The 70,743-nt window shown below is 47.7% G+C and overlaps 3 protein-coding genes across 17 annotated transcripts in view; 1 reads left to right on the top strand and 2 right to left on the bottom strand.

Moving 5' to 3' along the window:
- The window catches only part of Csmd2 (CUB and Sushi multiple domains 2), a 581,156-nt gene extending 579,801 nt beyond the window's left edge, over positions 1-1,355 (top strand). For 5 of the 6 annotated variants that reach the window (XR_001784158.2, XR_001784159.2, XR_001784160.2 and 2 more), the window contains one exon: positions 1-1,355. This exon is cut by the window's left edge. The gene's annotated coding sequence lies outside the window, so the exon portion shown is untranslated. The other variant, NM_001281955.1, reaches the window with a different exon arrangement.
- An 11,009-nt stretch (positions 1,356-12,364) lies between these two features.
- On the bottom strand, positions 12,365-43,848 carry Zscan20 (zinc finger and SCAN domains 20). 10 transcript variants are annotated; one of them, XM_011240545.3, is made up of 10 exons: positions 43,689-43,848; positions 42,725-42,857; positions 41,968-42,492; positions 37,900-38,123; positions 26,030-26,201; positions 25,511-25,587; positions 25,168-25,252; positions 23,147-23,836; positions 21,711-22,139; positions 12,365-20,539 (listed from the first exon to the last, which is right to left on the bottom strand). In XM_011240545.3, exons 3-10 carry the CDS (start codon positions 42,053-42,055, stop codon positions 19,299-19,301), a joined length of 3,006 nt encoding a protein of 1,001 aa, XP_011238847.1. In that variant the 5' UTR covers positions 42,056-42,492; positions 42,725-42,857; positions 43,689-43,848; the 3' UTR covers positions 12,365-19,298. The 10 variants fall into 10 exon arrangements, with proteins under 10 accessions (XP_011238847.1, XP_011238844.1, XP_006503194.1 ...); XM_011240542.3 differs by lacking the exon at positions 41,968-42,492 and having other exon boundaries at positions 37,900-38,407; positions 43,689-43,846; XM_006503131.2 differs by lacking the exons at positions 41,968-42,492; positions 43,689-43,848 and adding an exon at positions 43,593-43,682 and having other exon boundaries at positions 37,900-38,407.
- A 5,292-nt stretch (positions 43,849-49,140) lies between these two features.
- Positions 49,141-52,314, bottom strand: Tlr12 (toll-like receptor 12). Its single transcript, NM_205823.2, has one exon. It carries the CDS (start codon positions 52,148-52,150, stop codon positions 49,430-49,432), a length of 2,721 nt encoding a protein of 906 aa, NP_991392.1. The 5' UTR covers positions 52,151-52,314; the 3' UTR covers positions 49,141-49,429.
- Positions 52,315-70,743: the final 18,429 nt, after the last annotated feature.

Genomic DNA, 70,743 nt, shown 5'->3' on the forward strand with positions numbered 1-70,743 from the left:
AAATCCCATTCTCTCCAGCTCCTGGCGGGTGTCTCAGAGTCATTTAGGCCAGTGTTTCTCAACCTGTGGATCACGACCCCTTTGTGGGTCAAGTGTCCCTTTCACAGGCCTAAGACCATCCTGCATATCAGATATTTACATTATAATTCATAACAGTAGCAAAATTACAGTTATGAAAAGGCAACAAAAAATTTTATGTTGGGGGGTCACCATCACGTGAGGAACTGTATTAAAGGGCGGCAGCGACAGGAAGGTTGAGAACCACTGAATTAGACAATGTCACTGTGTTTAGGTCATTAATGAATTCCTTATGAGTGTGGTCGGGAAGCTCGTGAGTTTAGAAATCAACATAATAACATTTAGATTCACCTTTCCCGTGTCTTACGGAAGGTCCCCATGAGCATACACCCCTGCTTCTGTGTGAACCGCAGTCTCCGACGCTTGTAGGACATATTGAAATAACAAATAGAATGTGTGTGGGGATGGACGGGGAGAGCCATGCAGTTCACAGGAACAATTAAAAGAGCTCGATGATGGACGGGCTGAAGTGAGGGGGTCTCCATTTCCAGCAGGAGCATCAAAGACCACAAGGGCAGGCCCACTCCTGCCCACACACCCTCTGGCCCTCTGGGACTTAGCATCCCTGCATCGGGTGGGAGAGGACCAGTCTAGACAAACTTGTTCATGCCCATTCTGCCCTTGATGGTGAATGCAGGAGGTTTTCGGGCTCCTTCCCCCCTCCTCCCCAGAGCTAGTCCAGTCTGCTCACCCAGCCCTGCCTCCTCCCCTCCCACTGTGTGTGCTTGGGAGGTCCCAGGAGACACTCAAGGAGCAAAGGCTGGTGGGCACCCAGCATCTGCTGTGTGTTACCCTCTCTCTGGCTTTGGGCACTTTTTCTTCATCCCCAGAGGCTCAGAAGAGAACTAGGCAGATTAAGCCCTTCACCCACCATCCCTGTATCTACCACCTCCATCCCACGAGGAAAAAAAAAAAGTAAAACAAAAACAAAAAAAAAATCTTTTGTACAGAGATATATTTTTATTATACAAAGTTTGTACAGTACCAAAAAAAGACAGGAAAAAAAGGTGTACATTTTTTTTCATTATTGTAGGTAAATGGTGTGGGAGCCTTTTTTGTAAATGTAATAAAATGTATAAATATGGTTTTCAGAAAGCATCCCTGCTGTAAATATGTAATCTACACCCCTTCTCGGCTTGTCTGCAGTCTGTGCATTTAATTTATCTCTCCCTGTATATGAGGCTTCCCCTAGGGTTCTGCGTTATGGGACTTTCCGGAATTTGAAAGCAATTTTAAATTTTTTGAATTCAAATAAAATATAAATTTTTGCATTGGTTTTCTTACATTTTTACGGCTTCTTTCATGGCTGGGGGCAGGTGTTTTCTGATGAGGAGGAGATAGAGTTTGGCTGGGACTGTGGAGGTCAGGCTCCATGGATTCCAGGCTGTGGGGAGGTCTTCCGGGTTGGACAGTCTCTAAAGGAACAGAGAGCTTGGTGGGAATTAGGAAGTTGTCATCTTATGTGGAAAGCACATCCAGGTTCCCTTCGGCCTCCTGGCCTCGCGTCTGCACTGAACTCAGGTCCCACTTCCCCTCGTCAGTGACCCAGTGTAAGCCAGCTTTCCCAGTTTGGGTGAAGGCATTTGGTCTGGTATTTACCCTCTAGCCACTGAGAGCCAGCAGGATTGGCTGATCCTTGCCTCTGAACCTCCCTCAGTTTGCCAGGGTTCACGATCAGAAGGTACCATGGGTAAAACAAGCCCTGTTGCAAAGGAGATGGCTCAGAACAGAATTTTTGCCCCGGGTTATCAGAAAGACAGCGGGTAATTTCTCACTGCTCCCAAACACCAGGACAAAGCAAGAGTTCCATAAATCTAAGGGCACAGAGAGAGGAGCAAGCTAACCTATGATGCCAGAGAACCAAGGCACGCCAGCCTCGCCACCCCCTCTACACAAGGGAAGAAGGGACCTGTGGTTTGAATACAAAATGTCACCCCACTCCCACTGACACATGTGTTTGAATACTTGGTCCTTGGCTAGTGCTTTCAGAAGGTTGTCTGAAATGCAGCCTTGCCGGGAGGAGTAAGTCTGTGGAGGCTGGGCTTGAGGTTTAATAGGAGCCCCTCCCTCCTATTTTCTGACCTCATGCAATGTGACCAGCTGCCTCAGCCCCTGCCATCATATTTTCCCCACAATGATAAACTGTACCCACAAACTGTAACCCAAAGCAAAACCTTCCTCCCTGAGGTTGCTCCTGTAGAGTTCTCGGTCACAGCAAAAAGAAAAGTAATTCATTCAGTACCCTTCAAGTAAGCAACCAGAGCCACCGCACCCCTCCCTCCCTCCCTCCCTCCCTCCCTCCATCCCTCCCTCCCTCCCTCCCTCCCTCCCTCCCTCCACCGGAATTGCTCCATAGCTCTGTACACGTGTTTTATCATGTTTTATCATGATCCACAGATCTTCATAGTTTCCATGAAAATAAGAAGTATGGGTTCAAGCTGGAGAGATGGCTTAGTGGTTAAGAGCACTGACTGCTCTTCCAGAGATCCTGAGTTCAATTCTCAGTAACCACATGGTGAGACCTGACGCCCTCTTCTGGTGTGTCTGAAGACAGCGACAGTGTACTCATACATAAAATAAATAAATCTTAGTAAAAAGAAGTACGGGTTCAGCAAGATGGTGCCGTGAGCAAAGGCACCTGCTGCTCAGGCCTGACCACCTGAGTTTGAGCCCCGGGATTGGAAAAGCCAGACTCAATATGCTTCTGCAGTCTCAGCACTCGTACAGCAAAATGGGAGAGGATGCAGGAGGCTTGCCTGGCATCTCAAAGGCCAGCTGATCCGGAGGTCACGGGACAGGAGCAACAACAGGGAAGACACTACCTCAAGAGGGTGGAAGGAGAGAACCGACTCCTAAAAGCTGCACTCTGATCTCCATACCTGTGCATAGAATGTACATGAACACACACACAAATGTACAGACTCATGAACATACATATAGGTACGTGCACCCACATGAACACACACACATGCACAGGTGTACCACACACACATACACACACATGCACACACAAATGCACATACGCATGCACACATACACCTACATGCATACATACATGGGCATGCGCATATGACATGCACATACATACACACAAATGCACATGCATGTACATATGCACACATGTACCCACACACAGATATACACACATACACATATGTACACACAATATAAATAGAATGTAGAAAATGGTAGTAGAGCATAGCAGCTAATTAAAATACTCCTTTTGGAATACATAAGGAGAGAATGCCTTTTGGAAGCGGCTTAACATTAATTAAATAAAATTAGGTGCAAATATTAAAATACAGTAAAGGGGGCTAAAGAGATGGCTCAGCAGTGAAGAGCACTTGCTGCTCTTATAGAGAACACCAGTTCAGTTTCCAGCAACCAGGGGATCCAACGTCCTCTTCTGGATTCTGAGGATACTGCATGCATAGGGCACACAGACACACATGCATAGGGCACACAGACACACATGCATAGGGCACACAGACACACATGCATAGGGCACACAGACACACATGCATAGGGCACACAGACACACATGCATAGGGCACACAGACCTCATGCAGGCAAAATACCCAGACAAGTGGAGCACGTGTAAGAAGTTGAAGACCTCGGGTTAGAAGTGAGCATAGATTTTAAGATGACAGACATACCTTACAAATAAAAAGCACATTAAAGGTGGATGATAGATTCAGAACAAATGTGCAATGAAAGCCACATGGGAGAAGTCAGAACATCCCCCACCCAGGAAGAGGAAAACATAAAGACATTGAGAAATGGCAGAGCGAGCTGATTCATGTGTGGTGGGAGTCTTGGAAGAAGAAACCTACATAGACCAAGCAGAATTAATATTTAAAGTTATGTAAAAAAAAAAAAATACTAGAAGTAACAGAAAAATGTGGCCTACCTGTTAGGAGACGCACCAAATCTCTGAGAAAAATTCATGCAGCCTGCTTAGCTCTGAGTCATCCCGGCAAAACTTTAGGATTTTAAACAAAGAGAAAGGGGTGTAGCTTGCTTTTAGAGTGCTTGCTTATGGTGTGCAAAACCCTGAGTTGCTTCCCCAGCATTGTAAAGACAAAAGACAAAAGGGAAAAGAATATTCTGAGTCTCTTTAAATCTAAGCCCATTGTATAGGCAGAGGCAGTTTGGTTTTTAGAGACTGATGCCGGGAAGCTGGTGCAAGGAGCAGAATAGTGGAGACCCAGACACAGTTAGACGGTAGCAATGCGCTGTGAACAGTTAAGTGGCAGAGATGCGGTGTGAGAGTGAGGAAGGTTGTCAGTGTGGAGACACCTGCACACAAGCACCAGATCTCAGGACAAGTGCAGACATTTCTATTCGAACCACGTGAGTGTGGTGCATGTAGACACGTTTTTACATGTTGCTCAACCTTTAAGAGACATGGCTTCCCTCTGTGAGCACGTGGCATATCCAAAGAAGCAATAAAACTGTCATCCGCTCTGAAGGAAAGGCCATCCAGAGACTGCCCCACCTGGGGATCCATCCCACATGCAGACACCAAACCCAGACACTATTGTGGATGCCAAGAAGTGCTTGCTGACAGGAGCTTGATATAGCTGTCTCCTGAGAGGCTCTGCCAGAGCCTGACAAATACAGAGGTGGATGCTTGCAGCCAACCATTGGACTGAGCACGGGAGCCCCAATGGAGGAGTTAGGGAAAGGACTGAAGGAGCTGAAGGAGTTTGCAACCCCATAGGAAGAACAACAATATCAACCCATCAGACCCTTCCAGAGCTCCCAGGGACTAAACTACCAACCAAAGAGTACACATGGAGGGACCCATGGCTTCATCTGAATATGTAGCAGAGGATGGCCTTATCTGGCATCAATGGGAGGAGAGGCCCTTGGTCTTGTGAAGGCTCGATGCCCTAGTGTAGGGGAATGCCAGGGCAGTAAGGCGAGAGTGGGGGGAAAGCACCCTCATAGAAGCAGGGTAAGGGGGAATGAGATAGGGGGTTTACAGAGGGGAAACCTGGAAAGGGGATAACACTTGAAATGTAAATAAATAAAATGTCCAATTAAAAAAAAACTGTCATCCTCTGACAAGGATGCAAAGAAACATGGGAAACCCAATTGTAAGTGGTGAACACAAGCTATGTTTAAGATCCTAAGGAGGAGGAGGAGGAGGAGGAGGAGGATTGAGAGAAGGGGGCAGTTAATGCTAAGATTTTTTTCCTTTATAGAAATTTCTAGTTAATTCAATGTATTCTACAGTTGCCATTTGAAAACCTCAGTTCAAATAAATCCTGCCATGGTCCAGAGGAGCAAGCCACCACTCCACAGAAGAAAACACATTTTCTTTACCTGGTAAAGGAAATCTGGCCAAGAACCCACACTTGGGGCTCACAGGCCACAGAAGTGAACCTCCTACTACTGTTCTGCAAAATGAACCTCGTATCAAGCTGCCCTGTCAACGTGTGTGTCCCTACCTGTGTATTGCTAAGTCTCTCTGACCTCATCAGAGAAGCTGCTTTGGTTAATGAAGAAACCCACAAATGGTAAAAGTATGCAGAGTAAGTATCAGTCACAGATGGAGCATCTGCAACACACACACCCTCCAAGGCTCAGGGACCAGGGCAGGAGAGTGGGCAGAAGGTAAGAGCCAGGGATTGGAGAGGAGCAGAGTGAAGCTGTGCCTTCTGCACCCATGACCAGAGCAACCACAGGGATTAACCAAGGTAAATCTGTCAACACATTACCATAGACAGGCTCAAGTCCCGACGCTGTCCGGGCTAGCTTTTATTGTCAACCAGACACAACCAAGAGTCACCTGGGAAGACAGTCTCAACTGATGTCTCACCCAGATCAAATTTGCCTGTGCCCATGTCGGTAAGGCATCATCTTTCCTGATGATTGACGTGGGGGTAGCCAGCCCACCGTGGGCAATGCTAGCCTTGGGTCATTGGTTGTTGAACATGAGCCAGCAACCTTCCTCCATGGTCTCTGCCCCTGACTTCCTCCAGTGGTAGACTGTTAGGCTGAACTGAGGAGTGTGATGCCTTCTGTGGAAAGGAATGTATTTCATGGTATGGTCCTTGGTAGGTCAACCAAGCCCAAACGGACACACAGGGGTGTGTGGGTAGTACACATTGGACTTGGTGGGTTATAAAGTTTTTTAAAACTGAGGATACAAAGTTGGGGTATTAAGGAGGTAGGGGCAGATCTGAAAGAACTTAGGGGGAAGGAAGTGATAAATATGATCAAATTACATTGCTTAAAATTATCAAATAATTAATAAATCTATTTCATTTTTAAAATGTGATTTTAAATTTGAGTTATCATTAATTTAAATTCACTTAGTTTCAATATATATTATATTTATATGCATATATTACATATTTATATGTAGAAATGTATTATATTTTATGTGCATATCATGTATATGTATACATTTGTATATGTAGAAATATATATTATATATTTATATTTATGTTTATATAAATATAAAATATATTTATTGTATTAACATATAATAGAAATATGTACATGTATATACATATAAATATATAATATATATTTATTTCTTATTTCTACCCATGGGAAGGTTCCAGAAGTGATATGCCCCAGTAGCAATGGACACAGCTTCCATTTTTGGCATTCGTTTGTTTGTTTGTTTGTTTGTTTGTTTGTTTGTTTTTATATGGTGCACATTCGGATGTCAGAGGACAGCTAAGCTCTCCTCTCCTTCTACCATGTGAGCCCTGGGATGGAACCTCAGTTTGTCACTGAGTTTGAGGAAAAACACCTTTACCTGCTGAGCCATCTCACAGGCCCCTAACTCTTGGTTTCTCAATGCCATTCACTCAAAGGAACTCTGTCCTTGGGGAAATGGCTGATTCCTCAGCCAGAGTCCCACACAGCTGGGACAGGAATCGAGGACACAAAGGCTGTGAGCCCCGAATCATCCTCATCTTCCCAAATGAGCTGTTTTAGAAAGAGAGAGGGGGGAGGGAAGGAGGGAGGGAGGGAGGGAGGGAGGGAGGGAGGGAGGGAGGGAGGGAGGGAGGAAGGAAGGAAGGAAGGAAGGAAGGAAGGAAGGAAGGAAGGAAGGAAGGAAGGAAGGAAGGAAGGGAGAAAAGACTTGCAGTATCAGGCCTCCACTACTTTTTAAAACATGCTTTGAGGGTGTTTAATTTGGATGTGTGCGCTGAAATTCTACTTTTCTGGCAATTCTTTTTTATTTGTTGTTGGTGAGTGAATTATACCTACATATCATGTTCCAGTGAACAGAATAAACCCTGGAAAATATACACTCCTTGCAGAATGGCCGAGCCAGTCACGTCATACTCTTATTGCTGGGAGAACATAACACCTCCGCTGTGTTCAAGCACAGGGTGTTTTTAGTGAGCTCTTCTGAACTGCCTCCTCCAATGTTGTGTCCTTTGGTCAGCACCTCCCACTCACCCCATTCTCTAGCTCCGCCCCCGCCGATCACCATTCTGTGACCCCTCCCCCCACTGATCATCATTCTGTGACCCCCCACAGAGCATCATTCTGTGGCCCCCTTCCCCCCACTGATCATCATTCTGTGACAAATGACCTCCTCCCCAACTTTTTTTTTTTGGCTTTTTTGAGACAGGGTTTCTCTGTGAGCCCTGGTTGTCCTGGAACTCACTCTGTAGACCAGGCTGGCCTTGAACTCAGAAATCCGTCTGCCTCTGCCTCCCAAGTGCTGGGACTAAAGGCTTGCGCCACCACTGCCCGGCCTCCCCAATGGTTTTAAATTCTACACATAAATGAGCTTGTGCAGTGTTTGTCTTCCGCTCCCTGCCTGATTTCACTCAGGGATGACTGGGAAGCCCTTCCTGTTTTTTCCATTATGTATACACCACATTGTCTCTAGCCCTTCCCCTGTGGATGGTCGCAGGTTACTATCTACTTGCCGTTTTGAAGAACACTGCGGTAAACATGTTTGTTAATAATGTACTTATTTCCTTGACACATGGATTTTCTTTCCTTTGGATATACGGTAGTGGGAGAGCTGGCTCTTACGGCAGTTGTATCTTTAACTTTCTGAGGAACCTCCATACTGACTTTCAGAATGGCTGCACTAGTTTCCGCGGACGCCAGCCACGCGCAGGTCTCCCCGTTTCTCCATATCCTAATCTTTCTCTCACATCATCTGAGTAGTAACTGTCCGAACAGGCGTAAGGAGAGAAACCTCAGCCTGAATCACTTTGCATCCCCTGACGATTAGAAGGCTTTTTCATATACACATTGGGGTTACACCATATAAAGGGGAATTTCTCCAAAGAATATAGATCGAGCCCGACCCTTACATAAATCGTGCCAGGGCTGGGAGGAAGGAAAGTTCCTGACAAGTATGAAACAATAAACCAATCCCCTAGATTAAACACAAGCATAATACATGAACCTAAGACATAAAGTTTGTAAATAATATCCCAAATAAGTTCTCACACAGTATCCAGCACTCCTATCGGAATATAGTGTAAGAACAGAAAGAGAGGCTGTGGAATTTAGACGCCTGGGAACAGCCCTGGGCACCTCCCGCCTTCGTTTTATAAAGAAATAAATAACCTCACTTTAGAAAAGATTAATTGTGAATAAATATCTGTAACTCCCAGATAATCACATTAGCTCCACGCTGTAGATCTAGCAGGGCTCAGGTCATGTGAACATGGATAATGTTCCACTCCTGAGCTAACTAGTTATTGTGGACTGGTTGTTTATACATTCAGTCACGTTAATGTATCTTATTTCCACATTTTAAGTAGCTGCTTATTTTCCATGCCTGCCAGTGCTGTAATTTGTATCCCAACCCCTTTCATTGAGTATTTCCATTATAAAATGTTTTACCATCATATTGTTGCCATAAACAAGCTCGTAGGGTGGTTGCTGGGTGCTGTGTAGGACCTGTGCTTATTTTTCCTCCAGGCCCAGTCTCACAGACCTTGCGGGGTTTTTGTTTTTTTTGTTTTTGTTTGATCCTCCAATGACAGACCGTGCCAGTGCCTGACACACGTGACAAACGTCACACAGAAGGCGTGTGAGGTTTTGTTCTGTTGGTAACCCTATCTGAATTATGCCTGAGCTGGAGACGGAATGAAGGAGAGAGGCACACTTCTCTCTGCAGTGGAGAAGAGGAAGGAAGCCTGGCTCAGACCAACCTGAGGCTTAGGAAAGCCAGATATCACCTTTGATCAAGATCAGCCTAGCTTGGATCCCCAATTCTGTCTCTCTGCTGGGTCGTGCAAAGCACTGGCTTCATGAGAGGAAGTTCCCCTGAACAAAATCATTGTGCTCTCAGGGAGCCCAACCTGGTCTGGCACAGGCACTGACATGTACTGACATGTAGTAACATGTACTAACATGTACTGACATGTAGTAACATGTACTGACATGTAGTAACATGTACTGACATGTAGTAACATGTACTGACATGTACTAACATGTACTAACATGTACTGGCATGTACTGACAGACTACAAGGAAAGTAATGGGAGGGAGGGTTGACCTAACTCAGCTGGGAGTTAGGGCCTGACTTTCTGTGATTTCAACTGAGACCTGAAAGATGATGGTAGGAGTTGGCCAGGTTATGAGTGCCAAGATCCGCATTCCAGTAGCTGGACCGGTTTGTGTAAAGCCTGGCAGGGTCCCAGGCTGTGGGAGGAACGGAAAGAGACCAAAGTAGTCAGAGCAGGAGGAATTGTGGAGAAGAGAGTGTGACAGAAAACAAGGGCAAATCACACATCCATAACAGGAAGGAAGGGGTGGTGGTACCTTGCTCTGCAATGTGAGAGAAGCGTGAGCTAAGGAGAACCTGGCAGATGTATCAGTTCAGCACCCGGGTATGGGGGGGCAACAACTGGGTTTAGGGGGCAATAACTGGGTTAAGGGGCAACAATTAGGTTCAGGATGGCAATAACTGGGTAAGGGTAGGGTAAACACAGTGAGGGTGGAAGGAGTGGTGGTGAGAATAAACAGGGATGGTTGAGTGGATGGAGAAAACAATGGGAGAAGAGGTTCTAACGTGCCTGCCAGATGTCTGGATGGGTGACACTCTTTACTGGATGAAACAAAGAAGGATGGAGGGTTAGAAGGCAGGCTTAAATCCACACAGTCATGCTGAGACCCAGAGGAGATGCCAGGTAACCAGCTGAGAAAATCTGAAGCTTGAGAGAGACAAGAGTCCAGATTACACTAACTGTGGATGCTGGGGGTCGAGGGTTCAAGGCCCGGGCTTTGAGTGAGTGGCTGTGGTGTCAAAGATGGCAATGCCACCTTGAGCTCCTGTGAACATCCAAGCCATTCAGGGTGACAGCCAGAACTGGATGCAGAGAAGGAAAACCAGCCAGGGGAAGCAGACCTGGGCAGCTGCAGGAGGATGCTCAGCGGACAATAGCTGACTCAGGCAGAGGAAGGATGCTGGGAAACACAAAGAACATGCCAAGGGACACTGGGATGGAATGCTGGTCTGGAGAATGGCCCTGGGGCCTAAAAACTGCATCTGACTTTTGTTTTCAGGCTTTCCTGTATAGCAGCTGGATATTACCTAAAGCAAGGTACTAACCTGGGCCTCTCAGTGGGGTGACCACGTCACCTGGCTGAGGCTGAACTTATGGTCTTTGCACACCAGTCCTTTCACCCTGTAAGATCTCTGGGTGACTGACCAAAGCAACAGGGAAGCAAAGAAGTGACAGTGTGTGGGGAGCAGACACAACAGTGTGTGAGGAGAACTCCACAACCCGTGTCCCTCCCAAGCGGTTCAGCTCTGAGACCTGAGTAGCCACCATTTGAAAGGCTTCCAGGGATGCAGAATCGTTTAGAAATGTTTCTAAAAGACCAGCTAGGATTGTTAACCTCAACTATCAACTTGATGAGATCTAGAATTATCTGGGAGATGAACTTCTGGGCATGCTTGTTGGGGATTGTCTTGATCACGTTGAGAGATGGGAAGATTCGCCCACTGTGGGTAGCACCATCCCTTATGAAGGGATCCTAGACCATATAAAGACATAATGAGCTGAGCACAGGCACTCCCATCCTCTGCCTCCTGACTGCATATGCCACAGGCTCCTGCTGCTGTGACATTCCTGACATGACAGGTGACACGATGGGTGTACCTTCAAACTGTGAGCCAAAATTAACCCTCAGCATTAGCTTCAGCTGTCAACCTGACACACCTAGGAAGAGGGGACCTCCATGGAGGGACTGCCTCCGTCGGACTGACTTTTAGGCATCTCTGTCGGGGCATCTTCTTAATTGCTAATAGATGAAGAAGGGCCCAGCCCACTGTGGATGGTGCCACCCCTGGACGGGTGGACTTGGGCTGGCTAAGAAAGGCAATTGAGTGAGCCAGTGGGAGGCAGCTAGTAAGTAGCATTCCTCCATCGTGTTCTCTGCATCAGTCCCTGCCCTGACTCCCCCTCAGTGATGGACTGTGACATCGAAGTATAAGCTAAATAAACCCAGTTTATTTAACAGTTGATTAGTTAGCTGCTTTGGCTCCCGGTGGGTCTTGTGCATGCTGCCCCCACCCATGAGATCTGGGTTCATGAATGAAAGTCATACAACAGGCCATCTAACTTTGATGTGCCTTGACTAGCTCGATGGCTGGGTATTCCTTGCTTAATACCTTCTAAATCTATATTTATCTTTGCTGCCCTGTTACCTTCTGGGAAGCCCCCACCCCCACCCCTTCCAGGCTGCTTTCTGTTTCTCCCTACATTGCTGGATGATTTTTTCCCTCGGAGTCATGTGATTCTCTTCTTCCCCTCAGTCCCATCCTTGCCCTCACAATCTAAAAGTCCCGCCTCCATCTCCCTGCCCTGCAGTTGGTTGGTTGTTAAGGCAATTCTTTTTTTTTTTTGGGGGGGGTGGGTTGTTGGTTTTTTTTGTTTTTTTTTTTGTTTTTTTTTTTTTTGGTTTTTCAAGACAGGGTTTCTCTATGTAACCTAGGCTGTTCTGGAACTCACTCTGTAGACCAAGCAATTCTTTATTACTAATCGAAGCCAGCTGGGGACAGAGACCCTCAGCATTTGGAAGTGTGGCTTTTGGGAGCCAAATTAAGACAAAGCATTAGAACTAACTCCCAACAAACCCTTTCCTACATGTTGGTGTTGATCTGTGTTTTATCACAGCAACAGAGAAGCACGCAACTGCAAACGATTTCTTCCTTGTTTTTTTGACGGCCTGGGAGGCAGAGCGAGGCTGACACACCAAGCACATCTGACTCACAGAACTCATCTGTGGGTGCACCTTTATAACCACCAGGTAGTAAAGAAACAGGAAACTGTGAAAATGTAAAAAGAAATGTACTGTCTATAATCAAAGGGCAAAATAAGCAAGATGCCATTTTCAGAAATATAAAGAAGCCAAAAGGCAGAAATTCAAATTCCGCCATGGTTAGCCCTTCTTCAAGTCCCAACATGCGCTCCCCTTCCACTTTTACCCTTCTCGAGTAACAAAGAAGTTCTAGAAGAATCCATACCTAGTTTCTTCCCCCTGCCCCTTTTGGTCATCATGTAATTTACTCTGCAGGCCACCTCACTCTAAAACATAGCATAGAAAAGAAAGAAAATAGTAAAAAATGAGAAAGCAAAGCCAGAATAATGAAATAAAATAAAGCCAGGTGACCTAATAGCCCCGAAGGGCCTGTTTGTTTTAGTTAAGGTCTTCAGTCAGTCTCTTACAGGCTAAGAGGCAACCAATTCTAACTTCAGTGACCACAACACATCTAAAAAGTCAATTGCAAATGTCTACTTTTCTAAAGGAATTAGCCTACCGAGAAATCCCTGCTGATTGTACCTACTTCATTTCCCTGACAGATAGGTTTAGCGCGACCCCTGCCTCCCCAGTCTCACTTCTGTTTCTTAGAAACTTCAGGTATAGGATTTCTCAGATGTGGTCAGCTGCCATCCACACAGGCACCCTCTCCTGATCTGGGTCCATGGGTTTGTAGAAAGCTTCTGACCACTGCCACCAGGGGGCGCCGCTGAGGCACCACCTGCTGGTCCTATGGGCCTCTTAGGACTGCACAAACTTCTCTTGTGGTCTGTTAGTTGCCCAGGGCCCTGAGGCTAATCCCAGCTTCTGTGTGGAAAGAGACACCCCCTTCCCTCCTGATTCACCACCTGCCACCAAAGTAGGACTTCCTGAGCACCAGGAACTCTCAAGACTTAAGTGACAACAGTTTTCAGTGACAGCCACTTGGGCTCAGGTGAGTGCCTGATACTGTTCTCAGAACTTGATTTTTTAAATGCCCCTTCCTGTGACCCTCATCCTCTAGGTAGCATGACTATGGTGTATTTTCCTGCAACACAGATGTAAAAAGTAAGCATGACTTCAGCAATAAGCAACAAACATGACAAGAATCTACACAGAGAGAGAATCACGATGATGTTGTCCCACGTGAATCCCCAGACCACGTTCAATGCATTTAGAAAATAAACGAGAGGGGCTGGAGAGATGGCTCAGCGGTCAAGAGCACTGACTGCTCTTCTGAAGGTCCTGAATTCAAATCCCAGCAACCACATGGTGGCTCACAACCATCCATAATGATATCTGATGCCCTCTTGAGTGTCTGAAGACAGTTACAGTGCACTTACATATAATAAATAAATCTTTAAGAAAAAAAGAAAGAAAGAAAATAAATGAGAAAGGAGCTGCTCCTCACTGACCTGAGGCTCTGGCTTTAACTAAGTGGGGGGGGGGGGGGGGGGGAGCCGTTAGCATTGAGTGGGAAAATGGCTGCTCACTGAGAACTGGGAGGTCTAACACCCTCTGCTTCCTCCTCCTCCTCCTCCTCCTCCTTTAGAGGTGAGCAGTGAGACAGAGGTAGAGAAGAGGATTCTACATTGCCTAAAAGCTCATAAGTGTGAGGGTGTGTGTAATGAGGATGGATAACCACTCCTTCTCAGCTGCACAGACCCCTTGGAGCAGACTGGGAGAGGAATAAGAACGGTGCTTGCTCCAAACTGGAGTGTGTAAGGGACATCCGATGCAAGGGAGGGATCTAACTGAGGTAGAAAGTGTATTTTGTATGATTCATTTTAACTTTAGGAACTGCCTATCCCAGCAGCCGGGAACCCAACCTAATCTGAAACACCTGAGGGGATATCATGTCTGAGGGGCTGAGTCAAAGGCCGGGATGAGTGTGCAAAGCTCCCCGGGGGCTGCATGAGGGCTGCTGAGTGTGCATATATGTGACAACTGCATAGGCAAAGAACCTGAAGATGGTGCAGGTGGACAGAGCTGTGGGCGCCAGGGGTCACCACAAGCAGGGCTGGATGGCAGACAGCTGGCTCCCAAGAGGCCTGGGAAGGAGACAGAGCCAAGTCATCAACATCCACACAGTAGAAGTGAAAGGGAGAGGGGAAATGGGAGGTGTTGGGGATAGCAGACCTTGGCAGCACCCTGGAGCACAAAGGATATCCGTCATGCCCACTTCCATTCCAAACATCATGGCATTCATTTCTCAAAAGCTGCTGGCTTCCTGAGCCAGGGAAGTGGCTCAGCAGGTAAAGGCACTTGCCACCGAGCCTGGTGACCCAAGTTTAATCACTGAAATCTATATGGTGGAGGAAGAGAACAGACTCTTGTGGTGTGAATCAAACACCACCACCACCACCACCACCACCACCAATAAGGCAATGAGGTTATTTGTTTTTAGATTCGCTCCCTGACCGGAGAGTCAGTAAACACCAGCTCTCCTCTGCAGCCTGTAACAGAGCACAGGGCCAGAACGTGCATCTGCTTTGCTCTGCTTTGGAGAGGGGTCAGGAAAGGAAGTCATAGCTATGAGTTCTGTGCTGGGGAATAAACCTGAGAGAAACTGCTTTAGGCTCCAGAGAAGCCCTGCCCATGTTTCCCTTACCTTCCTTACCTTTAGGTCTGCTGCTCTGTGCTGAGTCAGTGAAAGGGAAGGCCATTAGCCTGCTTTCAGCCAAATACAAAACTCCCCTAATGCAGCAAACACCACTCTGGTTCCAGAGTTAGGGCTGAGGAACTGTGTCCACCACTGTGCAGAGTGAATCTACCACCCAAGGAGAGTAAGGTAAAACCCAGATACCAATTTACTCAAGCAGAGAAGTCCTTCTGAAGGGATATAGGCAAGGTGGTGGATCTGGTCTAGAACAGACATCACCTGAGTGAGTTCCCAAAAGACTTGAGTAGACAGTTCTCCTGGCCCCTGTTACCCCTGCTTTGTGTCTGAACTTAAAACCAAAAGACTTGTGAAGAGGAAGAAAGCAAAAGATAATAAGGGCAGCAGAAGCCATCACTGCAAGCAAGAGACACTAGCACAGTCCCAACAGCCATGACTGCAAACATGATACACTGGCACAGTCCCAACAGCCACGATTGCAAACATGAGACACTAGCACAGTCCCAACAGCCATGACTGCAAACAAGAGACACTAGCACAATCCCAACAGCCATGACTGCAAACATGATACACTGGCACAGTCCCAACAGCCATCCCTGAAAACAAGATAAACTAGTAGTCCCAACATCCATGTCTGCAAATAAGAGACACTAGCACAGTCCCAACAGCCATGACTGCAAACATGAGACACTAGCACAGTCCCAACAGCCATCACTGAAAGCAAGAGACACTAGCACAGTCCCGACAGCCATCACTGAAAGCAAGAGACACTAGCACAGTCCCAACAGCCATGACTGCAAACATGAGACATTAGCACAGTCCCAACAGCCATCACTGAAAGCAAGAGACACTAGCACAGTCCCAACAGCCATCACTGAAAGCAAGAGACACTAGCACAGTCCCAACAGCCATGACTGCAAACAAGAGACACTAGCACAGTCCCAACAGCCATGACTGCAAATAAGAGACACCAGCACAGTTCCAACAGCCATGACTGAAAGCAAGAGGCACTAGCACAGTCCCAACAGCAAAGGAAAGAACAGTCTCGGCAACCATTTCACCTCCTCAGGGAGCTCAGTCCTCCACAGTAAAACTTCCAGAAAGCACAAGATTATTCTAAGAAGCCAGAGGTTAGCAAACAAGGGAGGCAGTGTCAAAAAGATGACAAGAGTCAGCTGGGGAGTGGTCCTCATTGCCTTGAGGGATCTCCCTTCACATTTCCGTGCTTCTCCAGTTCTGTCTTAAGCACAATACTGCTTTGACTTTGAGTATAATCCCTTGCTTGTGAGTTTGCCTCCATACCCACATATATAACTCTCTAGACATATTCTATCACCCAACTTCAGGCTCAAACATACAAATGAATTGTTACTCAAAGGTCCATTAGGAACCCCCAGTTCAAATTGTCACAGACTAAGCCTACATATTCTGCTTTTCTGTCTCTACATCCTGTCCCCTTGGAATCATGGATGCTTCATCCAGGCATGAAAGGCCCTTTGCTTTCCTCTGCTCTTCTTAAGTTTTCCTCTGAAACCCTAGAAAGGTATCTTCTCCCTCCACAGAACCACTGTAGCCATTCACATCCTTACCTCTTCTAACTGCAATATTACCATTCAGCCAGACAGCAACACATTTAAGCTCCAATCAGCTGTTAGACTTTGACAATGCACATCTGAACACATCACCCTGAGCCTGCCATTTAGGCTCCATCCACACATGACGATGATGGTTTGAATGAGAAATGTTCCCCGTAAGCTCAGGTAGTATTTGAATCCCTGACCCTCAGTGGCAGTGCTGTTTGGGAGTTGATGGAACCTTTAGGAAGCACAGCCTTGCTGGGAAAGGTATATCACAGGAGGGGGGAGGGTGGTGCTTTGATTGCTTATAGTCTCACTCAATTCCAGTTTGTTCTCTCTGCTTTGTGTTTAGGATGGGATGCTATAAGCAAAGCTTAATGGGCCACAACAGTAAGAGTCAGGACAATAGTAGTACTGAGGGAAATGCAGACTGTGAGGGCCCAGCTCCTGAGGATTCAGAAGGAAACAAAGTATTAGGGACTGGGATATGAGACCGTTTGTGTGACATTCTGGCAAATAATCTGGCTGCCTTCTGCCTGTGCTCTAAGAATTTGCCCAAAGCTAAATTTAAAAGTAATGAACCTTTTTTTTTTAAGGAGTATTTCAAAACAGTGTAGTAATGTGCCTGTGGCATAGTTAGTACCAATAACTCTTATGTGGGTCTGCAATCAAAAACTGCAAGTGAGACAGAAAGAAATACAAAATGTTCAGTTTGGAGAGAAAAAAAGCACTAGGCAATTTAATTACAACTAAGGCATGTGCTGAATGTGAGGCTGGAATCGATAGAGATTAGCACCATTAAGGGCCCACCCAGCTGAGCTTCCAACTTCTGAAAAGAAAGAGCTGAAGGCATTGCTGCACCCAGAATGACCTTGTCCCAGCACCTGTGCAATCCCAGATGCCACCCTCCCACCATCCCAGTCCCTTACCCCAGGATACAAACCTGGGCCTCTACCTTCACCTAGAACCCAGGTCTTTCATACCTTGGTAACTTTCTCTAGAATGTTCTTCTCTCCCTCAGGACCCTTCCTTTCAGACCCAGGGTATCCTACGTATCTTCTTACTGCAATAACTGACATTTGCTGATCTTTAACCAGGGCTCACCCCATGACCCCTGATCCTCAGAGATAAGATGAGCCAGGAAAGGTAAGCTGAAGAGAGTTGACAGAAAGTAGCCTCCAGTGGACTCGTTCCTGGGAAGGGGCTTCCGGTTCCTAGAAGAAGGCTAGGGAGTGACCTCCTTTAGAGGGGACAGCAATCAAGAGCTTCCACCTACTTTCTCACATACAAATAGAACGTTCCAGTCTTCAAAGTTCTTCACAGCTATTCTCTGATCAATACTTCCAGAGCCCTGAAGTAACTGGGATACAAGTGGCACTCTAAGGTCACACATAGACGTAAGAAAGTCACCTTCCTTTAAAAATCTATGAAAGTCAAAGTCCTTATTCAATGTTTTTAAACCCTAAGAAAAACTATGGAGGCCAAAGTGCTACAAACAAGAAAAGCACTGTGTATGGGCCTCCCTGCCGTAGCCTGTTGTGGGAGTGGCTGGTCTAAGAGACCATATAGGGCAGCTTAGGACAAGAGGACTCAAGCTAAAAGGGTGTCATGAACCTAGAACATGGAACCCTTTTCAAGCCCTCTCAGTAAAGGACAATGTTTCAGCTCCTTCTACCTCAGGCATCGGGATTGGAAATGAAGAAACTGAGCCAGAGAGACCAAAAGGCAGGCGAGACTGAGCACAGGGAAGTTGAGTTTGGGAAGACATGGTCACCTGTGCCCAGCCACAGGTACAGAGAAGCAGGACTGACCTGAGAAAGGACTCTTCAACCCACTTCTTAGCCAAAGCACGATCTCGCTGCAAGTCACACTGTCTCCATCTACCTACCTCTCTCACCCGTATGACTCTATAAAGATGGTGACTCAGACCCATTGCTCTGGTAACAACTCAGCCTCACACAGAGCACCTCACCACTTCTGAACGTCCCAAATCCTCTCACCTGCAGGAACTCTCAACTTCTGTACTTGTAAAAGACAGAGAGTTCATTAATGCCCTCATGTAAGAGGACTCAGGAGAGCACCCAGCCCCTCAGGCTCTGGGGACACACAAGTCTTGATGAATTGTGCCTCCTCCATTTTCTACGCTGGGACTACTTTGAGGATTAAATGAGATGTTACATAAGGCGCTTGGCACACAGGCTGCCAAAGAGCAAATGTTCAATGAACAGCTATTTCTATTAGTAATGATTCTGCAATGATCTCGCTGTGGCCCCACTTGCTGCTGACCTCAAGATGGGGTACCCCAGGCACTAGTTCCCAGTCTACACCTCCTCTCACTGTGAGTTTTCAAGGTTTTCCCTGTGAGGATTTGCTCCAACTGCAAACTACCAAGAAGAACAAGAACTGGTTTCCGTGGGAAGGGTAGCGAAGGCACAGAAAGAAACAGGAATCAGTATGCTGGGCCACGGATTCAACTCTAACCCCAATATCACCCATCTGCCTCAGACTAAGTTCTCAAGTGACAGCATTTGTAAAGACATCGTAAGGATTCTATGTGTGTATTGGGCGTGTGCAAACCAAATTACACTTGGAAGTACCTTCAAACCTTAGTCACTGAAATTCACTTCCAAATTACCCGGATTTTACAAAGATGGCACCTCTAGATTTACAGCAAGCTTAAACATCGGAAGGTTTCTTTCTAGAGTGTTTTAGGAACTTGAGAGGCATAGATACACATTATTGCTTCTGTCAGGAGGAGGAGGAGGTGTTGCCTACAACGCTTTCCCTCCCGCGTGGGTTCTGCGGTGGGCGCTGAAGTGGGAGCTGTTGTTGAAGTCTTTGCCGCATTCTGTGCACTTGTAGGGTTTCTCGCCCGTGTGAATCCGCTGGTGAATGATGAGGCTGGAGCTCTGGTTGAAGCACTTCCCGCACTCTCTGCACTTGTACGGCTTCTCTCCCGTGTGAATCCTCTGGTGGGTGATGAGGTTGGAGCGGTCTCGGAAGAACTTGCCACACTCGGGGCATTCGTAGGGCTTCTCTCCCGTGTGGACCCTCTGGTGGGTGATGAGCTTGGAACGCTCGCTGAAGCACTTCCCGCAGTCCGCACACTTGTGCGGCTTCTCGCCGGTGTGAGTCCGTCGGTGGTTAGCCAGGCTGGAGCTCTTGCTGAAACTCTTCCCGCACACGGCACACTCATACGGCTTCTCGCCACTGTGGATCCTTTGGTGACTCGTGAGGGCAGAGCTCTTAGAGAAGCACCTTCCACACTCAGGGCACGAGTACAGCTTCTCCCCGGAGTTGGGGTGACAGGCTCCAGGAGAGTCGGCACCCATGCTGATATTCTGAGGTTCTTTAGGTCCCTCCTGTGTAGAATTTCGTCTCCAGTGAGCACTGTATGATAGACTTTGGCCAAAGTTCTCCCCGGGCTCATCCCGCTGGTTGGGAGGTCCTCCCAAGTGGACCCGCTGATGTTTCAGCAGGTTTGAGCTCTGGTTAAAGCTTTTCCAACACAGCCCACATTTATAGGGCTTTTCCCCTGTGTGGGTTCTCTGGTGGGTGATGAGGTTAGAGGGGTCATTGAAGCTCTTCCCACACTCCAGGCATCTGTACGGCTTCTCTCCAATATGGATTCTCTGGTGGGTACTGAGGTTGGCACGGTCACTAAAACTCTTCCCAGAGCCAAGACACTTGTAGGGTTTCTCACTTGAATGGGTCCGCTGCGGGGCAAAGAAATGCACTTTCCGACTGAAGCTTTTGGCACGTGTGTCACATCCGTAGGGTTTCTCTGTGAGGTACAGGCCTTGGTGGTCAATGAGTTTTTCTAAGTCCTCCTCAGAGGAGCACTCTTCCCATGTGTTCCTCCACTCCCCTTCATTTCCGTTCACATGGTCCTCCCCCCAGTCACAAGGCTGGCAAACGGCTTTGGTGGTATATCTTGATAAGGCGCCAGGCAAATCCCCCAAAACATCCTGCTCTGAAATCTGGTCTTCTTCCTCACGCTTCAACTCAAATCCTGAAAGGACAGACAAACGGAAGGTCTCGGTTCATTCGCTGGTTACCGCTACCACACCTATACCATGTATTCTCTCGATCTGGCTAACAGATTTATATATGATAGCCCACAGCTTATAAATGTGACTAGCGCAAAAGCTGTCAAGTTTTTGTGTAAGCATGTGCTTCTAGCCCTGAAACGCTGATGAACAGTCTGGATATAGTAACCCCACCCACCACCCCAGCCACCATGAAGCCTGGCTCTCCCCTCCACCCATCAGTCTAGAATGCAGTAACCCCACCCTAGTGACCACGCAGCCTGGCTTTCCTCCCCAGGCATTCCTCTGAAGTCTGTATTCAATAATAAACAGCTCTTCTCGTCATCCAGCACATTAAGCAGACCCCGTGTCAACAATCAGTTCCATAGTTACCCAGGTGTGTCCCAGTAAAAGCTAGACCAGCCACCCAGAATGCAGGCTGACACTTAAACAGATGACAACGTATGACAGCGTCTACACAGTGCACAGGCTTTTCCCGTTGGATCGCATCCATTCTTTGGCTCAGAGACGAAGATGATATGCCTGGTTCTAGTAGACTCGAGCCTGGCAAACCTGGCTTGGAGGCCGTGACCCTCTCTCACTCCTTCTGCCTTGCTAAACTGTTCCATGACATCCCTAAAGCTGGCCTCCAAGGTCTAGTCTGTTATTTGGCCACTTTCTCCTCCTGAGGCTGACCACTAAGGTCCAGTATTGGTTCAAAGGTTCAAAGTATTGAAGTCCAGCAATCAAAAGCTCCCTTTGGCTCATCTAATTAACATGCCCAATTAAAATTAAATACCTTATCCTGACATGGGGTTTCCCCTTGTACTTTATAAACCATTTGCCTGTGGGCCACATCTGTCTCCTCTCTATCCAGAGGCAGTCCTTTGTTCCTCCTGGGAAAATACCACTTGTCCCCCCCAGCCCGCCCCACCCTGCCCTGCCCCTACCCCACCTTGTTTCTTTACCCTCTCCTTCATCCTCTATCTCCTGTCTTTGTTTCTTACTCCCTGCCCTCTGTCCCTCTGGGGCAAATAAATCTCCTCTGTGCTGAGAACTTGGTCTTGGTGTGTCCTGTGCCCATCCTGGTCCTTTCAGCTCCCATCTTTGTACAGGGCTGCAGATTCTGCCAACACCCAATGGCTCCAGCCTCACCTGCATCTGCAGGCTGGGAGTCTGGAGTCAGAAGTCTAACGGCGTCCTCATCTTCCATCTCACCCCAGGCCTCTTGGTCATCAGCCTCAGTACTGCTCTGCCCAGATCCAGGGAGGCCTGTGGCTTCTCCTACCATCTCCACGGCTCTGATCACAGTCCGAGCCCTCATCAGTGAGTCCATCTCCTCATAGAACGGGCAGGTTCCTGGTGGACAGCTGCTCTTGGCTTTCCTGTAGCTTCGAAGAAGGTTCTTGAATCGGTAGCGGCATTGTTCCAGCGTCCGCAGGAAACCCAGCGCACGCAGCCGTTCAGCGATGGCCCGGTATATCTGGCTGTTTTGGTGACAGGTGCGAAGCTTTTCGGCGAAGGGGGACTCACTGAGAATTGCCAGAAAGACCTTGGTCTCTTCGAAGCCCCAGTGCACGCCTGCTGTCAGAAGTGAAGAGTTCAGACATGTGAGGCTTAGGAGCTTTACCTAGGTCATTAGGACTGGGGTCACCTGCACTTCTACAGATCCAGAACACAGATCTCAGAGACTGTCCAAGCACCTGGCAACACAAACTCAAGAGACATGCTAGGGAAGCCGGCCAAGGCATCCTCTCTCACCATTTCAAGAGACAGTCTTGCTGAAGGAGAGGCCGACTGGCCATGCTTTTAGCAACTGCATCAAGTGACCCACCCCGTGGCTTCAGCTGACAAATGGTATCATCCATGACATTCTCCCTGCAGTCACTCTAAACGCATCCCCTGTCTCCTTTGTGAATCCTCTCTTCAACAATATTTGGAACCTGAGAATCCACAAGGATCAGAGACATCAATGGACTTCAGTGACCAGGGCACAGACTATGACTAAGGAAAAGCTTTCCTCACTGGTCCACGGGCAGGGCCACAGTTTAGTCTCCATTCGGGTAAGCGGCATAACCCAAGGAGGTGGAGTGGGGGAGGGGCTACATGAACTCCAGGCAGGAGACCAGGCTCTGTTCCTGCCAATGTGGCTTCCAAAGCCTCAGATGGCTGTCACAGACTTTCCCTTTGCAGTATCAGGTGTTTGCCACATAGTGACTCTCAAGGCTACACTGTCACTTTCTTCTCTATACGCCAGTATTTCACACACTTTCTTACCCAAGACTTGCTATCTGTGAATTAATTGGCCATTCTCACCCGCATTATGAGAAACACGCCTACGGAAATGACAAGATCACTCGGGTACCACCTCGGAGTGTCCTCAGCGACACCCTTTGGAAGCAACTGGAATCTCTCCCGGTCTGGCAAGGCTTCAGAGTTATTTGCTCCTATAACTAAGAGACGTGGTGCAGAGAAGAGTGAGTCTGAGGAGGGCCCAGGTACTTGGCGTCTTACTGACTCACAGGCTGAGCTCTAACCTCACGAGGCAGCAGCCTGGCTGATATTCATCTAGTTAAATGCCATGTTCTTACCAATACGGCTCTGGAGCAGAGCTGGGCCCCCTGCAATCCTGGGCCCCTGAAGAGACTCCTCGGCGGCCAGGCCAGAACCACTGCAGTCTTCCACGGTCTCCTCGGGCTCCCAGCTCCCTTCGTCTTGGTCATCCATCTCAGTGTCGCTGTCACCCAGCCTGGGGAGTGCCACTGCCTCTCCTGGCCCACCTGAGGTTCTTCTGATGGCTGTCCGAGCCCTCACAAGGGCCTCCAGCTCCTCATAGAAGGGGCAGGTCCCTGGCGGATGGCTGTTCTTGGCTTTCCGGTAGTTCCGGAGAAGGTTTTTGACCCTGTAGCGACACTGCTCCAGAGTCCGCAAGAAGCCCCGTGCCCTCAGTCGCTCTGCGATAGCCCGGTATACCTGGCGGTTCTGGTGACAGGTCTGGAGCTTTTCAGAGAAAGGAGACTCACTTAAGATGGCCAGGAAAGTCTTGGTTTCCTCATAGCCCCAGTGAACACCTGACACCTTCATGTCCTCCGCACCCCATTGGCACGGCTCTCCCCAGGCCCTTGAGTCTGCCTGGGCCACTGCCTGCACTGGCTTGTCTTGCGCACTGTCCAGGCTATCGTCTGCAGCACTCCCATTCCCAGAATTTATAAGGCTCAGACCCCAAATCTCCGGTCCTTGCTCTTGCTGGGAGGTGGCACTTGGCTTTGAAGCTGGAACTCCTGCACAAAAGGAAGGACAGAAACGCCTGAGCAGAAACAACCCTGTCGGACTGTGTTTATCTAAACTGTTCCTGAAACCCACATCCTTCTCCTCCAAGAGGCCAATTAGAAACTCCCGTGATGATCTTCCTAGAGAGGGGTGCTTAGAAGACACAGGACCATCACCAAAAATGAAAGGGACCTGCCGGCTCTTCATCTGCCATGCTGTTGTTATGAAATACATCACACAACAGCGTGGCTAAGAAAACACACAGGACCTCAAAAATCCCCATCAGACTCAACTCACTGTTGGAGGGAAGGAGAGAGAAGGCAAGCGAGGGAGAGAGAGGGAGGGAGGGAGGCAGGGAGGCAGGGAGGGAGGGAGAGAGAGAAGAAGGGAGGGAGAGAGACAGAGACATAGAGACAGACAGAAACAAACACAGAGACTGACAGAGACAGAGAGAGACAGAGACACAGAGACAGACAGACAAAAAGACAGAAAGAGAGAGAGAGAGAGAGAGAATGAATGAATGAATGTAGAGCCCTAGAGCATTGCTGAGCTAACAGGTAGCATGCCTGGAACATCGCATCCTCTAGGACGTCCTCATCCTAAAAATGTAGCTGGTCTACAGGAAGACCTTCCCAGCAGCGCCTGGTCCTAACAAAGCAGAAAGCCTTTCATCATAGTACATGTTTGAGGTGATCTAGATAACGAATTTTGATGTAAAGCCTTTTTGGGGTACTCTAATTCAGCATTTCTTGATCAGTTCAATTAGCAAGCACTATTGGGGTCCCACTGTCCAGTAGGCAGCCCTCAGCCATCTATCTTAACCTTTCACAAGTTACTCTGTTGAAACCTTTCTATTCTACCCCATTTGTGTGTCTCCCTCCCTCCCTCCCTCCCTCCCTCCCTCCCTCCCTCCCTCTGGGGACAGACCCTTTAGCGTTGGCCTTCAGAGAAAGGTGTGCTGGTCACATGAGCTTTGAGCATTTAGAAGCCCTTGCTACTCGCTTTTCTCATGACCTCAGTTTGCAGGAGTCTGCCCGCAAGGGGAGTTCTCAGTGGGTGCTGAACTTTTGAGACAGAGAGCCTGGGCCAGTTCCGGACTAAGGTGACTGACTGAGGTGATGAGTCCAGCAGGGCTGGCTCCAGGTAACAGCATGCAGCCCCCATCCCAACCTGCAGACTCACTACATGGGTGGCTACAAGGAGCCAGTCTTCTTCCTCCCCTGAAAGTCCAGAGAGGGCAGAGCTCGGGTTCTGGGCATGTGGCAACCCCTCTCTTGGAACTGAGTGTGCCAGAAACAGGCCAGCTGGACCCCGGAACAGAGTTACCCAGAGCTTTCCTTACCCAGGCACGCACTGTCCCCACGATCACCTCCTGCGGGGTCCTGGCAGGGCTCCTTCTTGGCTTGTCTACTGGGGCTCGGGGTTTCCTATGACACATACACAGAGGACCTTAAATATCAATGACACTTTAAAACCCCCCTGGGAACCTGACCAGGCCTAAGAGAGCTCACTACAGCTTCTAACACCACAGATTGTGATGTGGGGCCAGCATCCCTGTCAATGAATTAGCAGCAGGCCCAGGGGCCAAGGGCTAACAGCCTATGCTCTCTCCCTTTGCTAGGGAGGCCATGAGTTAGGGACAGGGCACAGGAAGAGGATGACATGAAAAGAAAACAGTAGTTTACCTGGGACTTGCCTGCCACCTCCCAATCTCCAATGCTCGCCATCTTTGGAACAGTTGGGGCTTGGGGTGTGAGGACAGCTGAAGAAGAGAGCAATCCGTGAGATAAAAGCTTTGGTTCTCTAAAACCACTTCCTTCTGAGACGCAGCTTCCCAAAGGTCATGCTGGGAATCACACCAAGGGTGCCCCACACCCGGCACGCACTTGCCATTTCACTTCCTTTAGAAGCTGGGACTCCTAAGCCGTTTTCAGTTATGTCCCAGGTGTGAGGTACCCTTCCCCATCCTGTGAGCAGCACCCAGCCCACTGCCACGCCAGCGCCTTCTGTATGACTCCAGCCAGCGGGTCTTGCTCCCATCTCACAGAGCTTCTCAACCTTTGGCTCAATAACAGCATCCATCCAACATTTATCCCACTGTGTACCTTGAATTCTGTATGTCCTTTCTCCCCACCCCACCCCCAAGCCCATCCCTTGGGAAGAAAAGCCTCACTCTCTTCTATCCCCATATCCTTGGTACTTACCACTCTCTTTCAAGGACTCAGGTGGCATCTTGGAAAGGTCGGGACGTGCATTCTCCACCCACTGTTTTCGGGGCTGGCCCTCAGAGCCGTGGGTCACTGGCTGCAGCTGGAACCTCTGGAACTCCTGAACTGCTTCGAAGGACCTGGAGTCTTCAGAGCATAGCTCCAGTCCCTACACAAAATCAACCATCAGATCGGTGTGGTCCCCTCAATGGGACAGGACTGTTACCTTGAGTGTGAACGTGTTCCATGGGGTTAACAGATTCTTAGGATCCAAAGAGGGTTTTAACACAGTAAGAAAACTATCAGACTGACTTCAGGAAACAAATCAGCATTTATACTACCATATGAATTCTGTCTGTGCTACCGAACGAGGTCTATCTCCACTACGAAATGAGTTCTGTCTTGTGGAATTCTGGGAGGCTACACAAGTATCTAAAGCAGGTGAACACTATTCAAAATGCTCTTGCTTCACAGAAGTAAATTACATAAAATGTTGTGACCTTAAAAATAACTGATAAGCATATTTATAAGCCTGCTTGCCTCTGAAGTAGTTACAATCAACAAAGAAGCTGCATGGATAAACTCTAAGACAATCCTCACTCTAGCCAGCTCCTCCAGCTGATACCACGCTACAACGGAGACTTCAACCCCTTGGGCCAGAACTGCCAACACGGAAGAAAGGCAGATTCAACTGACAATGACGAGGAATGAGACAACCATGAGGATCGTCTCAAGTTTCTAATCCAGGAAGGAGCTTAGACATCATCGCTCCACCTCAGCGAGAAGTGAGCTGGACAAACCCAAGCCGAACAAGACTCAAAGCTCTTAGATCCATCAGAGAAGCGAGGCCACACCACCTAGGCCTGCCCTCGAAGCTGGAGAAGTAAGAGAGGTGACTTCACTGGAGGGGAGACCTCTGAAGGGACCGGTGCTGGCAGGAAAGCCCTACAGCTAGAGGCACAGGGCAGGCCACCTGAGAGTCAGGCTCCAGGAAACCCAGTCACCAAGACAAGGGCAGGTGAGCTTTACCGAGTGTCACTTCCAAGAGCTCTATCCATCCTCGTAATGAGGGGAATGCGCAGGAAAGTCCCCTCATGATTCTGCAGGGTGGGGTGGAGTAGGGACAGGAACCACTGTGAAACACACCAGTGTACTCTGTGAACAGTGAGTGCCGGAGCATAGCCTACTTTACATAAAGGAGCTGCCCCTTCTGTTTCCCTACTATTCTGCACAGGTGACAGGAGTGCCTGCCTGAAGCCCTTTCTAGCAGCCTGCCCCACCCACAAAGGGAAGCCTGAGAAATACTGATGAATTTCAGAGTCCAGAGCACAGAGCTGTAGACTGCCCACTAGACATGCTCTGCCACTGTATTCTAAAAGACTTACTTACATAGCTCCTTCCACCCAAGACATCATATGCCACCTTTTAACCAAAACTTTCAAGGCATACCGGAAGGCAAGCAACATTTTGAAGAGCAATCAGCATGAACCAGTGTCAGATGGCAGAGAGCTGGGATTATCAAACCATAAAACTTAAAAATAGTAACCCAGGTGCCAACGGTCTAAACACACTAACTAGCTGGCATGGTGATTCTCATCTGCAATCCCAGCAGTTGGGAAGCTAAGGCAGGAGGATTGCAAGTTTGGGAGCAGGCTGGATTATACTATAAGACCCTATCTCAAAGATAAATAAACAAACCAAGTAAAAGGCCAAGAGTGTATAAAATATGACCCAAATATATGCTGTAACTAAGAAATCCACTTTAAATATAGAGACACCTTACAGATAAAAGGCAAAGGAGGAAGTAAGAGATACCAACTTAACCCTAACCAAAAGGAAGTGGGCCGGAAGATGCCTCAGTGGTTAAAGTTCTTGACACACAAGCAGTTCAGGTCAAACTTCAGACCCCAGAGCCCATGTAAATACAGGGTAATCATGGAGGCCTGTCTGTAGTGCCAGCTTTAGAAGGCAGAGACTGGGGATCCCAAGAGCAAGCTGGCTAGTAAGACTAGCCACATCCGTGATCTCTCGGTCTGACTGAGACTCCGCCCGCCTCAATGAGTAAGGTAGAAGAGTGATTAAAGATGAATCCTGGCATCAACCTCAAGCCTCCAAACACACACACACACACATGCACACTCGTGCACACACACATGTGCACACACATGCACATGTGTGCACACACACATGCACACACATATAAGCACACCCTAACATACATGCAAACATGCATGCACACCATACACATGCACATGAAGAGGGGTGGAGTAAGAGAAGCTGTATTAATTTCAGAACAGGAGACTTCAGAGCAAGAGAAGTTCCCAGGGCTGAAGAGTGGCTTCATGATATGATACAGGGGTTTGACACTCCACAAAGGCATGATAATTCTCATCCAGGTAAGGACTGCACACACCTTGATCCTCCATACTTCTAATAACACAGTCCAAAACTGACAGAAGCAGAAGAGGGTGAGTACAGTCAGTGACGTCAGCACAGCTCTTGGAACAGACAAAACCAAAGTCAGTTGAAGGGAAGAGAGCGATGAGCGGTGTAGACTCACTAGCGGGACAGAACAGCAGAGGGATGGCTGAATTCTGCAAGGTAGAACTTCTAACGAAGGAGTACAAGATCTGCCCTCATGGACCATTCATTGCCACGGCAACCACATGCCAGGCCACAAAACACACTAAGCGAATGTCAAAGGGCAGGATCGTGACAAGTGGGCTCCTCGGATCACATGGAAGTGACTCAGAAACAGAAAGGTAGCTGGAAAATCCATGATACTTGGAGCTCAAACAATATACAAGTAAATATTTGAGTCAAGGAAGAAATTTCAAGAGAAATTACTTTAAATTACATGAAAATACAACTTAAGATAAATAGATAGATAGATAGATAGATAGATAGATAGATAGATAATTAGATAAAAGCCCTCGGGATGCAGGGAGAGTTGCAGAGCTTGGAAGTGAGTTACCAGTGCTGTATCCAGAACACAGGACTGGAGAGACGGCTCGGCAGCTGCGAGCACGCGCTGCTCTTCCAGAAGACCAGGTTCAGCTCCTACCACCGAGTTCATGAGTGGAGCAGCCTTGTCATGCCCACCAAAGAATCTTTCACTGCAGGCATCTACTCCCTGTATCTCTTATACATTTTCTGTCTCTGTTTTATGATGCTCCCTGACCCTCAAGGGAGGTTGTATGGGAGAGACGGCCCAGTCAGAGCTGAGTACTCCAGTCTCTTACTCTGCATGATAACCAGCTGTGAATCTCTGCTTTAATCCACGTCTACTGCAAGGGTAGTTTCTCTCATGACAGAAGATGCAGCAATCCATGGGAATAAGGTAAGAATTTAGGGGGCAGTTTAATACTATGTCCATTTAGCAGAATAATAGTATTTGGCTCTCCGCTAAGGCCTGCGACCTCGTCAGTGGGGTTTTAGCCTAGTTAACAGCGCAAACATGAGTACCATCTTATGGAGCAGGTCTCAAATCCAACCAGGCCATCTCATCCGCATAACATTCCCACCAACATCGTACCAGCCGGGAGATCTGGTCAGGCCACTTGTCAAACTTCATGCCACCATGAAAGCTAGCCAGTGGGGGTGAAGCTCCCAGGCTGGTGCCAGCTTGATTTCTCTCTGTGCTACAGTTCAAGTATGTGGTGTCTTCAGCAACAGGGCCTTCCCATTAAGTTCTGGAGGGGCCACCAGGGGCAATGGCTGTAGCCTCTAATGTTTGTGGACTCCCACTGACCAGCTCAAGAGGTAACCCATATCTAGAAAAAGGCTTTTTATTTGATAGCCTGGGACCTGGGAAAAGCATTGCTTCTTTTGTAGAGTCAGTCCATTCCTCTGTGTGTGTGTGTGTGTGTGTGTGTGTGTGTGTGTGTGTGTGTGTGTGTGTTTTAGAAAGCTCGCACAGTGGTACTTTTCCATATGGCATATTCAAAGGTCCTATTATTTTCCTTCCCCACACTCCCTGCTCCACCTTGCCCTCCCTCATCCCTTTAACCCCCTTTTCCCCATTATTTTCTTTCCCTCTTCATGACATCTGTATTCTACCCTTCCTACGAGATTCTCCCTTCTCTCAGTCACCTTCACCTGTCAACTTGACATATCCCAGACCTATCTGAGGTAGTCTCAACTGGGGAGGCCATTTCCCTAGGCTAGTCGATGTGGAAGGGTCTAGCCCACTCTAGGCAGTGCCATTACTAGGTAGGTTGGCCTGGGTTGTATAAGAAAGCTGGCTGAGCAAGCCAGAGAGGGCGAGCGGGGAAGCAGCATTCTGCCGTGGTTCTGGCTTCAGCTCCTGCTTGACTTCCTGCCCTGACTTCCCTTGATGATGGATTACGGGCTGAACTACGAACTTGAACCTCCCCAAGTTGCTTTTGGTCATGGTATTCTGTCATAATACCAGAAAGTAACTAATACCCCAGGGTCCCTTACTACTCTCCTGATTTCTGTGGGCACTCTAATTTAAATATGCATCTAAGCCAGACAATGGTAGTACATACCTCCCAGCAATTGGGAGGCAGAGGCAGGTGGATTTCTGAGTTTCAGGCCAGTGTAGTCTACAGAGTGAGTTCTAGGACAGCCAGGGCTACACAGAGAAACCCTGTCTCGGACACTGTCAGCCCACAAAAATAAAATAAAATAAAATGAACACACATCTAAATTGTCAAAGCTAACATTCACACATAAGAGGGAATAGGCAGCATTTGTCTTTCTGGGTCTGGGTTACATCACTCAGAGTAATTAATTACAGCCCCAACCATTATCTGTGAATTCCATAATTCATTTTTCTATCAGTTAAATAACATTCCACTCTATCTATGCACATTTTCTTTCTCCATTATCATCAGCAGAAGGGCGTCCAGGCTGTTTCCATTATCTGAATTGTGCATAAAGCAGAATGAATGTGGATGAGAAAGCAGCTCTCTGCAGCAGGGTATGCTGAGGAATGGCATCGCTGGATCACAGGACAGATCTGTTGCTAGCTTTGTGGGATCCCTCCGCTGTGATTCCCACAGGGGCTGGACCAGTTACACTTCTGCTAAGAGTCAGGAGTGCTCCCCTGCCCCCATGTCCACACTACTATAGGTTGTCAGCTGTTGCTGCTGCTGTTGTTGCCATTGCCGTTGTTGTTGCTGCTGCTGCTGTTTTATTCTTAACTATCCTGACTGGGGTAAGGTAAAATCTCAAAACCGTTCTAATTCGCACTTTGCCCGGAGCCATCAAGGAGAAGCTAAACAACTAGCAGGTAATCTTGCTGAGATGGTTCTGCCGTGGACTGTGAAAGTTAATGATGGAACTGTTTCTCTAGGCAAGGCCGAGAAGAATTTCATTTTAGGAAAGATTCCTGCTATTAATATACTTTTCCTGTTATTATTAAATATATATAACAATCACTAAGTATTAGCTCACCCTTTTGAACAGATCTCTGCAGAACACTAAAGATGTACTGTCTTGTAGTGATGCTATATAGATGCTATGTAGACAAATTCTTAATGATGACCCTATAAGAATTCCTAAAATTATATTAGTAATCACCAAGCTCTTTTATACTAGGACTGCTATTAAGTCCTTTCTGATGTCCAAACTGCAACGAGAACTCTGCCAGCCTTCAAGTGCCATGAGTCAATTGCTTCTGAGATAGCAAGCAGGCGTCTACACCTTAGAGCACATTCCAATAGGTTGTAAAACAATTAACTGAAGGTCCTAAAAAGGGAACTAAGGTGCAAGGACAGAAGATAAAATACTGACTGGGTTTATCTATACAAAACTTCACTAATACCTCAGTCACAAATATTATGGTTAACTCTCCATGAACCTGTAGAGCTGGTGACAGATGGTGGCTGTTTAGCCAGGTATGCATGTAAACACTCTGTGTTGTAAACGTCTTATCCGATTCATGGCTTGAATTTATGTGTAAACTTGTGAACTTTTACCATGTGATCGCGTACTCTGAAAGACGTTGAAGTGCTGAGGACAAAGAGTCAGAACTGAACTCAAGAAGAACTGAGAGGTGAGGGCATAGCACTGGGAGTCACGGCACTACGGTCATCACATCAGAGCAGGAGAGGCAAAGAGCCCGAGCAGGAGAGAGCAGAGAGGACTCTTTAGAGAGAACTTTTTAGACGAGCACTTGTGTAGAAACCTTTGAGAATTCTTTGTATAGTTCCATGTTCCGGATTTTAATTGGGTTTTGTCTATTTGATGTCTAGGGTTTTGTGGAGTTGTTTTGTTTTGTTTCGTTTTGTTTGCTGTCAAGTCTACATACTAACCCTCTCTCAGATGTATAACCTTACGGTTTTGTCCCCGTCCTATAGGCTGTTTCTTCACTCAGATGATGATGTCCTTGGCTGTACAGAAGCTCTTTAGTTTCATGAGGTCCCGTTTGTCAAATGTTAATCGTAATGCCTGTGATGCAGACAGCATACCCCCCCGACCCACCCCCACTTTCCCCTCTGACAGACTCAAGTTATCAGGCCTTATGCTGAGGTCCTTGATCCATGTGGACTTGAGTTTTGTGTAGAGTGAGAGATCTAGCTCTTTCTTCTACATGCAAGCTATCCGGTTCAACCGTCACCATGTGCTGCTGATGCTATTGTGGTGTTTCAAATGAGAACAGCCCCATAGGCTCATATATTTGCATGTCTGGTTCCCAGTTGGTGGACTGTTCAAGAAGCAGTAGGAGGTATGGCTTTGTTGGAGAAGATATATCATGGGGAGATGAGCTTTAAGGTTTTAAAAGCCCACAGTGGGCCCAGTCTTGTTGTTAATTAAAAAATCCCAGCCATTCGATTTTGCCAAATGAAGCCTCGGGAGCCAGATACCGTGGTGAACGCAGGCTAGCTCAGAGAGGCGGAGAAAGAACCCAGCCAACCTTCCTACCCCACTGACCTCCCAGAAGGAAAAAGCTCTCCTTCTCCACACTGTTTTAAATGCCCTTCAATTCAAAAGACTCTTGGTTCAGTTTGCTTATGTTCATTCCCCGTGGGCTGGTTACTAGCTCTGCCCCTTGACCTAGGGTTGATTTTATGTAGCTCTTGGCTTACAGGTGTGTGCTAGGGCTGAGCCGCACCACAAGCACTTGTCCACAGTAAGCAGAGAGCTCTAGGATCAAAGGCTGAGCTATACCACACCACAATTAGAAACAGGGTTTTTACAGTTCACAGTCTTGGGGTTCACAATGTGATCAAATATCCTTTGCCACAGCTTCATTGTCTCTCTGCCTCCATCCTGCAGATCAGGATGTAAGCTCTTAGCTGCTGCTCCAGCACCATGCCTACACACCACCTTGCTTCCTACCCATGATGGTCATGGAAGAGCCCTCTGACACTGTAGCTTCCCTTTACAAGTTGCCTTGGTCGTGGTATCTTTGCACAGCAATCAAACAGTGACTGAGACAGCTGTCTTTTCCCCAGTGTGTACTTTTTTGCTTCTCTGTCAAAATCAGGTGGCTGTAGAAGTGTGGGCTTTTTATCCAGGTCCTCATTTCTGTCCCACTTATCAAATGTGTGGGCTTGAATTCCAGAACCATGCTGGTTTTATGACTATATCTCTGTAGTATAATCTGAAAGCAGAAGTGCAAATCTCCAGTGTTTTATTAGTCAGCATGGTTTTAGCTATCCTGGGTCTTTTGTGTTTCCATATAAATTTAAGATTTTTTTTTCCTATTTCTATGAAGAACTGTGTTGGGCTTTTGATGAGGACTTTATTGAATCTGTAGATTGCTTTCAGTATAATGACCATTTTCACAATATTAACCCTACCAAGCAATGAGCATGGACGGTCTTTCCATCTTCTGGTATGTTCTTCAATTTCTTCATTGTCTTAAAGTTTTCATTGTACAAGTTTTTCAGTTTCTTGATTAAATTTATTCCAAGGTTGTTGGTCTTTTTTGGGGGGGGGTGGTAATTGTGAATAATGATTCCCTGATTTCTTTCTAGTGTTTGCTGTTTGCATATAGGAAGCTGATTTTTGTCCTTTTTTATCCTAATAGTTTTTTTAATGTATTTACCAGCTATGAATTAGACATTTTGACCTTTTCCTTTCCTATTTGCTTCTCTCTCTCCTGTCTTACTGCTCTAGCTAAGAATACAACCACTATATTGACCAGGAAAGGAAAGAGGAGATATGTTTGTCTTGTCTTATTCCTGATTTCAGTGAAAATATTCCATTTAGTTTGATGTTGGCTGTGGGCTTGTATTATACCCATTATTATGTTGAGATATGTCCCCTGTCCCATTCTCTAGAACTCTTATTATGAAGGGATGTTGGAGTTCCACAAAGGCCTCTTCTGCATATGAGATAGATGATCCTGTGTTTTCTGCTCTTAAATCAATTTATGTGCAAGACTACATTTATTTACTGTTGAGCCATCCCTCTGTCTCTGGGATGTAGCTGGCCTGACTGTGGTAGATGGTATTTTTGATGTGTTCTGAATTTGTTTTGTAAGTATTTTATTGAGAATTTTTGTTAGATCTTTGTTTAACATCCATTCTTAGCTTATAAGGAGAGGCAAAAGGACCAAAATAACCCAGACTCCTCACCAAAGACTTATAGATGCCAACCAAGCATACGACAAGGTATTTATAATCATTAAGAAATTGGGTAGTAGGAAGAAGGCTCAGTAAGTAAAGTGCTTGCCACAGCAGGATAAGGACCTAAGTTCAGATTCCCAGCACCCAGGTAAAAACAGTGTGCACCTGTCATCCCAGCCCAAGGGAGGAGGCTGCAGGAGGATCCCTGGAGCTCACTATCCAGCAACTCTAGCCAATCAGTAAACAACAGGCTCAGTAAGTAACCACTCAGAACTAACTAATAAGAAACTATTGAGGTAGACCCCTGACATCAACCTGTGGCCTCTAACATGTGCATACAAACTCGCCCACATGTGTACCCATCAACACATATAAGAAATGACAAATTAAAATGTGAGACCACTTCACAACTACCAGAATGCCTGGCATCCAAACACAAAACCACAGAAACTCATGCTCACTGCCAGCAAAACGGAAGATGGAGAATAGTAGGGCCACGTTCCAAAACAGTCCAACAGTTTCTTTTTTTTTTTTTTTTTTTTTTTTTTTTAGTTTTTCCAGACAGGGTTTCTCTGTATAGCCCTGGCTGTCCTGGAACTCACTTTGTAGACCAGGCTGGCCTCGAACTCAGAAACTCAGAAATCCACCTGCCTCTGTCTCCCAAGTGCTGGGATTAAAGGCATGCGCCACCATCACCAGCTCCAACAGTTTCTTATAAGACAAAAACATCCCTTTGCCATGTGATCCAACAACGCAATCCTTCAGTTTTACCCAAATGGCCTGAAAACTTATGTGTACACAAAAAACATACATGTGACACTTACAGTGCTGTCAATCATATCTGCCAACAGAGACACAACCAAGACATCCTTCTGTCTGGACTGGAGGAACTGGTACATCCCAGACAACAGAACAGAATTCAGTGCTCAAAAGAAAAGCAATTCTCAAGCCATGGAAGAACACTAAGCATGCATCACTTAGTAAGAAAAGAAAAAAAGCCTAAGCACAAAGATCACAGACTGTGTGGCTCCACCTCTGTGGCATTCAGGGAAGGGCCGCTCTACATGACAGTAGAAAGATGAATGGTTACTAGACATTAGGAGGGAAAGGAATCAGTACACAGAACACACAGGACCGTTGAGGGAGTTAGGCGACTACGTGAGACACCCTAATAGCAGACACATGTCTTCATGTGCCTGCCAAAATCCATACGACACATACCTCCAGCAGTGAGGCTCAGTGTGGCATGCACACGCTGAGGGGTGATGATGTTGGTGGGGGCTCACTGGGGTAATGACCGCTCTACTCTGATAGGGGATGATGACCGTGATGGAGACTACATCTGAGAACACCATACTCGCTGCTCAATTTTGAACCTAAAAACTCGGTTCAAATAATGAACACTTCATCAGAATACCTGATGAAGAGTGGGGTTCCAGACGAAATAAGCTAAAGATTGTAAGACAGTGGTACTCAAAGATCCCTTTGAGGGTTTTAGCCCTGAATGAAGGCACTGACCACAGGGTGAGGCTCATAAATTTCATCCTCTCATGAAGAATTGGGTTTTGCCTCCAGAGAGGAGGACGACGACTCAGAGAGGATTGCAGCACAAGGCTACGAGGTGTGGCGCATGCACTGAAGAAGGGAGGCGCTCCCCTGTGTACCACTACGTGAGGACCCAGGAGCAGGCAGAGAAGCTGGAGAGTAAAAGTGGAGGTCATGGACAAGGGGGACCAGAGAGAACACCATTGTTTTATGTCTTCTCTCTATTTTAGAGGGGTTCAACCTTTGGCCACCTCACAGGGGTATCACTTGAAAAACTAGCCTCGTCTGCCTTCTCATTTCACAGATGGAGCATTGAAAACACCTTAAGTCAGTCCTCATCTCAGGGGTCTCACGTCCCCCATCTCAGGGGTCTCACGTCCCCCATCTCAGGGGTCTCACGTCCCCCATCTCAGGGGTCTCACGTCCCCCATCCTCCAGGTCAAATCCCAAGGCTTCCATTGTTTCTTTGACACTTAAGGCTTCTTGAAAGACAGAGCATGGGTCTGGGAAGGTGGTAGAGGGAGTGGGGATGTCTACTAAGAGGCATGTGTTCAAGCTCTGTTCTCTGATGGGAAATGACAGCTTCCTGTCAGTTTGTAAAGGAGCCCAGGAGCAGAGCCATCAACCTTGGCCCTCCCTCGCCTGACTCTCTCATCTGTACAGAGCTTTACAGTTTAAATGGACAGAGAACCTTGTCATTCACAGCATACGTATTCTCAAACACAGAATCCTCACAACCAAGTGTGGTCGAGTACGAGGCCATGGGGATTCCTGACTGTAACAAGTGCAGAGCCAAAAGGGTTTGAGGTGCAAGTTCCGAAAGGGCCCCTTAGCCTGAAGCCGGCTACAGGGGCTGACTCTACAAGGCAGCGGCAAGCAGGATCCTAATTCTGGGCCATAGGAAAATGACACATGACATCATAGGCTCTGAGAGCTGCTTGGAAACTGCTGAAGCTCCAGAGGTGGGATCCGTAAGGCCCCTCCCCTTTTCCGCTCTACCACTCACAAATTCAGACAAGTTACTTACCTTGCTGTTAGCTCACTTGAAAGACAGCACCCAGTGGCTGACTGAATGAGGTGCACATGTGAGAGGCTCAGAACAGGGCCTGAAGCACCGTGGGTGCTCACCTGAGCCTCACCCTTGGAGGCATTTGAACGGCACATTTGCAGATGAGGCGCTAGTTCTGTAGTAGAAAAGGCATGCATGACCTTGAAACCCAGAGATGGGGCGTTTAGGCTCTGGTTCCATTTCCAAGTGACCTCCATGAACCCTCTGAGTCTTAGAACCTTACACTGCAAAATGGAGAAGGTAAAACTATTTCTGTCTATGGGCTGCTGTAAGCATCCAAAGAGATCCCGGTACGGGTGATGACTGGGTTGAACATCCAGTATAATACAGAGGAGGCACACTGAATGGTACAGGGAGGCAGTCTCAATGGTGGCTAGGCACACACCATTGTCAGGCCTTGCCAAGTGCAAATCTTGCCTCTATAATCCAGTAGCTGGTGATTTTGAACAAATTATCTATCCGTTCTTTGCCTCCACTTCCTCACTAGTAAAATTAGGCTAATAGTACCGACCCACCTTATTAATCTGTGGCAGAATTAAATGAATTAAGCAAGTCAAACGGTTGGAATACTACCTGCTACACGGCAGGGCTCAGGAAACGGTAGGTGCTCAATGATGGCTATTATGGCAATTTGGGGGCAATTATTAACTCAACCTCAGGCCTGCTATCTTGCCTAGCCAGCTTCTTAGAGATCAGACTATTAGCCTCACCTGCTGTCCGGCAGCCCAGGCCTCTCGGTGCCAATCCTCCACCAGGGCCACCGCCTCCTCTCCGCTCTCGGGGTGTCGTGCCTGCACCCAGGTCTGCACCTCCCTGGGTAAGATGGACAGGAACTGCTCCAGCACCAACAGTTCCAGGATCTGTTCTTTGAGGCGAAGCTCAGGTCTCAGCCAACGACAGCAGAGCGCCCAGAGCTGGCTGAAGGCCTCATGGGGTCCAGCTGCATCCCGGTATCGGAACTGCCTGAAACACCGGCGGGAAACCTCGGGGCCAGGGACGGGGCTGTGGCTCTCCTTCTCGGGTCTGGAGTCTGATCCCCACGAGTCCTCCTCCAGCTTCACAATCAGGAGGTCTTCCGGCTCTGGCGGAGGTGAGGCCACAGCCATCATCTGGCCCGGGTGCTTCACTTCAGCGGAGCTGTCTCATCTGGCTGCTTCCTGCATTGACAATGTGTCCTTCAAGGGGCTCCTGGGGGTTGGCGGGGACAGCTCCCCAAGACTGTGAAGGTAGAAAGACAAAGGGCACGGTGAGGGAGAGGACCCAGGAACACTGCTTCCTTCGCCTCTCTCATACCTTCCACAACCTCTGTGGAAGTCTGTGGAAGTGTCTCTGAGGCTTCTCTGAGACACTGCTTTGCAAAGGGCAGGAAGTGAGACCGTGATCAGGCACCAATGTCAGCACCCAGTTCCCTTTACAAGAAGACAGCACCATGCTACATCTTTTGGGACATGCCTAAATGTTTAATCCAAGAACCCTGGACCTCTGGGCTTTGACCCTAGTTTGGCCTTCCTCCCTTCTACACCAGGTTCCAAAGCCAACCTTCCCCAAAGCCGGACCCCAAGAGGGTCACCTTTTCCATGAGACCTGCCTTCTGAAACTTGAGCCTTGGTCCTCGTCTAGGGATGGTCATCTGGCAAAATCCCCCCCTCACTCTCCAGTCACCCCACACACCAGATATCATTCACCATCTCTAAATTGAAGTTTCTCGAAACTCCAGCCAAAGCTGTCTGCATAGCTCATGGCTCCAACATTTCCACTTGACTGTCCTCTAGATACCTCATATTCAATGGGTCAAAACCAAATGTACCTTCCCCAGCAATCAGGGGGCCGAGGCAGGAAGATTCTAAGTTTAAGACCAGCTTGAGCTACAATAGCAAAAAATAAATACATACATACATACATACATACATAAAGCAAATAAACAATAAAATCCTAGTTGCCATCTTTTGTGGCAAGCTCCACAAAAACTACATGCTCCCTGATACAAGACTTGTCCTTGGTCACCAGCTTTTGTGGCATCTCATGCTCTCCCTTGCAACCATGATCACCCTATTGTAATAACCACAGTGCCCAGACCACAGCTTCTGAAGGCTCTAGCACAGTACTCAGTGCATGGAGAAAACAAAGCAGACAGTGATGTTGTGAGCTCATGAGGACCGGAGCACACTAGCCAAAGGACAACTGGTGGCCTGCCCACATCAAAAAGATTCCTCTCTCCCCGACTCCCACCTTCCCGTGGCACTATCTTTTATTACACTCTGTGGAGACACGTGCACGTTGGCACCTATGGAGGTACAGCCTCTCTGATGACACCCATACTGGGTTCTCTTAGAAAACAAGCTAGTCGTCGAAAGTCTAATGGCATAAGACACACCCAACAGGAGGCCACTGGCTGCATCCAAGTAGGAATGGCACAGCAGGACCAGAGGCAAAGGATGGCAGCATCTGGTATTCTGGGCCATCTGACTAGGATGGGTAGAGGCAAGGGTAACAAAAGATAGAGACTGAAGCCGGGCGTGGTGACGCACGCTTTAATCCCAGCACTTGGGAGGCAGAGACAGGCGGATTTCTGAGTTCCAGGCCAGCCTGGTCTACAGAGTGAGTTCCAGGACAGCCAGGGCTACAAAGAGAAACCCTGTCTCAAAAAACAAAAGCAAAAACAAAAAGATAGAGACTGGCCAAAAAGACTTCCATGTACGTAGGAAGATGCTTAGAGAACACAGGGCCACCGGGCTACTTCTGGCTATCCCTCTGCTACATGTGGCTACATGTCACTTCCTCCAGGCATTCCTTGGTGTGCTCTATCATGCCCGGCCACCATCCCTGCTCCTCCCAAAGCAGCTGATACATGGCTCTGAGATAAATGCTCACCCATGGTTTGCAGCCACCCACCCCTACAATGGACAGTGCCACTGCACTGAGGTATACCAGGCCAGTATGGGACCCAGCCTCATAGACAACAAATACCAGTGCCATTAGAGATTTTGTTGTCTTGTATTAAATATGTAAATCTGTTACATCAAAAGTCTAGAATGTCCATGATTTATATTGAAGAATTAATGTTTCATAACTTTTTTTAACACACATTTTCCCAACACACTAATCCAAACACACAATCTGTCACTGTCATACACAAGGAGTAACCTGTCAGGCATTCACAGAATACCCACCATATGCCCTGCACTGTACCGGGAGCTACAGATCCAACAGTGGCTGGGACAGAAAGTCCCTTCAGCCTTCACAAAGTTACAGTCTAGGAACAGACAGTAAGTTGGCAAGCAAAGACTCCTACACTCCTGCATAAAGGAGACACCCGCCAGGCAATGACGCCACCAGTCACCAAGCCAGAGCCGAGGACATCTTCTGGGGGAGAGAGATCCGAAAAACCTCAAAAGTTCATTTCAAACAAATGGAAGAAACCCTTGTCAGAATCATATATCGATCTATCCATATGGCCTAGACTACGGTGGGGGAAGGGAGGTCCACACTGTCAGTCAGGAGCGTGGCAAGAGCATTCTCCAGCCCTGAGGCCTCCAGAGATACACCGAGGCCTCCAAGAGGTGCCTTTTATCCACACTAAGTACAGTCCTAAACATTCTCCATCTAGATTTGCACAGAATCCTCCAGACAAGGAAGTAGAGGGACCGTCACTGACCTATAACACCCATGACCCAGGAAGACCAGAATGGAAACGGGCTGTCTCCAATTCTTCTGCCTCGTGGTCACACTAGAAAACCTGAGCTTATGCCAAGACTGAGTGCTCACTGAGTCCTTAACAAAGGACTCCCAAGCTATGATGTATAGAGAGAAACAGAACTTCTCAAAGAGAGAAGGTAGGGAGAGGGGGGAAAAGAGAGAGGGGGGAGAAAAAGTCCTAAACCCACCAAGTGTCTGAGCTAGGACCTAGGCCCAGGTTAGTCTCCCACCATTTTCCGTAATCCCGTCACATCCTCCTACCTGCTAGAATCATGCCACGGGAGACAGACAAGAACATCCATGGAAGAGTGAGACTTCTGCCTCTTAGCTGCTGTGTCACACCGTGCAGGTCAGACAGCCTCCTGTCCTACCCAGCTCTTATCACAGGCTAACTTGTGAAACAAGAATAGAATAAGCAGGCAGCGAGCCTGAAACGGAAAAAGTAAATACGGGCAGGGACTGTGACCCATCGTGGAGCCCTAAGAGGACGGCGAGCCCAGGACGTCCCCGGTTCTTCAGTCTTCTCCAAGAGAAACCAGACCTCTAGAGTTCACATGCTGGCAACGGCCAGAATTGCTTCAGACACGTGAGGGACTTCACCCCACGTGGGCTGCCACTATGTCTCCTCTTGTGGTGCTACTCCTCATGTCTCCGCTACTCCCCGCCTGCTTTTCTTTTTGTGAGCCTTTCTTGGCACTGAATGGAAGCAGCGTGTCTTTCCTACAGCATTATTCCAGACAGAAGTCTGAATAAATAAATCACAAAGGTTTCACTTCCAGTTCCCAGAAAGACTTAGGAGGGGTGCAGAGTCCCCAAATGATGAAAGGGTACTCAATCAAAATCAGGGCCACCAGAATTCACTGTATAAAATTCTCACATTTAATTTAAAAACAAAAAAACAAAAACCTTTTTTTTTTTAAGTTGTTCCACTTTACCACAGGGAAGCTGAGCGGGGCCTTGGCAACTGGGTACTGGATGTGAATGCGGAGCTAAGTTCCCCCCCCCCCTCCACCCACTCCTGTGACAACAGAGGAGGAGAGAAGATGCTCCCTCGGTCCAGAGAGAGGACCAGATTGGTTGGGATCCTCTAAGCAGCTGGGAGCTCCCAATGGTTGTCAGTCCTACTGGGCTAACTATGCAATCTATGGCTGTAAGAGGGGAGACTCGCATCTAAGGACTGGAACTGGGGGTGGCAGATAGGCCTCACTTAGCCGACCATCCTCCATCATGGGGGAAGCTACCTAGAGGAGTCTGCTGAGAAATGAGCTCCATATGGATATATGTTGTGATCAATTAGCAATGGCTGCCGGGCCTCAGGTAAAGGAAGCCGCTGTATGCATCCCTATGTGTTGGCCAACACTGTCCTTAAGCCCCCAACAACCTCAGCTCCCAGCAGATATCGATGTCAGGAAGAAGATTGAAGCTCACAGCCCTGGAAGTCCGTAGCCATTTTCAAACGTGGTCTAACAAAGCTCCCCCTGAGAGTCTTTAGCCCACATTCACCAAGTCTTTACTCATTTGCTGGATCTACATTAGATGTCTGCTGTTCTGGGCTGGACCAAAGAAAATGGAGATGATCCAGACACTGCCTGCCCTGATGAAGCTATCTAGTGGAAGAGACAAATAATAATAATGATAATTAATAAATTTAAAAGTCACAGATAATTATATTAATCCAATGTCATAAAGAAAGTGTGATTTGGGAGCTGGGAAGTTGGAGGTGGCAATTTGCTTAAGGAACTGTTGATTTGGTTCTTGAGTACAACGCAGAGAGAATGGGGGAGGGAGGTTACAGCAGAGAGGCAGGCTATGAAATAGTAGAGAAGCAAAATGGCCCACCTGGAGAATGGGAAACACCTTGGCAGCCCCGGAGCGTGCAGTATGGGAAAAGTGGGCTGCAAAGAGCATTATGAAGAATCTACTAGATCAGATTCCATTCAACACGTGTTGCATGCCAGGGATGGATTCCAAGCTGGAGAACAAACGGAAGGTATACAGTTGAGGGTTTCAACAGATCACACTAGCTGCAATGTTTCTCCGAGTTGGAGAAATGAAAATGTGGACACTTCTGCAGAGGCTCCCGGAAGACAGAGGTCATTTTAAGAGATACTAAAGAAATGGCAAGCCTCGAACAGTGTACAGCAAACGGCGTGGATGAAGAAGAATGCAGGCGCAGGTGGAATCAGCTGGTAAAACAAGTAGGTCAGTGGGCGGGTCAGCAGGGGTGGGCGGGTCAGTCGAGGGTGGGCGGGTCAGTAGATAAAGATGCCTTTCACTTCTATCAGTTATGAGGAAAGAAGTACAGGTTTGGGATTGAACACAATAGCCAGTCCCGTCACAGATGACATGAACGCAGGTGTCGAGAATGAAGCACTATTTTAAGGTCAGACTTTCCGCTCAGGGCCTCTTCACTTCTTTGCCAGGGCCCTTGAGTTCTCTCTTCCCTTGATTGTGCTTTTCTAGACCCTAAGGTAACTTCCCCTCACAGCCAAAACGCATCTCTACCACCTTACCCACAGACCTCGGTAAGACCCGTCTCACTGCCCGCCTCTCCAACTCACTCTTCATCCCGACCCCTCGGTGACCCTGCCCATCTCCACACGCTGCAGCCTCTGCCCGCCCGCACTCCCGCCCCGACACACACACACACACACACACACACACACACACACACACACACGCCACGATGCTTGCTTTCCCCTCTCACCTTCCCAGCTCCCCTCCCCCGCGGGTACCACCACCTCCAAAGCCTCCAGCCCAGCGCCTGATTCTCAACTGCACCCCATCCGCCACCCAGACTCACCCACAGAGACACCCACTTCTCAACAGGCCGGAAGTGCTCCCGGGCTCTTGCAGGGGATGCTGGGACGCATAGTCCCAGCGCCGCCAGCCCTGGAACCCGATCTCTGAGACCACAACTCCCAAAAGGCAACGCGCGAGCACCGGTGGCCACTCCTCTATCGGCCGCCTCTCAGATGACGTCAGCCAATGAGTGCCTCATCTTCTCAGGCGCTCTGGTACCGGAACAAATCTTGCAGGGCCAATGCCTGGGGGGGTGTAGCTCGATACTATTCTCTTCCATTGGTTCTGCGGTGACGGTGCCGCCTACTGGGTGGAGTCTAGATTAGAAGGGCGTGGGGTCGGGGTCTACTGAAGAAGCGTGGGGCCCCCTGGGTTGAGCTGGAGAGAGTAGGGAAAAATAATAAAAAAAGGAAAGAGGGTGAATACAGTGACCATCTATTGGGCAAGAGAGAGTTTGTCTGTTGTAACTACAATTTCAAATTCACAAATTCACAACTTAGTTGAGTGGTTTGGCAGAGTTCTATATCTCACCTCTTCACTTGTGAAGTAAGAATAATAGCATTCATGTGACAGGTTTATGTGAGGCATCAGTGAGGCAATAAACCTAGAACTGTTAATTCGGATCCAGGATCCAACTATAGATAGCAGATACTAGCCATTTTTATGTAAATTAGTCTTACGGAGTTTGAATCCCTGGGTGTCAGAAACACGTTAATCCCTGTAGCTGAATAATCTTAGTGTAATACTTAGTTGCTTTGTTCCACGGTCCTGGCTAGTTTCATGCGAACTTGACACGAGCTTGAGTCATCAGAGAAAAGAGAGATTCCGTGAAGAAGATGCCTTCATAAGAGGGACTATGGGAGAACTTGCGGGACTTTCTCGTAATGATTGATAGTGGAGGGCTCAGGCAATTGTGGGTGGGGCTACCCCTGGGCCGGTGGTCTAGGGTTCTGTAAGAAAGCAGACTGAGCAAGCCAGTAAGCAGCGTTTCCTCCATGGCCCCTGCATCAGCTCCTGCCTCCAGGTTCCTGCTTTGTGGGAGTTCCTATCCTGGCTCCCTCCAGTGACAGATTACAACGTGGAAGTGTAAGCCGAATAAACCCTTTCTTCCCCAAGTTGCTTTGGTCACTGCGTTTTGTCATAGCAATAGAAACCCTATGATAAACACTGTAAATACTCTTGAGGTATGAGCCATCTAATAGGAAGCTGGAAATGTGGGTCTTGTAGTCAGTCAGCCATAGATTCAAACCCCAATTCATACATCCCATCTGTATGTCCTTGAACAAACAAACAACTCCATCACGATTGTCTTTTTTTTTTTTCAGCTGTAAAATTTAGGTGACAGAACAAAACCTCCATCTCAGGGTAGGTTCCTGGGAGATTAAAGATAATATGTAGGTAAAACATGGAGTCCAGCCACTTGCTTTCAATGTGGGATCTATGCCTTGATACTCCCTAGCTGCAAAGCCTCCAGCAAACTCCAAACGCCTCTTTTGTAAACATGTTTGTGTGGATAGATGCACTGTGCATGCAGGTGCATGTGCCTGTGGAGGCCTGAGGTCAAAATGAATGCCCTTTTTGGAGCATTCTCCACCCTGATTACTAGAGTGAGGGTCTCTTACTGAACTGAAGGATCCAGCTAGGTTAGCTAACCCATGAGCTCTGGGAATCTGCCTGTCTCTGCCTCCCCATCCCACTTGCCAGTACAGGCGTTACCTATGGCACTGACACTCCTGGCTTTTATATGAATGCTGAGGACCTGAACTGAGACCCTTATTGAACATGTGGCAGGTACCTTATCAATTGTGCTACCTCCCTGTGGTGACTTGAATATCCTTGGCCCAGGGAGTGGCACTATGAGGAGGTGTGGCCTTGTTGGAGGAAGTGTGTCACTGTGGGGGTGGGCTTTAAGACGCTCTTCCTAGCTGCCTGGAAAGAGTCTTCTGTTTGCCTTCAGAACAAGGTGTAGAATTCTCAGCTCCGGGCTGGTGAGATGGCTCAGTGGGTAAGAGCACCTGACTGCTCCTCCAAAGGTCCAGAGTTCAAATCCCAGCAACCACATGGTGGCTCACAACCATCCACAACAAGATCTGACGCCCTCTCCTGGAGTGTCTGAAGACAGCTACAGTGTACTTACATATATTAATAAAATAAATCTTTTAAAAAAAAAAGAATTCTCAGCTCCTCCAGCGCCATGCCTGCCTGGATGCTGCCATGCTTCCAGACATGATGATAATGGACTGAACCTCTGAACCTGTAAGCCAGCCCCAATTAAAGGTTGTCCTTTATAAAAGTTGCCTTGGTGTATGGTGTCTCTTTATAGCAATGGAAATCCCAAACTAAGATACTCCCCTAAACTGCTAAGGCTTCAGTTTCCTCGTCTGGAGAATGGGTGTAATAATACTGAAATCTTCCTTTGAGTGTTGTTGGGAAAAAAATATGCAAAGTTTGTGAAGAGCTTGTCTCCCTCCTGGCGTTCATAAGGTTGAACGACTACTGGCTATTATTTCTATTGAGACCCATGAAACTTGAGCAAATTTGACAGTAGCTAGCATTGGGAAAGGGCTCACTACGTCAGCTAGTATTGCATTTGGGGGAATTCTACATCTTAGTTTTAGTAACTCACTTCAAATTCCTTAGCTAGAAATTATATTCTAGCCGGGCAGTGATGGCGCATGCCTTTAATCCCAGCACTTGGGAGGCAGAGGCAGGCGGATTTCTGAGTTCAAGGCCAGCCTGGTCTACAGAGTGAGTTTCAGGACAGCCAGGGCTACACATAAAACCCTGTCTCAAAAAAAAAAAAAAAAAAACTAAAAAGAAAAAAAGAAAGAAAAGAAATTATATTCTGACTTGTTTTGTTTTGTTTTATTTTGTTTTTTGAGATAGGGTTTCTCTGTGTAATCCTGGCTGTCCTCGAACTCATTCTGTAGACCAGGCTATCCTCAAACTCAAGAGATCCACCTGCCTCTGCCTCTGCCTCTGCACCACTGCCACCCGGCTTCTGATTCATTGCTTAATATATCAGTGATTTACTTAGCGTATGTAGTGTGCTGGTATTAACAGGTTACATTAGTACACCTTGTTCAATTGTTCCCGAAGCTCTGTGAGGTTGGTACTGTTACCCCATTTTATGAAAAGGATGGAAGCTTAGAGATATAAATAAATTAGCCTGCTCAAAATCATATGCACAGTAAGTACCAAGGCTGGAATTTGAAATCCTAAAACCCCAGAAGTTACATTGCTTGCTGCCTGACATTTCATGAAGAAGAAGCTAAGGACTTGGGTAAACATTGACACCGTAAGGAGGGCTGAGTGGGCTGAGTGTGTTGGATAGAGTGTTTGCGTCTGAAAGTGGAAAGACACTTTTGCAGGGACCTGTGAGACCTCCACATCAGCCATTCTATCCTAAGGAGCTGAAACAAACGGAGCTAGTGCGCAGAAAGAGAAATATGCTATTAGGTCACAAGAGGGCGCACCTCACCCTAAATCCAGCCTGGGATTGTAAGATGTCTCTTTGCCTTTGTCTAATTAAAACCTAGCCTTTTAGAAGTGGAAATTTAAAAAAATAAAATAAAATAATCCCTAAGAGACCAAATCCCAGCCAGAATAAACCTCGGGTTCTGCCTGTTTTGGCGGCATGCTGCATTTGCCAATGTGAATCTTTTCCGCTGACAGGACTAGGCTCTGAGGATAAAGACATCAGTCTTCGTCTTTGCTTCAGGACCCAGTCTCCAAACTCACAGGATCAAGTACTCCTAGCCGTAAAACACACTTCCAGGGCACATGTTTCCAACATATGAGTATTTGCTTATAAATGATACAAATGTAGTAATATAAAACATCGTTTTAATTTTTTTAGGATTCTTATTTTTTTAATTACGTGCATGTGTTAAGTCTGGCATGTTCACATGAGTGCCAGTATACTCTGAGACCAGAAGAGGACGTCAGGTTCCCTGGAGCTGGAGTTAGAGGTGGTAATGAGCACCTGCCCCAAAGTGAGTTGCTAGTGCAAACTCAGGTCCTTGTCAAGAACAGTATGGATTATTATCATCGAATATAGATTATGAATTCAGTCCCGTAATAATAAACTCCTATTGAACACATGTGTGATAAACTGGGTGGTTTTCTTATTCTTTCAATCACATTAACCCATTTAAGTCTCACAAAATACTGGGGGTGGGGGGTGGTGCTATTCCATTTTACAGAGCAGGAAACTGAGGTACAAACTAACATACGAAAGCCACATAGTTTAAAAAGTAGGCAATCTAGCTTCAGAGATAGGTACGATTTTGAAGAGAAAAAGAAAAATAAAGCTGGGCCAGATAATCCACACACCCATAATCCTGGCACTGGAAATTCGGAGGCAAGAAGATTGGGAGTTCGGAGCCATCCTCGGTTACTTAGAGAGATCCAAAGCTAGGCTAGGCTGGGGTTCGGGGTGAGAGGAGGAGAAAAAGAGAAAAATCTTAATATAGTACTTTCTTCCAAAATGCTGTCCCAGGCTGGGAGCTCAGCACAGACCTCTGGAGAAAGCGACTGATGGCTGAGCTTAACCTTACAGGCTGTTGTGCAGGTGCTCAGGGAAAGGTGTTGTTCGTAAGGAAGCAGAATGTGCAAAGGCCCGGGGGCGAGGGTTCTCGAGAGCGAGGTGCTCTGGGAGCCACACGTGGCTGGTGCCATACAGCTGGAGCATCCAGGGTGACGGTGTTTCTCTGAGGCTCAGGAGGATGCACTACATGAGAACACAGCTTCATGTGTTCCCGGAAGGAGAAATGATCTGTCTGCCTCCCAGTTGTTTGGACCTCAGCTGTCAACTCTGTCATAGCCTAAAGTCACCTGAGAGGAAAATCGCAACTGAGAAATTGCCTAGAACAGATTGGCCTGGGGGTATGTCTGTGGGAGGACTTGTCTTGATTGTCATTTGGAGAAACACATCCAGTGTTAGCCACACCAATCCTAGGCAGTGGCCTTGAACCCGATAAGAAAGCAGGCTGAGCATAAGCCGGCTCGCAAGTGGCACCTCCATGGTTCTTGCTGTACTTCTTGCCTGTGAAGTGAGCTCCTTGGTTGGACGATAATGCTGTGTGAAATAACAAGCAAGCCTGCCTTGAATTTCTGCCTTGACGTCCCACTTCGACAGAGTGCAACCTGAAATTGTTGAGGAGGGGACCACAAACAAACAAATAAAAACCCTTTCTTCCTTTAAGTTGATTTGGCCTGGGTGTTTTATCACATGCACAGAAGTGAAACTAAACAGCCTCTATGGCACTTGATGCAAAAAGACCCACTGGCGCACGAAGGTCAGGCTGAACTTGACCTGGCCCCAAGTTCTGTAGCTTAGGAAAGCCTTCCCTCCTTCCTAGCGTGCCCATGAATTTCCACCTTCATTTCCCGCTTTGCTTTCTGCCCCTTGCATTTCTACTAAATAAAAAGTTCAACCATGCCACGCATTTCATGAATTTAGCAAGTTTACTGAGGATTTGAAGATCTTGGGAATGTCACATACCCCGCGGACACCTTCCATCTCTCAGTTTTCCTCATTCAACCTCCAGGCCCCCCAAAACCTGTGTTCACAGCACGTGGATTCCTGCGCTGCAAAAGGCTGACTTCAGCCTCTTAGACCCACTGTCCCCGACCCTGCACCTACAAACACACCAACTCCTTGACAGGCAGGCTTGCTTCCCTTCCCCCAACCCCACCCCAAAATTCACATGCACCACCCCACACCAGTGCTGGCTATGGCTACCCTAGCCTGCTCCTCAGCCAAGTCCAGAACCCACTCTTTCTCTCCTCTTCCTCGGGCCACAGACAGTAGTCTCCTCTTCGAAGCAGCCGAGCCAGTCTGTGGTAACCCGGAAGCTGGTGCCGAGAAATGGGTTCCAAGAAGACTAGCAGCAACACTGGAGGGGACGGGGCAGCCAGGAGGAGAGAGGTGGCCAAGCGGAGCTCCAGGCGGCATCGGGGGTTACACAGGGCCTGCCCACTCAACACGCAGAGTGTGGTACGGCTGCTCAACATGCTATCTACCACATTATCAACTACATCCTTACCAGGCTCAAAGTCACGCTCGGGGAGACAGAGGCGCAGGCCCAGGCCAGCTGGAAGGAAGCCCTCCAGAGCAGGCAGAAGTTCCTCTATCACCCAGCCCTGGTCTTGCCTGCAGTGGGACACGAATACATCAAAAAGGAACCTCTTCCCCTTGTCTCCCTTACCCCTCAGACCCTGGAGCCAAACCCTGAACAAGGCCTGCAGGTAGGGGATCCAAGAGTTCCTGGCTTCTTGGAGGAGAGGCAAGGCAATTAGCATGAACACCAAGGCAGAACTAGCCAAAAAGAGTTTCAGCTCCAACGTCTGGGGGCAGTGGTCCCAGAGAAAGGAGGGAAGGGAACCCCTAGCAGAGAGCCTGTCTTGTCCTGGACATAAGCGATTGTCTCTTATGTATATGTACGTTTTAGTGGACCGCTTAACCCATGGCTCCATCCACGCATTGGCACAGTGGCAGGCCAGGTTTGACTCCAGAATGTATATATAGTGGGGCATCTGAGGGCTGTACTCCCTCAGACTGTCCTGCAGCATCAAGTCCTTCTCGTATTCTAGCACTAAGACCTGGAGACTGTGCAGGCGCTGGAAAGCAGCAGCCGACAGTGACTTGAGGCCTGTGCTGGATAGCACTAAGGCCTGGAGCTGTGGAAGGTCACCCACCAGCTCCTCCAGCTGCACCGAACGGGGCTGGGTTATGGACTGAAGCGACGCCAGCTTCAGCTCCCGTAGGCTGGGCAGCCCAGTGATAAGGCAGGGTCTGGAGCTGTTTCCAGCACCCCATACCCTCAAGGACTGAAGTTTGGGGAGCTGCCAGAGGAAAAGGTTGGAGGTACCCTGGGAGCAGAAGGCATCCAAGCTGTTCTTAAGCAGGGAGAGCTTCTGGAGAGCAGGGAAGACCCCAGAAGCATTCTGGGACCCCAGCTTCAGCTTCAGTCCCCCGCCGCTTATAGTCAAGGTCTCCAAGGAAGGAAAGATCGCTGGGGACAGCGTCCAGTGCTCCGTCGTGCCTGAGGCTATATGAAGCTCTAAGCTGGTCAGATACATGGGCAGGAACAATACTGCCGGAGCAGGGAGAGCGGGAAGCTTCAGGCTCAAGGTATGCAGATTCTTTGCTCCCCAGAAGCCAGGCTCTGGGCTCATCCGTATTTGGGTATCTAGCAAGCTAAGGGTGGTCAATGCAGGCAGAGCCGCCAACCAGTTCTTACCCAGGTGAAGCAGGGGGTTTCCATCCAGCTTCAAGGTCTCTAGTTGCTGGAGCTCCTGGAATAGGTATCCCTCCAGGGAAAGCAGCTGGTTGTACCGAAGCAGCAGCTCTCGCAAGTGGGGTAAGCAGGAGAAGGCGGCTGGAGGCAGGATGCGCAACCTGTTGCCTGACAGATCCAGAGTCGTGAGTCCTGACACATCTCCCGTCTCATTCATGCACAGCACGGCGCTCTGCAGTTGGTTTCCGGACAGCTCCAGTCGCTGAAGCCTAGGCATGGCAGTCAGGAAGCCTGGTGGAAGCTTGGTTAGGCCAGTGCTTGAAAGACCCAAGGTCTTCAGGCTGTGGCAGGAAGCCAGAGCCTCCTGAGATATAGATCCTATCTTGCTTTCTTTCACAATCAAGCCCTGCAGCTCAAAGTGGGCAACAGCCTCAGCAGCCAGCTCGGCCGTGGCAGTCTGTGCATACAAGACATCGAGTTTCTGAAGTCCCAGGCCCTTCAGCCACACGGCATCCAGTGGTGTTCTTGTCAGGTCCAGAATCTCCACCTGGAGACCCTGGAGGGACCCAGGACTAGCCATCTTCAGCTTCCAGTTGGATGACAGATCCAACTTCTGCAGGGTCCACGAAACCCTGGAGGAGGAACCTTGCACCAGATCTGGGAACATACCAGCCAGCTCTCCCACGTCCTGAATGCAACTGAGCGTGACACCCAGCCATTGCAGACCGGGAGGCAGGCGGATGCCTGCCTTCTTATCCAGGCAAGGGCCAGAGATATGGAGTCTCTGGAGGGAAATCAGGTCACTGAAGGCATCAGGAGGTAGAAAGAGAGATCTCCTAAGAGGAGAGTCAAAAAAAGAGAGGCTCTGCAACTGTCCCAGACCCCGGAGAGCTCCTGGCAGAAGTTGGGTAAGGTGCAGACTCAGTGCCAGGACCTTGAGACCAGGAAAAGCAGAGAAAGCATCTGGAAGCAGAGTAGACACAGTACCACCGAGGCAGAGCCCCTCCACAGTCCGAGGTACAACTTCCAAGGTCTGTGTCAGGTTGCTCACGGAGAGGCATGCAGCAAGAAAGGATAGCTTGGAATGGCGGCAGAATGTGAAATAGCGGGAGACCAGGGGCAGTCGGGAGCCTTCGGTCACCAGGCAGTTGGAAGTGCTCCACCCAGTTACCAGAGGCAGGGAAAGGAGGAGACCTGGCAGCAGCCAGTACCTGCCCATCTCTACACCAGAGGAATCAGAGCTGAGAGGACTTTAGACTCCTATGCCTCCGGGTTACCAATACTCTCATCCACCTCAGAGTACCTGCAAGGTCCGGGAGCACCGTCAAAGGGCCACTGTGGAAGCCGGGAAGTGAGGAGGCCGACTTGGAGATACTTAGCACTGAGGCTTCGAGGGAGGGGAAATGACACCAGGGCAACGTAGGGGGATGGGGGGGTCTCACTTCCTGTTAGGAGAAAGCAAACAGAGTTTCTTTTCTTGTTGTTGCTTTCTTTTTTATGTGCAGCCCAGGCTGTCCCACGAGCTCAGTTTGTTAAGACTCCTTTTGAACTTCTGATTCTCTTACTTCCACCCCCAGGGCTGGGATGATGGCTGCGCACCACTAGAACAGTCTGCAGTGTGGTTAGACCCCTGGCTTCTGTGCCTGCTACATCCTCACCCCCAACCCCCCTCCACACACACACACACACACACACACACACACACACACACACACACACACACACACACACAAGTAGAGTCTGGTCTGGCTTTGCACAGTCCTCAAGTAAAACACCTCTTCTCTTCTGAGCCTGTGTTCTCTTCTGTCCAAGTAGACTAACTCCCGTTTGCTTGATTGCTCTGTAGGATTGCTGCAAACACAGATTTAGATCAGCTGGGGTTTTCTCCTTGTTAGTTTCATTATGACTTCCTTTCTTTACTGACCCCCCTGGAGTTCTTGGGTTAAACACAAATGGGGATGTTTTATAAGCAAAATAATATATCAACACGATGTTGTCATGGCATTTGACCTGAGAAGACTGGATGTAGGGAGGGCTCCAGCCCTGCTCTCAGACACTGGGGCAAGAAAAGAAAGGCCTTTACCTTGACCTGAACTGCCAGGACAGGGCTGGGACCTAAGTGGGAAGAGAAAGAGAAAGAAAGGAGCTTTGTGGTCACCTCAAACTATGAAGCAAAGCACTGGACACAGATCAACATCTGTTCATGATTTGAAAAACTAACAGACTCAGAGAGAAGAAAATCCTGTTAACATCAAATGACATAGCTTGCCAAGACCTATAAAAGAGTATCGTTCTCAGCACCTCTGACTTACAGCCGGGAAGGAGACAACTGCATTTCTGCTGAGTGTTAGAATGGAGGCGGGAGAATGGCCAAACTGACAGGAACGGCAAAATTAAAGGTACTAAAGGAGAAACACAACGGCCACAAGGGCAGGACGCTGGGATGCCTGCATGGGAAACCCAAGAATTTCTAAAAAGAAAAGTCAAAAAACAAAAGGATAGTTAGCAAAGATGGTTAGGTCAGGTTTCTTAAAATTTTTCTAATATGCCTGTATGTTAGTCAGTGTTAATATACAGAACAAACATGTTCGAATTAAGATGTTCCTACGAAGCCGGGCTTGGTGGCACACGCCTTTAATCCCAGCACTCGGGAGGCAGAAGCAGGTGGATTTCTGAGCTCGAGGCCAGCCTGGTCTACAAAGTGAGTTCCAGGACAGCCAGGGCTACACAAAGAAATCCTGTCTCGAAAAAACAAAACAAAAAAAAGTTCCTAAAATTTTAATATGCAAAAAGACTAAGCATGAGGGGTTAGGAGGCAGGCTTGCAAGGCATTGACGGGTAGTCCAGGAGCCCAGACAGGATTAGCAGCTGTAAGAGAGGACAGGCCCATGAGTGACAGAGCCCTGGAGGAGCATTGAAGAGCTGCAACATAGAACCGGTGTCTAAATATCTGCACCTCTCCAACTTCATGGCGCTGATCTTGCCTCAAGAGGCCCCCAAATCAGAGTGGGGAACCCCGTGTGTAAATCAATTCTGGCAGGGCAAAATGGGGGTGCGGGTGGGGGTGACAACAGAGATGCTGGCAACAGAGGATTAGAAATTACATGTTGTTCATAATCCCTGTGCCCAGGCAGGGGGATCACAATTATGAGGTCAGCTTGTACTACATTGTGAGTTTCAGGTTCGACTGAGCTAAATATAAAGACCCTGACTGAGATGGTCTGAGAGAGGGTGATGAGTGGAAGGAAGGAGGGAAGAACAGAGCTGAAAATTAGAAAGCTAGGCCATAGACCCAAAAGTTAGGGGAAAAAATTTTTCTAAAGAAAAACAAGAGTCTCACTTCCCCCATTTATACAATAACCCACATCAAACTAGACATCCTAGCATAAACACCTGTCAAACTGGGCTCAACACAGGAGCAGTCGCTTTCAGATATGAGGACATTGTCACAGGGCATTTGGGTTGCTCCAACAAACAATACCGTAAACCTGGAGGACATGGACTTTAAAAAGAAATGTCAAGGGCTGGCCACGTGGCTCATCAGGTGAAGGTTGCTGTCAACCTGGTGACCTGAGCTGATCCCCAGGACCCACCTGGAAGCAGAGGGAACTGACTGACTCGTGAACTTGCCCTCTGACTGGCACATGCACCCACCCAACCCTCCACACACAAAATAAACAAATAAAAATTCAGGATAAAATACTGTTAAAGCTGGACTGGTGGCTCCGTCCGAACCTCACACAACTGAAAGTCAATCTCCCTCTGGGCCACTGAATGAGTTCAAGGCCAGTCTGGGAAACAAAGTGAAACCCTGTCCCCAAACAAACAAGTAAAAACTCCGCAGGCACAGCTCTGTGTTAGAGGTGCTGGATACACAGAACCTTAAGTTCAGCCAAGCCGCAGTACTATAAATGGATGTGGGTGGGGAGGATCTATAGATACGATAGATAAGTGGGAACTTAGAGATGGGTTAGCTACGAATACCTGCTGCTGCTCTTCCAGAGGACCAGGATTTGATACCCAGCACCTATGTTATGGCTCACAACCATCTGTAACTCCAGTCCTAGGGGATCTGATGCCCTTATCTGGATTCTGCAGGCACCAGTAACACAGGCGGTAAACAGACATACATGCAGGCGAAACATCTAGACATATAAAATAGATACATTTTTAGAAATACGTTTATAGAGAAATGGGGCAGAATATGATAACTTCAAATAACCCACGGGTCAAAAAGAGAACCACTGTGAAAACTAGAAAGCGTTTCAATTGAATAATAAGGAAAATGCTACATAGTGAAACCTGCTGATAAAGATATGTAGTATCCACGGGGGGAAACATCCTCTTTTAAATGTCTGTGTCTGAAAATCAACACCAAGTTAATAGCCATGCCACCCAGACATGCCCAGTCTCATCTGGAAACCAGCATCAAAAGCTGCCAAGCCAGTTGGTGGTGGCGCATGCCTTTAATCCCAACACTTGGGAGGCAGAGGCAGGCGGATTTCTGAGTTCGAGGCCAGCCTGGTCTACAGAGTGAGTTCCAGAATAGTCAGGGCTACACAGAGAAACCCTGTCTCGAAAAACAAAAAAAAAACAAAAAACAAAAAAAAAACAAAAAACAAAAAACAAAAAAAAAACCTGCCAAGTCATGAACTATGTGACATCCTCAGAAGATTAGAAAAGGAACGAAGAAAGAGTCTCTCTTCCCACACTGTGCAGTAACTCCTACAGATAACCCTGCTCATGAGAATCAGTCTAACTGTACCAAAGACGTCAAACAACGTCTTCCATAGATGAGGGTGTTGTCTCTAAGGTGTCTGGGTTGCTACAGTGTGATAACACAGACCAGGTACTTTTAAATGGGCAAGAATTTGGGGCCAGCTGGAAGTGGGAGGAAGAAAGAAGGTAATGAGAGGATGTCAGCAAAGACAATGACATATATGTGCATACATGATGCAACTCACTATTCTGTATGCAAACAAAACAGTAAAACACCTGTAGAGCCTCCAAGATCACCGTAACTAGTTTTGGTTGTCAATTTCAAAAGCCCGGGAAGAGAGAACCTCAATTGAATTGCTTCCATAAGCTTGGCCTGTGTGCATGTCTATGAGGCATTTTCTCACTTGCTAATTTATGTAGGAGGGCAAAGCTTATTATCATTGGTAGCGCCCCAAAGGCAGATGGTCCTGGGTTGTATTTAAAAAAAAAAAAGTAGGCAACCATGAGCCCAGGAGCAAGCTAGCAAGCAGCATTCCCCCATAGTCCCTGCCTCAGCTCCTGCTGGAGTTCCTGTCCTGATGTCCTCAATCATCTACTGTGACCAAGAAGCTTAAGATGAAATAAACACTTTTCTCACCACATTGCTTTTGGTTATAGTATTTGTTACAGCAGCAGAGAGGCAAGCAAGAACAATTACAGTGTAAAAAAAAAAAGTATCCCATAACTAGCTAGAATGGTTACTTAAAATAGTTTTCTGTATTCCAAGTGCATTGAAAAACAAAAGGCGATTTATACAGTCCAGGGTCTGGGAAGCCTCAGAGAAGACATAGGCCCGCTTGGATGTCTGGTGAGGGCCATTCTCTACTTTCAGAATGGTACCTGCATCTTCATTCTGTCCCCAAAGCAGGTACATGGCAGGGGGTTGAAGGGCAAGACAGCTGAACAGTGTATAAACCTTCTTTTATAAGAGCCTTAATTCCATCCACAGAGGTGGAACCTTTACAGTCTAATCAACTTTCAAGACCCTACATTGGCAGCATGTGAATTCATGTAGAAACCACGGTGATGGTGGTAAGGACAATGATCCCCAAGAGAAGGGGAACATGAGAGACAGGCTCTACAGCTGCCAGGCCTCTCTACCTGTTGGCATTTCTGAGCCAGCCCAGGGAGCAAGTGAGGAGCCCAGATGACCATACCTGCCTTACTGAATCAAGAAGCCAATCACCAGTCAGGACACACGCTGCTCATGGGACAAAGTGTCAGGACAGAGTTAGCCAGGGAAAGGATGAGTTCTAGAAAGCCTCGTAGGGTCTCCTCTGGGATGAACACCACACTGAGTATTCAGGATGAAACCCTGAAGGCGGAGGCAAAGGACAACTGAGGGAGAGCTGTAAGAGCAGTCTTGAAAGGCTGGGAGACGCTTATGTATGACAACCCAAAGTAAGGCCATGGTTCAAAACAGAGCATTCTGCTGAGATTAAATGACAAGGTCACAGCTTAGCAATAGGATTTGTGATGGCTATTCTTGGTTGTCAACTACATCTGGAATTAATGAAAATGCAAAAAATAGAGGGCATACCAGTGATCTTGCTTCATTCTCAAAGTAGAACGACACATGCCTTTAACTCCATCTTGAGGCAGGAAGGCACAGCCTTTAATCTGAGTCTTGAGGTTGTAACCATCACCGTGGTTTCTACATGAATTCACATGCTGCCAATGAAAGTTGATTAGACTGTAAAGGTTCCACCTCTGTGGATGGGATTATGGCTCTTATAAAAGAAGGTTTATACACTGTTCAGCTGTCTTGTCTTTCAACCCCCTGCCATGTACCTGCTTTGGGGCAGAATGAAGATGCAGGCACAGCAGGCTCTGTGTCTGCCTGCTCTTGCCTCACTAACCAGGACATTCCTCGCTCACAATAGAGCCTACTTCTTCAGGATTCCAGTGTCTACTGTAGGTCAGCTGAGACATTCAGTCTTGTGGGCTAAGAAACTTCTGGATTCTTGGACTTCCCATTGATGGCCAGCCATTGTTGCATCAGTCTGTAAGTTATTCTAACAAATCCCCTTCAAGTGGTTCTGGGTCTGCAGGCAGCAGGAAGAGGGAAAGATCGAGGGCCTGGCTTGGGCTTCTGAAACCCAAAGCCAACCCCCAGTGACACACTTCCTCCAACAAGGCCATACCTCCTAAGAGTGCCTTCCCCTGGTGACCAAGCATTCAAACCCAAGTGCCTATGGGGGCCATTCTTATTCAAACCACCACATCACTAAAGTAACCCAGAGCACAGGCTTAAATGAAAATGTTTAAATTAGCAAGATAACCCCACACACCGATCCCTGCCCAGACCAATAGCCACCAATGGAAAACAACAAAATTCAGCTTGTCAATAATATATAACTTAAAATGTCCAGCACTTAATGAAAGTTATAAGTGAAGAGGTAAGAAAATGAAACACATGATGGGGGGGGAGGGGTGGATCAATGTAAACACACCCAGGAATGGCAGAGATGGTGGGGTTAACAAAATGGCAAGCTAGCTCTTATAAATATGCTCAGTGTGCTTGAAGATTTAAAGGAAAATATGAACATAATGGGGAAATGTTTTAAATGACATAAAACTTCTGGAACTGTTGCCGCCACTGAAACCCGAAAGCTCATTTCGGCACTGTTTCTACCATGACAACAGCTCTAAGAAATGATAGTATATAGATATCTCAATGTTTTCACAGATTCATTGACTTCCAGGGATGTCAGCAATTGGGACAGGGATCTAGCTCTGTGATGTCACCCCCAGAAGCCCGAGGGGCTCCAATAACCTTTTAGGGACCGGGGCCAAACTAAGATTTGTGGCTTTGACACTTTATAGAGTTTCAGGCCAGGCCAACCAGAAGCACCTTAGAGGTTTTATAGGAGACATTTTAATATAGGCTTAAGCATGAAGGGTAAGGAGAAAAGAGGCACCCAGAAAGAAAGACATACTTGAGTGTGCATTGCTTCCCAAGGGACAGCATGGGTAAGGGCTCCTCAAGGGAGCATTATAGAGAGTAAGACATACCCAAGAATAGTAGGAATCCTTAAGGAAGGGTTGCAATTAATTGTCTTAGCGTTAGCCATAGCTACCTTTTTAAAAAAATTTTTTGTAACTATCAAAGTTCTATTTCTACAAGTTACTAAAGTACCTTATCTTTCTCTTCTCCCTCTGTCCCTTTTGATAGCAGAGATGAGCAAAATGACTCCAATGATATCATGGATGTTGGATAAGGTAAAACCAGGGACTGTTGGATAAGGTAAAACCAGGAGTCCCTAAGTGTATACAAAGGATTTAGTCAGTGTTCATTTCCTGTGAGTTCCTGGCGTGATGCCGAGGAGACTCCAGCAGGGAAGGAGGGAAGGCCTTGAACAGCTGGTAACCTTAGTTTTATCCTTGCTTTCCTGCTGGCAAGAGGTTTCCACTAGGCTCTAGTGTGAGGGGTTCCTCTCCTTTCTCAGGTCCCCACGTCTCCCCGGCTTTTCTATCCTGCCTCAGGTCCACAGTGGGAATACAGGAGAGGATGTGAGGAGGACGCATCACACAGAGAAACACGCTGAGTGTCTGACCTCTCTTCCATTTTACACGAGGAATTTAAGGCATCATAAGATCTTTCTTCTGTGGATCACTGTTTCAACCAAGATTCAGTCAACAAGCCAAGTCACCAACCTTCTGGCTACTCAAATCGCCTACCAAAATAAGGATCTTTATCTTCACATCAATAAATTCAGTCCAACTCAAAAGTCACATGATCATGTCCTTGGTCTAGCATGCTCAGAGTCTGTTTCCATCAGTGTCTAAATGTTGCCAATAAACCACCATTATTTTTCTATCCCTTTTTGCCTCGCTGCCTGAGTTTGACTTTATAGAAACTGCTTTCTGCGTATTGAATGATGTATCTTTAGTTCTGCATCTCTGGTCTCCTAAAGTGTTTTCTCCTCAGACCCCCTTTGTCTCCCTTCCTGTCCTCCTCTCCTTCCTCTCCCTCTCGACTCTCTGTCCCTTCCTTCTCCTCTTCCTCCTCCTCAGATCTTTCTTCCTCTTCCTCTTCCTTCTCTTCCTCTTCCTTCTCTTCTTCTTCCTCCTCTTCCCCAGATGCCTCCCTCTAGTCTGCATCCCAGCAAACTGGTGTGAAATGGAAACTTAGGGGTTCTTTGGAAAGTCAGTTGTGTTGGATGGTGTTTTACTGGGGCAAACACCTGAAGGTGTGTTTTCCTGAAGTGGACACAGGTGTAAGGATATTCTGCTAAAACAAGCACATGAAAGGACACGTGATGAAGGATTCTTTGCTAATGATACCCATATATTGATCTGTCTTACACTGCATAGTTGAACCCCATTTGTCAGGACTCCATAGAGAGAAATGCACCAAAAATCATCTGGTGGTGTGCTGTACTTTCTTGCAGCTTCTGAGGACTCATGCTGATTGGATGCATGTGCTAAGGCAAGGCACATGGAGGACACGTGATGCCTGGAGGGTATAAATATGACTCTATGGAGTGACAGAGACAGAGCTTGGCTTGCTGGTACAGCTAGCTGGGCAATGCTTGTTGGTCTCACGTCTTCACTCATCTCTGCTTCCCTGAGAGAGGCACAGCTGAGAACTTCTCCTAGCATTCCTGTTGGTCCCTCCTGCTGACTTGTGCTGAGGCTGGGGCCTGGCTGTCTCTGCTAGGTAGTGCCACTGCTGATGATTCGTGTTTGCTATCCCTATTCTATTGAACTGGACTATTGATGTATCCATGAAGAGTTTGTGAATAGATGGAGCTGCTGTTGCTACTGACCTGTGAACTGAACTGTTGGTTTTCAGACAACACAAATAGGAGTTGCTCCAAAGAACCCTCTCCCGTATCCTTTCTTTTCCACTACCCCTGGTGGGTGGTGGGCTAAGAGGGAGGTTAAAGTGTTTAAGAACCATCATTAAAAATAAGGGTTGAAACAAATTAGAGTTACACTGCTTCCTGCAGGTTGTGTGTTCTGGTTTCCCTGTAAGAGGTTGAATGAGAAGGGAAGCCGCTGGGATATGTCTTCTGAAGGGCTCCAGCCAGTCTAAGCATGGCAAACGTTCTGCCAGGCCTTGCCCTTCTCTCTCCCATCCCCTCTGCCTTGCTGAAGACTATTAGATTACGTTCCTAAAGCTACTCACCAAGGTCTAGTTCCTTATTTAGACACTTTCGTCTTCTACAAATGACTGCCAGGGTCCAGCTATTAAAGTATTGAAGTCCAGCAATCAAAAACCCCCTGTGACTCACTCAAATTAGCATTTCCAGTCAAAACTAAACACCTCACCCTAGCACAGGATTTCCCCCTTTACCTTTATAAATCTTAATTTACCCGTGTGCCATACTTGAATCCTCTCTATCCAGAAGCAGTCCTTTGTCCCCTCTCAGGACAATTACCCTTACCCCTCTCCCTTGCCCCCTACTTTGTCCCCTCTCCTTTGTTCCCTTCCCCTTCTCCCTCATCCTCTGTCTCCTGTCTTTGACCTTTATCCCTGACCTCTGTCTGTCTGGGGCAAATCAATCTCCTTTGTGCTGAGAACTTGGTCTTGGGGTATCTTGAGCTGACTTCCAGGTTCCCTACATCTTCCCCCTCCTTCTCTGCTTTGGTGGAATTTCTAGCTACATCTGAAACTGGCCATGGCTCCAAATCTCCCATGGCAAATCTTAGTGCCAGCTTCCCTGGCTCTGAACTCTGAACTGCAGCCATGCTAGCACTTCCCTTGGTCCCTGCCTCTGGATACAATAGCTAAGCCTTCGATCACAGCCATCCCAAGTGGAAATTTCTGGATATGTCATGTGATGCAGATTCACATGGTGTTTTGCTAAGACAGACTCATGCAAGACCTGTGGGAGGACACATGATGTTTGGAAAGAGTATAAATAGGACTCAATGCACAGTGACCGCATTCTTGTGAAGCTAGCTGTGCAACGCTTCACTGGTCTCAAGCCTTTGTCTTTGCTGATCTTTGCTTTGTTGAGAAAGTCATGGCTGAGAACTTCTGGCACCCCAGCTGGTCCTGGTCACTCCTGCTGACTGTTGCCAATTTGGTGGAGACCTGGTGGTTTCTGCTGGATCATGCCACCACTGCTGATTTGATATCCTGACACTATTGAAGTGGACTGCTGGATTCCATGGACTGGAATCATCCCAAGGAGCTACTTCTACACAGACCCACATCCCCTTGTCCTACTTACCATCTTTTCTCTCCTACCTTTTGACAGTGGGCTGGGGGGAGGGCAGATGGAAGTATTTGAGAATCCTTATTAAAAGTAGGTTAAAAAAAAAGAGTTAGAATATGAGTTTGTCAAGTGTAGTTAGAAACATCCACACCAACTCCAGTTCCTCAGGTCTCATGATTCACACTGTGATGAAGCAATGACCCCTGGGCCTCAGAGCCCCGCCTGATATGGGCACATCCATCCTTCTGAGTGACTAGAAGCTCGAATAATAAGATGTTTTCACAAAAATATTCTTAACCCACTAGAGCACAGAGCTGAAAGCTGGGTTTTCACCATCTTTGGCCCCAGCAGGCCCTGAGAACCAATTCTTAGACTCACCCTTACTTCCTCAGCCTGTTGTCAACAGCTATTTCTCCCACAATTTCTTCTCTGCCATCACTGTTCTGGGTATGCCTGTCTGCTGCAGACTCTGGCTCAGGCTGATGAAAGCAAAAAGGAAACTTTAAAAAAAAATGGATTTGGGTTAACTTCTGAAATCTTTGGGGACAAAGAGAACCCAACTTCATGGCCACACAGCCAAAATCAGTCCCATGAGGAAAACCATTTCTGCTGCTGTGGTTAGCGACTTGCCCAGTCTCCCAGACACACGGGGCCTGCTGCCAGAAAAGCCAGATAGAGTTGTCTTTTGTTCCACCAGTGAATTACCAATGGCAGAGTCTACTCTTGAAGGTCTTGCCTTACAATTCAGGGTGTGCCAAATACTAGTCCATGGTTCTCACTCTAGCTCAAGAGGAGTAGAGAAGGCAGGACCCTGTCACTTTCTTCTCTTCTAGAAATGATCAGACCCTACCTCTCTACATCTCTAGGGTTGGGGGAGTCCTCCCCCCATGAAAAACACAAGAAGACCGAGATGGTTATATCAAAGGAATGGTTGATACTCACTACTAACTAGCCTGTGTGAACTCTCTTGACTTCTGGGTCCTTGCCTGGAGCATGTGGTTAGAGAGAACGTTCTTCTGGACACTTGGCATTTCCTTCCTTCCATGTAAAAGAACCTCCTTCAGTGTGACCCTCCTTCAGTGTGACCCTCTTTCAGTGTGACCCTCCTTCAGTGTGACCCTCTTTCAGTGTGACCCTCCTTCAGTGTGACCCTCCTTCAGTGTGACCCTCCTTCAGTGTGACCCTCCTTCAGTGTGACCCTCCTTCAGTGTGACCCTCTTTCAGTGTGACCCTCTTTCAGTGTGACCCTCTTTCAGTGTGACCCTCTTTCAGTGTGACCCTCCTGGCTTGCTTTCCCCTTCCCTTTTCAGGGAGGAAGTGGGACTTACATTAGTGACCAGTTTGAGGAAACAGTGGGAATGTCTCCTCTGCCTTCCTCTTTCCTTTCCTTTTGGGAATATACACCTTAATCTGCTGCTCTGTGCCCTGGTTCTGTCAAGAATGACCTGTAAATGGAAAAATCAATCTATCTCCTTCACTTTCTTCTGCCAGATGGAAACTGGTCCCTGGCTGCAATAGCATAAAGTCCGTGTGTCTGTGGTTCAAGTCATCAGGTCCACTCTGTCAGCATCTGATATTTCACTCGACTAGCTGGGGATGGGAAAGGAGCCACCTCAATTCTCTCCCTTTGTTAGTATGACATAGCTAAACGTGATGTCGCAGTCTTTGCCCTTGTGCAGCCCACAGGCTAGTGGGAGAGCGAGGTGTGAAAGATTGTTAGAATCCAGGTCCACCTTTGACTGCCCATGCTACAAATGCAGAGAATTCACTTAACTCAAAACTGGGGCTGAAGATGGCTCGGTGGTCACGAGCTCTTGCTGTTCTTGCAGAGACCTGTGCTTAGTTCCCAGCACCACATCAAGTGAGAGCCAAAGTTACACTTTAAGTTATAATTGCTCTGCCTGAGAGATCCATAAAACAAAAATGCCTCAGGCCTGTAAGCCCCTTGCCCAAGGACAGATACTTCCTGAAGTGCTGGGGGCTCCTGTTTATGAGAGAGAACAATCCACGTCTCTGCTCCCTTAAACAAGTGTGTTGGAGCCAACTGCACCAGATGTGCTTGATCGCGTGGAGGCGGGTGGCACGTGAGCAGGATGTGCTTGATCGCGTGGAGGCAGGTGGCACGTGAGCAGGATGTGCTTGATCGCGTGGAGGCGGGTGGCACGTGAGCAGGATGTGCTTGATCGCGTGGAGGCGGGTGGCACGTGAGCAGGATGTGCTTGATCGCGTGGAGGCGGGTGGCACGTGAGCAGGATGTGCTTGATCGCGTGGAGGCGGGTGGTACGTGAGCAGGAAGTACATCAGGGGACACGCACACCCGACTGGACCTGGTGGGGAGTGCGTAGCCTCATGGACGCTCCTTTATAAACCTCAGCAAAACGTGGGGATCCCAGGATGGACCTGGCCGGAGTCCATCATCCCGGCTAGTATTTAATTAAAGCTTCTTCAAATTTGGATCAAAAATTATAGTAGTAGTCTTATTCTTGACCATTGGGATTAATATTGGTAGTTCACAACCATCAGAAACTCCAGTTCCAGGAGACCCAGCACCCTCTTCTGACCTCCAAAGGCACCAGGTACATATGTGGTGTATATACATACTTGTCAGTAAAACACTTATATGCATAATATAAAATAAAGCAAAATGAAATAAATCTTTAAAAAGTAAAGAACTCAATACTGTAACCATAGCCCGTTACCTTTCTTGTGATAAGAAAAAAAATAGGAGAGGGAGAGAAAAGAGAAGAGAATCAGAAAAAAGAGGAGAGAAGATGAAAAGAGAGGCGGGGAGGAGAGGGGAGGGGAGGGGAAGAACAAGAGTATGTTAGATGGGAAGGGTACATTGGTGGCAACAAGCAGCCTTTTGCCTCTCACTGTAGGAACTTAAGCTCTCAGAGCCCAGAAGGCTCCCCCCAACCACCACCACCCTGAGAAGAGTGGGATCTGCAGCCAAGTAGAAAGGAAGGAAATACCAGGATGAGATCGCCTCGGGTCCCCTTTCTTGTGGGAGATGGGAGATGAATTTGCTTTATCCTGATGTCACCAGTACAGGGAGGACTGGGGCGGGGAAGACAGTGTTTGATAGGAAAGTCTTTGTGATACCTGCCCATGCCTCGGACCCTTCCCTGGAGACCTCTTCAAAGATCTCAGAGACTTACAGACTGTGTGTCAAACAGCCTGCTAAGCCTTTGAATCACAGAGCCAGAAGTGTTTTAAATTCCAGACTCCCCCCCCTCTTTAACCAGCCAGCGTTCCTTTTATTCATAAACATTTGTCAAGACCATGTTATCTGTATTCCCCTCTTTTCCACTGCCCCCTACCCTACCCCACTCCCACCATGTTGGGGATGAAAATGGGGACCTGTTAGCTTCTCTCTTAAACCCCAGGACCCAGTTCCTGTGAGCACATGCCCTTCCCCCTCCCTAGCCTCCAGATGAAGACCTACTGCCCACCGAAGTCCAGTGACCTCCACAGACCCTAAGAGAGTTTCTTTCTCTGCAGAAGACCAGAAATCTTGGTTATCACTTCGCTATTTGGGCTTCCAGGGGATGGCTGTGGTTGGACGATGGAATCCCTTCTTATTTTCAGCTTCCTGTTCCCAATGCCTTCACTAGCAAACTCTTAAACAACCCAAAGAAAGGGGAGTTTTCGCTTCCTGATAGTTCGGACATCACTAGGATAGATAGACAAGTCTTAAGCTGAAATAGCTCAGTTGGGAGAGGATTAGACAGAAGACAGAGGAGTCCAGATAAGTGCCATAGATTTGCAGAAGGCTGCTCTGGGAAATCCCCGCCCCCCAGGCCCCCATGAATAGGACTCCAGAGCAGAGATTTGGGCAGACCAGTGGGAGGCAATAGCATCCATCCTGTGAAGAAATGAAAGAGCCCAGCTAAGCATTTCTGAATAAGGGGGTGTTTTGTTGTTGTGTTTTGTCTTGTTTTGTTTGGGTTTTTTTTTTTTTTTGATATCTAGAAACAGAAATAAATAATGACTTCCCTAGCAGTACTAGCTGGGGGAAGCAGGACTATCAGGCAGGGGTGGGAGTGTCGGGGAGGTGTGTACTAGTGGGCCCACGTCTGCCCTGTACTTACAGCAGGGTGACTGAGCAGGTAGGAAAAGGTGTTACTGAGATGCTTGTGCCCTCTCTTCAGCTTTAGACTGTTGGCACGAGGGGCCCCAAGCAACTGACATTTCCCCTGGGATCTCAAGCTGGGAGAGTCGAAAGGCTGAAGCTCATGTCTCAGGAAGAGACTTCATAGAGTTCTGGGAAATTGTCAGAGCATCCTTGGGAGGCAGACTGAAGTGGATATAATGCTGGCTCCATGCCTGGCAGCCACCCTTCGACCAGCTCTGCTCAGACATGTAACCTCTTGCCATCTCTCTAGACCTAAGTCAGAACTTTGAAGGTGTGGGGGTCACCGGACCTCTTTATTGGTTCCTTTTCTCAATGTGTTGGTTGCTTGCAGAGGACCTGGGTTTGGTTCTCAGCACTCACATCAGGAGGCTCACAGCTGCCTGTGACTCCAGCTCCAGGGTTTCCAGATGCCCTCTTGTGCACAAACTCACACATAAACATAAACATAAACACACACACACACACACACACAAATAAAATAAAATGTAGTACACTGACTAATTCTCAATTTTGTACATTTTGCTAGCACTTAGCACTATTCAATTTGACCTATTATTTAATTTAATTTTAATTAACCTATTTAATTGACCTATTATTAAGGACAAGTAGGCCAGACTCTAACCCTAACAACTTCAACAACAGCAATCGATTCACCTCTTCTCTTCCCCTCCACATCTCTTATTTCAGCTTCAACTTTGCACTCTTCTGGCCCGTCATCTCAGCTTCTCTGCCTCATGGTTGCCTGTTCTCACTACCCCCGCAAGGAAGCGCAAGTTGAACTCAAACCCAAGGCTGGATTTGGAGGCTGTAAAAGCCCCACCCTTCCTCATTCTGGTCCCACTTAGGGTCTGTATTAGCCAGGGTTTTACTACTGTGAACAGACACGATGACCAAGACAAGTCTTATAAAAAACAACATTTAATTGGGGCTGGCTTACAGGTTCAGAGGTTCCGTCCATTATCATCAAGGTGGGAACATGGCAGTATCCAGGCAGGCATGGCGCAGGCAGAGCTGAGAGTTCTACGTCTTCATCCAAAGGCTGCTAGTGGAAGACTGACTTCCAGGCACCTAGAGTGAGAGTATTAAGCTCACACCCACAGTGACAAACCTACTTTAAACAGGTCACACCTATTCCAACAAGGCCACATCTCCAAATGGTGCCACTCCCTGGTCCAAGAATATACAAACCATCACAGGGTCCATTCACCTATCACCACCCAATACGCTTGCTTGAGGTTCCTCCTCTTCTAGAAACAGGTTCTGATGTCCTTCCCTCCGCCCATGGGATCCACTGTAGGTGCTCACTGGAAGAGACATGACCACTACCATCCTCCTTTCTTGGTACCTTCTAGAAAGTCCCTTTCTGTATAATGAGCTTGCTAGAATATTCTTCCTGGGGGGTCATAGGATTCTACATAGTTTTAGGGAAAGAGGCAAATACCCTTCTTTCATCGTCCCAAAGGCCAGCAAACGGGGGTTACACCTGTTCTGAGCAACATAGTCGGCACCAAGGCAAAGGCAGAAGCGACCTCAGAAAGCGTGTGATAGGTGGGGTAAACATGGAGGTGGAAGAAGGGATCCAGAGCCCCCTGGGTTTTCCTGACAGCTGTCAACACTTCCCTGTAATGTGTTAGCAGTCACCCTTCCAGCTCACAACCTTCGAGACCCCAGGAATCCAGGCCTCTTCTAGGTTGCCTTCCACTGGGCCTTCTGAGAGTCTTACAGGCCCATCAGTTTTCTGATATTGCTTCCTTACTTCCATCTTCCCTGAAGTGAGTCTGCCCTCAAGTCCTCCTCTCCCCAGACTGCTTCTCATCATCTCAACATAAGCAAAATCCCCAGCAAGCTCCAGCCTGCTAGTTGATTTGGTCAGCTTGACACAAATGTAGACATATCTGGGAAGTCTTCACTGATAGAATGCCTCCATATTATTAGCCTTTAAACAAGTCTGTGAGGCATTTTTATTTTCAATTAATGATTGGTATGCATGGTGCCATCCCTGGGCATACGGTCCTGAGTTGCATAAGAAAGCAGGCAGAGCAAGCCCCAAGGAGCAAGCCAGTAAGCAGCACTCCTCCATGGCCTCTGCGTCCCTTCCTGCCTCCAGGCTCCTGCCGTGAGGCTCCTGCTGACTTTCCTTCATGATAGGCTGTGAGGTTCAAGATGGAATAAACCATCATCCAAGAGCTGGCCTTGGTCTCCTGTGTCATTACAGCAGTAGAAAGGAAGCTAAGAGCAGGATTCCCTTCCCTTTTCTCCCTGGGTCACCTTATAGTCTCCAGGCTCTTAGCATCTATTTGCCTATGGCTTCTTCCCTCCCACTGGGCACCAGGCTCTTAAGCAACCACCTATGTGCCATCTTCACTTTAGAGGTGGGGTATTAAGCAAGCAATCTAGACTTAATTAGCTAAAAATAAACTTCTAGTTTCCAGCCTGCTCCATTCTACGCATTCTCAGTGTCTCTGCCTCTTTTATGGTAGCAATGGGAGGCAGACCCACAGCCTTGCACATGCTGGGTTAATATACTACCACAGAGCTATACCCCAGCCCCGTGGGTCTCCAGCTAAGGAAACTTGAGTGTGCAGTATAACTCGGTCTACAAAGTTCTTTAACCCACGAACCTGAAAGCCACTCCTGATTGCTCCTTCATTTATCCCCAGAAGCCAGCCCTGGCGAGGTCACCCGGGAAACCTTCCAAAACCCGCTCTCTACTCCCCATCTCCACCACCATACTTCTAGATACTGTGGCCATCACCTTCCACATAGACCTTGGCTGTGTTCTCCGGATTCTCTCTGATCTCCTGCCGGTCTCCTACAACCCACTTTCCGCACAGAATGGAGAGTAATCTTTGAATGATACATGTGTCATCATGCTGTTCTGCTTACAGACTTCCACAGCTCCCCAACACACTGAGAATAAAAGTGCATCCCCTGCTGTGACCTGAGCTAGCCCAGCTTAGCTCCTCCTACACCATCTTCCTCTCCCTCTCTCAAGCCACACTTGACCTTCTCTGTGTTCCTTTGTCTGCCTATTGCTCTGTAGGTGTGTGGGGGTGGAGGGTAGGTGTTGGAGCATGTGACCTTCATGGGCACTGGCTGTTTTGCTGATGTGTCTTCTTGTGTGCACAGACATGTGCGCATATCTACTGTTAATGCTGTAAAATTCCTGGCTTTGTATATTGGCCACTGCTTTAGAGACATTTTGGCCAGAGACAAAACAGTTCTCCAGGGTCATGGGGAGGTTCGGTTCTCCCATTCTACTTTCTTAGCAGACAGCAGGACTTTGAACCTAAAACCAAACCAAACACTTTGAAGTCTTGCCACCGGCGAAAAGACCATAACGTGGTCCCCGCACTAATGTGAAAATGCAAGAGTTCAATGCCAAATCGTCATGTGATGTGAAGAGGGGCATGTTACATAAGAGAAGCTAGTTGCTAAGGCAACAGCACACACACAACTTTTAAGAAACTTTTAGCTTTCAGACACGTGAGGAGAGGCAGGGAACATGGTTCAGTAGTTAATGACCCTGGAGAACTGTTTTGTCTCTGGCCAAAAAGTCTCTAAAGCAGTGGCCAATACACAAAGCCAGGAATTTTTACAGCATTGACAGTAGATATGCGCACATGTCTGTGCACACAAGAAATGAAAGAAGAGGGCACCGAACTCTCTTGAGCTGCAGTTATAAGCGTCTATGATGAATGTGCGGGGAACCAAACTCGGTCTCTGAATATTCTTAGCCCCTGAGCCATCACTCCCACCCCCTACTTCTATGTCGTATGTGTGGCTGTAAAATTCATGGCTTTGTGTATGGGCCACCCAGCTTCTTTGGAATGTAAAGGCAGTCAGGCAGACTTCAAGTGGCATAGTTTTACAGATTCCACCTGGTAGGGTCTGGCTTCTAGTTTCTTCCCTTTTACAGATGGACAACCTCAGTGAGCTGCTAATGAGTAGAACACAGCCCAGTGTGCACTGACCTCAAAGGCTACTAGCCCACCACCCACCTCTCACTCTGAGGACACCTACCCGAGGGACCTGGTAATTACATAAAAGTCCAGGCTACAATGAAAGGCTACCTCTAGGGTTTGGCTCAGCCCCAGCTAAGCTCCGCCTCCAGACTTGCAAATCCCAGGGCCTTCAGATGATCACGGCTGTCCCCACAACACTAAATGGAGTTGGGAGGAGTTATTCCTGCCAAGCTCTCCCCAAACTGTAGGTCTGTGAGCACCGTGAATGTTGTTTGGGGTTGCCACAGCTATGCAGTCACAGAGAGTTGGAGTACTGGCAACTGGAAGACATGTTTGAACACTGGAAAGCCATCTACAGACATGCACCGGCAGACACAGCCAGCTCCTTACCCAGCAATACAGCTGAACTTTCCTGAAGCGAGATCTGGTAGCTCGTGTCCATGATCACAGAGCTGGGGAGACTGAGGCAGGAATTTCACAAGCTTCAGGCTATCCTATCTTTAAAGGGGGTGGGGGAGCCCCAGAAATGGATGTCATTTCAGGCCAGGTTATGAGGATATCTTGCAGAAACTATAATCCAGCCCAGACCACCCTCAAGCCCATTCTTTGATCAAGTCTTGTATACTTGCTACCACCCACAGATCTATAACAGTGTCCAGACGTGCCTCTGCTCTCCCTTCTCCTTCCCAAAACACAGGAGCTTGTTTTTATACTCTGATCTAAATAGGGTCCAAGAGACTCCTATGGGAAGAACTCATTTGCCTAAAAGCTTGAGATTGGAGGC

This window comes from Mus musculus, chromosome 4, assembly GCF_000001635.26.
Source record: "Mus musculus strain C57BL/6J chromosome 4, GRCm38.p6 C57BL/6J".
Classification (NCBI taxonomy): domain Eukaryota; kingdom Metazoa; phylum Chordata; class Mammalia; order Rodentia; family Muridae; genus Mus; species Mus musculus.

Excerpts from the sequence above, each read along its gene's own strand:
- Zscan20 (XM_011240543.3), bottom strand. The coding sequence starts at position 38,298 with ATGATGGCTGTGGCCTCACCTCCGCCAGAGCCGGAAGACCTCCTGATT. Across the intron at positions 26,202-37,899 it reads CCTGGGCTGCCGGACAGCAG|GGACTGGAGCTATGCTCTGA; the intron begins GTGAGGCTAATA and ends GATTTTGTGTAG. Across the intron at positions 25,588-26,029 it reads TGAGTCCTTGAAAGAGAGTG|CTGTCCTCACACCCCAAGCC; the intron begins GTAAGTACCAAG and ends TCTCTTCTTCAG.
- Tlr12 (NM_205823.2), bottom strand. The coding sequence starts at position 52,150 with ATGGGCAGGTACTGGCTGCTGCCAGGTCTCCTCCTTTCCCTGCCTCTG.